The 62343-nt window shown below is 36.4% G+C and overlaps 2 protein-coding genes and 1 long non-coding RNA gene across 3 annotated transcripts; 2 read left to right on the forward strand and 1 right to left on the reverse strand.

The window, feature by feature from the left end:
• The first annotated feature begins 11826 nt into the window (after positions 1-11826).
• LOC129281861 (RNA-binding protein 45-like) lies at positions 11827-23150 on the forward strand. The gene is made up of 10 exons (XM_064113477.1): positions 11827-11832; positions 12517-12643; positions 13170-13295; positions 14963-15289; positions 16403-16546; positions 17068-17206; positions 18989-19087; positions 19965-20104; positions 20600-20750; positions 21333-23150. The coding sequence occupies exons 1-9, from the start codon at positions 11827-11829 to the stop codon at positions 20719-20721; spliced, it is 1230 nt and encodes a 409-aa protein (XP_063969547.1). The 3' UTR covers positions 20722-20750; positions 21333-23150.
• Positions 23151-27788: 4638 nt separating this feature from the next.
• On the forward strand, positions 27789-31820 carry LOC135157545 (uncharacterized). Its single transcript, XR_010296527.1, has 3 exons — positions 27789-27956; positions 29887-29948; positions 31049-31820. It is a non-coding gene; the product is annotated as an uncharacterized LOC135157545 (long non-coding RNA).
• Positions 31821-32115: 295 nt separating this feature from the next.
• Positions 32116-54457, reverse strand: LOC129282187 (coiled-coil domain-containing protein 6-like). The gene is made up of 8 exons (XM_064113478.1): positions 54384-54457; positions 53798-53873; positions 49925-50053; positions 44263-44366; positions 39700-39857; positions 38777-39025; positions 37197-37333; positions 32116-36022 (listed from the first exon to the last, which is right to left on the reverse strand). Exons 1-8 carry the CDS (start codon positions 54455-54457, stop codon positions 35924-35926), a joined length of 1026 nt encoding a protein of 341 aa, XP_063969548.1. The 3' UTR covers positions 32116-35923.
• Between the last annotated feature and the right edge of the window lie 7886 nt (positions 54458-62343).

Consider the following 62343-nt stretch of genomic DNA (forward strand, 5'->3'; position numbering starts at 1 on the left):
GGATAGAAATCGCTCTGGAAGAGGCCAACAGGGCCCGCAAAGCAGTGCAGACAAACCACCTAATAGTCGTCTATTTATAATTTGCTCGAAACATCAAACAGAGTCCGACTTGAAGGAATATTTTGGGCAGTTTGGGGAAGTGGAAGATGTGTTTCTCGTCAAGGATAAGATGACGCGCGAGCCGAAGGGAGTCGCCTACGTGAAGTTCGCCAAGTTCTCGCAGGCAGCAAAGGCGATGGAGGACTCGGACGGCAAGCGAGTGATGAACATGAGCAAGCCAATTAAGGTATGATGGGGTTAGACAGCTGGCAGCCGTCTGTTTCGAGGAGTTTTTTAACATTTTTTTTTTTTTTTCCCCTCGTACACAGACGGCTCGCTAGCGTGCAGCCACCATTAGGGGACTTGCAATGCGAAATCCCCCCGTCGGGGCTCTTCAATTTTTGTCTTTAATGAATAAAAATTTTGAAAATTAACGCGACCAAAATGCAAATTAATATTCCCTCTTGGCATTAATTGCCCAAAAACGGAGAAAAATCAAGTTAAAAGGAACAAAAACAGTGACTTACCACGGCTGTCGCGCAAATTCACTTCCCCGTTATCCGATCTTAAGTACATAAACATATGGCCATTGAGTCCCCTGTATAGATCGCGCTAGAACTTCGGTCTCTGTATTTGGTGAGTGAAGCCAACGGAGTTCAGCTGAACAACCAACATAACAGAGACCGAAGCTTTTGGTCTATGATGGGGTGTCCCACTCACACAACATGCGAGGTTAGTATACTAACCTCGCACAACACATGTGATTTCATAGTGCATTTTGACGTTTTCATTCATCACACGAATGTGAGGGACTAAACTACGCCAAACCTTTCAATATTTGTCCACTATGTTAATCTTGATCGTATGATCAAGTTTATTTGAAAAAGCAATTATAAATTATTTATTAAAGTGTTTTTATCGCTTACCTCCAAATCTCAACCAGGATACTTCGCTCGGTCCGTCCTTAGTCATCCTTCGTACTGCGGTGGAAATTACGCAAACAACAATCGAAATGCGAAATTTTCCTATCGAACATTCTCGATTCAAGTCGTCGGCGCATAATAGGAAATTGTACCAAAAATCAACATAGTTCTCTATTTATTCAAACAATTTTTTCTGGGGTGCACTTGACCTTTAAGAGATTTTCCAATGAAAATATTACATGGAACTTGGAAATACAAATCATAATTTGGTTGAACAAAATGTTTTCTGTTAAAGTATAAAACAGAAGAGGAACATATCCTTCACGTATTTTTATATCCAAAATATATTGCCTTAGTATGGAATAATCACAATGACATAAAATGAAAATGGGTAAAGTACCTTTCTAATGATCATTGAGATTTCGCCTATGGAATCATTGTTTGATAATTTTCAAAGCTTTAAATAGATGAAAATGTTCATTGAGAAAATATACATATATATGTATGACAAGGCTCGACATTAGCGGTGGCCCAGGGCCACCAGAAATTCACTTTGGGCAACCATCATTGATAAAATGTTAAGTTTTGGTGGCCCGAATCGGGCAACCAATAATTTTCAAAGTAGCGCAATTTTTCTCCCGATTTTGCACGCATTTATCAACATTCTACAGTTCAAATTGCAAGGCAGTTCGTCATGCGCCCTTTTTGTTGATCTACACACAAATACACACACACAAAGTTTGCATATTAGGCCTACAGCTATAGCATACAGTAGCTATTATCCAGCCAGCCACGCCGGCCGGCTGGCATGAGCTTTGCATGAAGCCACTGCATACAGCTGTGCTCTAGATCTAGCTCAGCCTATTCAGACTCCGGGAGCTGCGATAAAAAATGTTGCTGCTAAGAAATCTTCCACAGAACTTTGAAAATCTAAGTCAAAGTCACATTTTACACCAATGAAATGACATTCTACAGTCTATATTACGAAAATTTGGTGTACCCTGATTATTTGCAAGCATTAAGAAGAGGAATTATTACCTCTCTTTTGACTACAAAAGACCGATTTCCAAATGAATTAATACACATAAAAACACATAGGCAAGTACATCACAGTCCCACATGTGCATTTGTATGTATGTTGATACTTGGTTTCTTTCGAAGCTGTGTCTTTTCTAGCCAAAAATGAACAGACAGTTTCTTTCTTTCTTGTTTATAAATGACTTCTTAAACCACTCTTGAGAAAGTAAATACTTTGGGAAGGCATTTCATCGATATGAAATGTGAATTTTTCCAACATTTTGGCAAATATAGGGAAGGACTTTTCCCAGTCACACTTTTTTTTCCAGATATAACTTTTGCCGTTTTCTTATTTTTTTTCTTTCATTTTTTTTACAGTGGTTAAACCATTTATACCCCTTCCCATTGAATATGCCTGATTAAAAAATATGTTTCTACTGAAAATTAAATAATGCAAACTAAAGGATATAAAAATAGAAATGTGCCATTCCCAGAAGGTAAGTGAAAATTATTTGTTTGGCTCTTAATTATATTCCAGTCAGAATAGACTGTTGCCACAGCTGTTAAAAAACATTTGTAATGGCTTCTTAATTTTCCCCTTTTCCCCATGTTTATATTAACTTTGTTTTATTCATTTTTCTTTCATTTTCTTTTCTTTTTTTTCTCTCTAATTTTTTTTCCCCCTGTTGTTTGTTTTTTTCTTTCTTCATTTTCTTTCTTTTGTTTTATTTCACTTATTTCTTTTATTATTTTTGTTTTCTTTTTGTAATATACTTTTTGAAAATTATTTTCATTTGTTTCCCCCTTTTATGCATTGTTCTAATTTTGCAGCATATTTTTCTGCGATTTTCTCCTGCTATAATATGCTGCAAAAGAGAAAACAGAAATAAACTGGATTTGGGGCCTACATAATCTAGGTTTCAGGATCTGTTTTCAAAGAGGAAGAAATGAAAAACCATTGTTTTGTACATCTATCTGAGTTTGCTATGCACTATTTATTTACTTTACCATTATGAGTGTGTGTCTATACGGAGATTTAAAAAAAAGTCCACACAACCTGCGAACAATAAATTTCATTTATTCTCTTTCAATCATTTCATTTTTACAACGATAGAAACAATTTATATTTTGCCACAAACCAATTAGCAAAGTAAAATAACAGCAAACAAGGTTTACATACAAGATGATAAAGTGAAAGTAACTTAGTGGTAGTGGCTGCAGAATTAATATTTCAGAAGTTGTTTTATTAATTTTTAATGTTTTTCTTTATATTTTTCGGGCCACCAAACTTTAATATCGGGCCACCAAAAAAAAATATTTGATGGTTTTGGTGGCCCGAACGGGCCACCACCAAAAAAAGTTAATGTGGAGCCTTGTGTATGAACAAAATGATAATGTCCCGATTGTTTCGCATTACGTGTGTTAGATTGCGGGCGTTTGTGTGTGTGTGTAGGAAGCAAGATGTTCGTGGTAATGTTTGCACAAAAAAGGAAAGGGAAAGGAAAAGGGAGGGGGAAAGGTAGAGGAGAGAGAGGGAAAAGGAGACCATAAAATAGAAAGAAAACAAAGGAAAGGAAGAGGGGAAGGGAGAGGGAAAGAAAAATGGAAAGAGCGAGAAAAGAGTATATAGGGGAGGGAGAAAGGAAAGAAAAGAAGGGAAAGGAAAAAGCGAGAAAGGGAATGGAGGGGGCGGGAAAGGAAAGGAGAGACAATAAAAGACAGATCAGGGGAGGGGGAAAGGTAGAGGAGAGAGAGGGAAAAGGAGACCATAAAATAGAAAGAAAACAAAAGAAAGGAAGAGGGGAAGGGAGAGGGAAAGAAAAATGGAAAGAGCGAGAAAAGAGTAGGGGAGGGAGAAAGGAAAGAAAAGAAGGGAAAGGAAAAGCGAAAAAGGGAAGGGAAAGGGAGAGAAGAAAAGAAGGGAGAACGAAAATGGGAAAGGGAGAAGGAGAGGGGATAATGAAGGGGATAGGAAAATGTCAAGTTTGAAGATCTGAATATTAACACTAAAACAAAATTATACTCCCATGTTTTATTTATAAAAATACCATCTTTTTCATGATTATAAAGGTTCAACGTCCCTGTTCTAGGTCTAAACTTCAACATAAATCTACTGGCGCTTCGCGCTTGAATTCTGGAGGTCATTCCTCTTTTAAAAGTATAGGTAATCTGTCGGACTTTTCAAATCCCAAATTTAAATCTTAAGCGCAAATGCCCTCGCATTATTTTTCATTTAGATACAGTCCTGTCATCAATATCAAAAACTCTAAGCGCGAGCTTCGCGCTGGCATCATTTTTGTAAGTGACATTTATGATGTTGTTCATATTTTAAAAATGTCCATTTGTTGAGGTTTAAATGTCCAAAAGTTCAGCGCTCGCATAATTTGTAAGGTAAATAGACCTACCCTTTTAATTGTTATACAAAGGCGCTTATACAACGTCCAGAATGGAGTTCGGAATATTAAAAATAACTATTGGTCCCGCTATTTCTGCCCGTGCGACAAGCATTTATCATTTTGAATCATGAGATTCACCTTAAAAGTATCGTTAAGACTGAATTAAGAAAAAAAGAAGCTCACGTTTCACGCTCGCATTTTAATTGATCCGTTAGCTTGTGATAATAATGGTGACTTCGTTAATATATCTTAGCGGACATGTCCACCTTTTGGTGCTTCAAGAAAAATAAACACAACACACAAATAATAATAGAAAACGAACAAGAATAGAATAGATAGTTACCTATCCCACTCATGAATTCTTATTAAACAGTCCCCAAAACATATTTTTTTCGTGTTAGCTTATTTCATATACATATATATATATATATAAATATATATATATATATATATATATAGGCGTAAATAAATCAAGCATTTTATATATATATATATATATACTGTATATAGGTCTCCTCATCATGGTTATAAAAAGTTTTATTTTCAAGTCCTTGTATCAGAATTTTCAGCTCGGGCAGCTCTATCGCATTTTGATTACTATCCTGTTGATTTATTTACTTGAACAAAATATTTAAAATGTCCAGCTTTTAGAACAGATATCAAAAAAAGGTATTCACCTTTGATCTTAGATGAGGAAGAAGAAAAAAGTGAAAAAAAATAGGAAACAAACTAACGAATTAATGTGACATAATTTTTCTTCATTTCAAGGCGACTCTTTACATTTCATCATCGCTGATGGCGCTACAATAGAAAATACCGCTTGACAGCAAAAAAAAAAACAGAAAGAGGAAAATAATGCTGAGCGTCTAAAATGCAGCTAGCAGTACAAGCTGCAGAACCGTAAACAAACATCTTGTGAATAATATCGCGCGCCCTCTTTAAAGCAAAAGTTTACAACCACAATGACCCTGCGGTATCTACGTGAAGATCACAAGAAAATGCATTTTTTTTCTTAAAAACACACCAAAGAGAAGACAAGAAACGCTCCATATGGTTCGGTAAGTGTCATAGCACAATTAGAAACATTATTTTAAAAGGAATGGCATAGTTATTTTAGTAAAAAGGGTGTGAAAAATTCGCGTGCACCATGTGCATATGAATCCTTCGCACGCGAGATGCATTGATCCCATGAGTGGGGGTGTCCAAACTTCGCGGACCTTTCAAAAATATTCATCAGGCTTAAATTTGTTCACAAAATATTCATAATTTATACAAAACCAATTCAAGAAATAGTTACCACGTTCACGTCAAGATCATAAACTATAATTAATAAAAATTAAAATCATGGACGAAAATGTAAAGTAGGGCCTAGCCTAGGTCAAGAAGAGGTTTCGCCGGTATCGCGATCTCAAAATTCTATTCCGATTGGCGAATGCGCGCTGTGCTGGAAAATTGTTCTGAAAAAGTGCAGGGCGCGACAAACCCGCTTGCCCGGGGCAAGTGAAAATGACATGCGGGCAAGCATTTCTCAAAGTCAATTGCCCGATCGGGCAAGTGGTTGTTTTGAAAATGAAAAAGATAATTTTTTGATAAATTGCAATTATCGGCCAATTATCTCTCATACAATGTCATACCAGTCAAAAAACAGTGGAAACATGTCAAATCAGCGCCAATTTACCGACAAAAGGCGACAATTTATCGCCAGCGGTCCCATTCGATGGAGGCTGCCATCTTACTTTCTAAAGTGCGCATGCGCTACTAATCGACGAAAGAGCTAGCTGGAGAAACCCCTCTCTCGCCCTCTGAGCGCATCGGCGCTACAGTACATGTACGGACGTACACGAGCGATCGCGAGCCAGCCGAGTCTCGAGCTAGATCGCGCTGAATGCATACTAGCTTCGGACTGACTCGGCCAGGACCAGACGTCCCGTATTTTATTCATTTCTAAAACATTTTAGTTTTTTTTTAATTTTAAAAATATATTAAAAAAACACCAAATATCATTAGGATTTTTGTTATATGATTGGATTGTTTTTATTTGCTTGAAGTTTGAACTTTTTCCTCTTTCTTTCTTTTCTATCCTTCTAAGTTCTATCTTTCCTTCTTGCCCTTTTTGTCTCACCTGCATAGCAGAGTGAGACTATAGGCGCCGCTTTTCCGACGGCGGCGGCGGCGGCGGCGGCGGCGGCGACGGCGGCGTCAACACCAAATCTTAACCTGAGGTTAAGTTTTTGAAATGACAGCATAACTTAGAAAGTATATGGACCTAGTTCATGAAACTTGGCCATAAGGTTAATCAAGTATTACTGAACATCCTGCCTGAGTTTCATGTCACATGACCAAGGTCAAAGGTCATTTAGGGTCAATGAACTTAGACCATGTTGGGGGAATCAACATCAAAATCTTAACCTAAAATTAAGTTTTTGAAATGTCATCATAACTTAGAAAATATATGGACCTAGTTCATGAAACTTATACATAAGGTTAATCAAGTATCACTGAACATCCTGCATGAGTTTCACGTCACATGACCAAGGTCAAAGGTCATTTAGGGTCAATGAACTTTGGCCGAATTGGGGGTATCTGTTGAATTACCATCATAACTTTGAAAGTTTATGGATCTGATTCATGAAACTTGGACATAATAGTAATCAAGTATTACTGAACATCCTGTGCAAGTTTCAGGTCACATGATCAAGGTCAAAGGTCATTTAGGGTCAATGAACTTTGGCCAAATTGGGGTATTTGTTGAATTACAGCCATAAATTTGAAAGTGTGTTGGTCTAGTTCATAAAACTTGGACATAATAGTAATCAAGTATCACTGAACATCCTGTGCGAGTTTCAGGTCACATGATCAAGGTCAAAGGTCATGTAAGGTCAAAGAACTTTGGCCACGTTGGGGGTATTTGTTGAATTGCCATCATATCTCTATAAGTGTATTGGTCTAGTTCATAAAACGTGGAAATAAGAGTAACCAAGTACATGTATCACTGAACATCTTGTGCGAGTTACATGTATAGTAGTTTTCAAAATCAGCACTGCTGCTATATTGAATCGCGTGATGCAGGTGAGACGGCCAGAGGCATTCCACTTGTTTGTTACATATATCTATTTTTATTTCCTGATCCTTTCTCTCTCTCTCTCTGTTCATTTTCTTTCTTTCCTTCTTTCTCTTACTTGCCTTCTTTATTACATTTCCTTTTTTTTATTTCCTTCATTCCTTCTCCCTTCCACTCGTTTTTATTTTCGGTCTATTTCTCCTTCCATTATTTTCTTCTTTTTTTTCATTCTGGCCTCCCTTCATTCTTTCCTCCCTCTCTTTCCTCCTTTTTTTCTTTCATTATTTATTTCATTTTATCCTTATTCTTTTCCCTTATACTTTTCCATTCTTCCTTCCTTCCTGTTTTCTTCTTTCTTTGTTTCTTTCTTTCCAAGAATGAAGGAAACATTTTCTTTCCTTCATTCTTTCTTTCCTCCTTTTTTCTTACTTTCTTTTTGTCTTTCTCTTCTTTGTTTTGACTTTCACACATTTATTTATCTTCCCTTTTCTTTTTTTTTCTTTCTATATTCAATTCAAAGAATGACGGAATTAAACCTTTTTATCTATTCTTATTCTCTCATCCTTCTTTTATTAGAACTTTCTTATGTTTTTTATTATTTTCTTCATTTTCCCCTTCATTTTTTCTTTCTTTCTTCTCAATTCATCTCTTTTCTTTCTCTCCTTCATTCTTTCGTTCACCCTCCCTTCCAATTCTTTACTTTTTTCACAAGTCTAACACTGTGTTGCCTTCTTTCTTGATCTTTTTTTGTTGTTCATTGTCCCGTATTTCATTTTGTGAAATCTGGTCACCCTGGCCAGGACTCGGCTTCAACTTCAAACCAAATAAACAATGAGTCGTCAGACTAAAATAGGCGACTTTTGTCGTCATGATCGGCGACCAGAACAACTTGAACAAGAGTCAAGAAAAAGAAATACCAAGGGCAGCGCCAGTAAATCAAGTTCAGCCAGGACAGAAAAGAATAATTAAGAGCAAAATAATTTTTGAAAAAAAATCGGGCAAGCAGTTTTTTCTATCGGGCAAGCAAATTTTTTATCACTTGCCCGACAGGGCAAGTGATTAATTTTTTTTTGTAGAGGCCTGAAGTGTGACCTAACTTCGCGGACCAAAGTTTTTGTGGAGATGTAAACAAAATCTCAATTCTCAAAAAGTGAAATATTTATATCAGATTGATGGCAAAATGCTATAGAATCGGTTGGTACCACATTTAACTCACATTTTTGATGATTTCTGCTTGCAAAATGGTGATATCGTGATGCTTGTTGAGAATATCAGATTTCATCAAAACGGGCGCTAACAGTGACAAATTTGCTGATCTTTTGTCAATATTTTCATGAATACTGAACTCATCCGAAAGAAACTTACACCAAAGGATAATTTTAGGCCGCTTTTCACATTGATGATGTCAGATTTTAAGGATATTGGCTAGTTTTTGTCTCGCCTGCATAGCAGAGCGAGACTATAGGCGCCGCTTTTCCGACGGCGGTGGCGGCGGCGGCGGCGTCAACATCAAATCTTAACCTAAGGTTAAGTTTTTGAAATGACATCATAACTTAGAAAGTATATGGACCTAGTTCATGAAACTTGGACATAAGGTTAATCAAGTATTACTGAACATCCTGCCTGAGTTTCAGGTCACATGACCAAGGTCAAATGTCATTTAGGTTCAATGAACTTAGATCATGTTGGGAAAATTATTTTCAAAATCTTAACCGAAGGTTAAGTTTTTGAAATGACATCATAACTTAGAAAGTATATGGACCTAGTTCATGAAACTTGGGCATAAGGTTAATTAAGTATTAGTGAACATCCTGCTTTAGTTTCAGGTCACGTGACCAAGGTCAAAGGTCATTTAGGGTCAATGAACTTTGGTCAAGTTGGGGGTATTTGTTGAATTACTATCATAACTTTGAAAATTTATGGATCTAGTCCATGAAACTTATACATAAGGTTAATCAAGTATTAGTGAACATCCTGCCTGAGTTTCAGGTCACATGACCAAGGTCAAAGGTCATTTAAGGTCAATGAACTTTGGCCAAGTTGGGGGTATTTGTTTAATTACCATCATAACTTTGAAAATTTATGGATTTAGTTCATGAAACTTGGACATTAGGTTAATCAAGTACCATTGAATATCCTGTGCGAGTTTCAGGTCACATGACCATGGTCAATGGTCATTTAAGGTCAATGAACTTTGGCCGTGTTGGGGGTATATGTTAAATTACCATCCTAGCTCTGAAAGTTTATGGATCTAGTTCATAAAACTTGGACATAAGAGTAATCAAGTATCACTGAACATCCTGTACGAGTTTCAGGTCACATGACCATGGTCAAAGGTCATTAAAGGTCAATGAACTTTAGCCGTGTTGGGGGTATTTGTTGAATTACCATCCTAACTGTGAAAGTTTATGGATCTAGTTCATAAAACTTGGGATATAAGAGTAATCAAGCATCACTGAACATCCCCTGTGAGTTTCAGGTCACAAAACCAAGTCAAAGGTCAGTTAAGGTCAATAAACTTAGGCCATGTTGGGGTAATTGTTGAAGTGCTATCATAACTTTGAAAGTTTATGGATAGAGTGAATGAAATGTGGACATGGGTGTAGTTGACAGTCTTAAGTCTCCGTTCAAATGTCATTTATGGTCAATGAACGTGGTATTATGTCATTATATGAATGATGTTTTTGTGAATGATTATTTTATAGTAGTTTTCAAAGTTAGCACTGCTGCTATATCAAATTGCGTAATGCAGGCGAGACTGCCAGAGGCGTTCCACTTGTTTAGATAATTACCGTCCGCGAAGTATGGACACGCGTGAAGTTTGGACTCACTGCCATACAAGATACAGTAGGCGCTTAAGTTAAGGCAAGCGTAGACACCTGGCAGCCGTCTGTTTCAAGGAGTTTTTAAGTGTTTTTTAAACATTTGTTTCTCCTCGTACACTCATGACACAGACGACTCGCGATTGTGCAGCCCCGGGGGGGGGGGGGGGGTAGCCAGGAGGCTTCTAATCTAGAGTCATAAAAATCATTTACTAACGTATGCTTACTCTCAACGAAGCCAGGGATTCCTTCCCATTCATCTGCACGTACCGCCCAAAAACCTGAAACTTTCGCCCCCGAGATTTCTACTTTCCTTCTAAAAGATCTAGCCCTAAATCATGTACATGGTTGGGCACTCACACGTATTGCGAGGTTAGTATTACTATTAGTATACTAACCTCACACCATGAACTGCGTTTGGCAGTCGATTTCTAACTAGTGGGTCACGCGTGCTGCGATCCCACTTCTGGTGTCCACAACACACGACTTCTATGGCTTGATTTTTCTGTGCGCGGCGGCACGTAATGAACCCTTGAGTACATTTCTACGCTATCGGTTTTATTTTTAACAAGAATTCATCAAAAAAATGAGAAGAATATTATGTAAAGACGGAAGAGACTTGCCCGATGTTTACGCTGCCATCTTGTTTCCTATTGTTCTTCCCCAACGTTACGCGACGCACGTGTCCGGTCAATGAACTTTGGCCAAGTTGGGGGTATTTGTTAAATTACCATCATAACTTTGAAAGTTTATGGATCTGATTTAGAAACTTGGACATAAGAGTAATCAAGTATCACTGAACATCCTGTGCAAGTTTCAGGTCACATAATCAAGTTCAAAGGTCATGTAAGGTCAATGAACTTTGGCCAAGTTGGGGGTATTTGTTGAATTACCACCATAACTTTGAAAGTTTATTGGTGTAGTTCATAAAACGTGGACATAAGAGTAATCAAGTATCACTGAACATCCTATGCTAATTTCAGGTCACATGACGAAGGTCAAAGGTCAATGAACTGGCCATTTGGGGGGTATCTATTGAATTATTACCATAACTTTGAAAGTTTATTGGCCTAGTTCATGAAACTTGGACACAAGAGTAATCAAGTATCACTGAACATCCTGTGCGAGTTTCAGGTCACATGATCAAGTTCAAAGGTCATGTAAGGTCAATGAACTTTGGCCAAGTTGGGGGTATTTGTTGAATTACTACCATAACTTTGAAAGTTTATTGGTCTAGCTCATAAAACGTGGACATAATAGTAATCAAGTATCTTTGAACATTTCGTCCGAGTTTCAGGTCACATGACCAAAGTCAAAGGTCATTAAAGGTAATTGAACTTTGGCCATTTTAGAGGTAATTATAAGATTGCTATCATAACTTGCAAAGTTTATAGATATTGTGTATAAAATGTGGATATAGAGGTAATCAAGTTTCACTGACAAGTTTTAGGTCACATGATCAACATCAATGAACGTAGTATTGTATCATTATATGAATGGTGTTTTTTGTGAATGATTATTTAATAGTAGTTTTCAAAGTCAGCACTGCTGATATATTGAATCGCGTGATGCAGGTGAGACCGCCAGAGGCATTCCACTCTTTTTTTTTTTGTGAAAACCTTTTTTGGGGGTTGTCAAATTTACTTGAGAAAACATCGTTTCACAGAACGCCGATCGTAAACATGGTTCTGGCCTCTGGGTAGCCAGGGCCCAGGACTGGCAGGAGGCTCCTGAGAGTAAAAATAATTTACCAACGTGTGCTTACTCTCCCTTTCATGTGCGTGTACCGCGAAAAAACCTGAAACTTTCGCCCCACGAGATTTCTACTTTCCTTCTTAAAGATCTAGCCCTAAATCATGTAAATGGGATACAACTTCATTTCCGACTGTTCTACAATATTGATTTCGTTTTTAAACAAGAATTTATTTAAAACACAAGAAAAATATAAAAAGACGGGGAAAACTTGCCACCGTGATTACGTCGCCATCTTGATTTCTTTGTCTTTTGCTATATAGCTACAGCACACATATCGCGATATGCGTGCTGTAGCTATAGCAAAAGTAGTGAGCAAAATATGAAATTTACTTATCTGCTAAAATGCCTTGGATACATGTAGGTAATAATATGATATGAATACCTCTTAGTCTCTATCTTGGTTAGCATCACAAGTTAACATGGATTTGCCCACCTGTATTGCGATGAATTAATTATCAGGAAACTAATCACTCTTTTTAACATCATTTCTCTTCTTTCACCAGGTTATCATTGCTAACTCCAGAGGCTCACATAGCTCTAAAGACATTGATGAAAAGACGGAACTAACCCGGCTCTTTGTGGTTGTACCAAGTTCATATGATGATGATGAATTGTATAAGAAATTTGATGGTATGTACATGTATGTTGTATAATATACTTTACATGTACCATTCAGATGGAAAAGTTTTGACAATCATGTAATCAACTTTTAAAGCACTTAGTAAAGTACATGAGAGAGAGAGAAGGGGGGATAGAGAAATGCACATATAAACGTTAAAAGACTTAACCATTCAATAATCCATGCCCCCACCTACCCCCTTTATGTCAAAAATATTCTTTCTTACATATTTTGCCAATTTGTCAGATATTTGCTCTCAAATATGATATTCTGCTGTACATATATATATGTTTAAATTTCCCACAAGTAAATTTTTAATAGAAATATGAAAATTAGATTGGTTCTCATTCACTGTACCCGTCATCAAATATTTCTTCATTTTACAGTAAATAAAAAAGTAGCAAAGATCAAACAGTCCGATTTCAGAAAAGTAAATATCTTTGAGAGTCCACATACAAACTTCTTGAACATGCATTCCCTCTCTTTAGTAGGAATTTCATAATGTCAACATTTATTGTATACAATTTTTATTTACAGAGTATGGTGAGATCGACCATGTGACCATCATCACAGACAAAAAGACCGGAGCAAACAAGGGATTTGGTTATGTCAAGTTCAGGAGAGTTTCAGGGGCTGCCAATGCACTTGAAAACTGTGATCGAAGTAAGTACAGGGGTGTGCTATAAAGAGATATGAATTATGATCAATAGTATACAATGGATGCAATGGATAGAATACTTCATGAGGTGAAAGATGAAAAGATCCATTCAACGAGGCATAGCTGAGTTGAATGGATCATTCATTTCATGAAGTATTCTGTCAATTGCACAAATGAAGGAACATTAATTATTTGGTTTATATGACACTTAAAACTAGATTATTTTTCATAGGAAATCTATCAATTTGGATGCAAAATATGATTGTGCAGTGCGAGCTCAGTCTGCTGATTGTTGCGTATGTCGCGTACAATGCAGGGGTGCAATGGACAAAATCGTATGGATCCAAAATTGCACGATGAATGGATCCTAAATTGCACGGTTGATGACGTCATTGTAAAATGGTCCGAATGATCGATCGAACAACCAATCAAATGCCATGGATCTATCTAGGTGTCATATAATCTGCAATAGTTTGTAATTTTTGTACATGGTGTACTACTTACATTTATTCTAAAATTTAGACCATTGTAGTTATATTGTTACAGTGCCCTCACTGCCCTGAAATAAGTCCTGTGAAAATAACTTTCAAATATTATGTATCCTATGTTCAAGTTTTTCTTCCTCCTATGAATCGATTTGTCACCAAACTCACTGTTGTACAGTATGTAATACAATATATAATGTCATAAGTTGATTAACCCTAATACTCTGGGGGTATTTCAAAGCTTGTTATTACTGAGAGGGGCCATTATGCCCCCCCCCCCCCTGAGATCTCGGCCATGGGTCGTCCGATTGCCTCAACATTTTGCACAAGGGTCAAGAATTATTTAATTTGCAAGTTGTAGAGCTACATTTATGAAAGTCCTTTTATTTTTTTTTAAATTAATTTATGCCAATTTATGCGAGAAATCATAAATTTTGGTATTTCTCACCAAATAAAGCCTCTGGAATAGCAATTTTTGGGTACAAATGTCTTTGATAACTCCCTCATCAATTCCTGAAAGAAAAAGATAGGTTGTGGCAGTTATTTCTAAATGTATTTTATTGTTTTTCAATTTCTTATGTATTTCTTTGTTTTTTGTCAAGCATTTTCAGATGTGTATATGTGGGTGTGTGTGTGTGGTAATTTTTTACACTATTTGAAACAATGATGTTACTTAATACTAGAAAAGTATGTACATAATTTGGAAAAGCTCCTGATTTTTTCCATAGGGTTATACACAGTCATATAGAGAAATAGCAAAATTTCAGTGACATGTGTTTAGTAAACGTAATCTGACACCCGCACGGTAGGTACGATCGAGGTAAATTTGTTATCAAAATGTGCGGGGAATGATCAGAGAAAAAGTCATGAAATTTTGTTTTGAAATATTGAGGTGTTAGAAAATTTGACAGGCTCCCCCCTCCGGGAATATTAGGGTTAAAGGCTAAATAAAGATCATACATGTAGGATTAAGATAAAGAAAAAATGTTGTATTAATTGGCATTTGAATTATCAAATACCACTGTGAGTAGTTACATTGGAATTGTCACAAAATTCTGTTGATATACTAGAAGAATGCGTGGTGCTCTATTTCTTTCGGCATTTGAAAAGAAGTCATAATCCTCTTTATATCTATCCCAGGCAATTTTTTTTCATTTACCACTTTCTTGTCAATTTTCATCAACCAGGCTTCAAGGCAGTCATGGCCGAGCCACGCCGATCGGAGAAGCGAAGCCGAGACGACGTCTTCGAAAGGGACTACTCCCGATCGTCGGATCACGACCGCTTGGACTACGGCCGTCCAGACTACCTGAGATACGACCACCTCCGCAAGGACTATGGCAGGAGCTCCGACGTGGGGAGGAATTCTGACTACGGACGGTTTAGCCACAGCAGAGTGGAGAGTGATTACCCCATGCGAGGGGAGTACACCTCACCCACCGCCCTACCAAGGGCCACCGCTCCTCAGGTTGGCAACTTTGAGGTCGATGGCATGTTTTTCCCGCAAGGTCCAGGTAAAAAAATATATAAATCATACACAGTGTCATATATGCACCGTTCTTGTATCATGAATGTTATTATATTATATCTCTTTTCTCCTCAAAATTATATTTGGTATTTCCCCACAAGGTCCAGAGGTAAGAAATATAAATCATATAATGAGTCATATAAGCACTGTTCTTGTATCATGAATGTGAATATTATTGTATTAATGTGAATATCAAAAGTTGTATTTGGTATCATCTGAAGTACATGTACTTTACACATTATCTGTAATTTCCTTCTGTTTCTCTGTCATGCAAAAGAGTGATTTCCAAACATTTAGGTTTAAATATATGATTAAATAGTGTTGAAAGAGAAATGTGATTTTGAAGATTAACAAGATCCCCTGTGCAAATACAATGAAACATTGATGTGGTTTTATAATGAATTTAATTGCCTTGCCTTGAAAACATTGCCTTAAGAACCATGGATTGCATGGATTTCCTTTTCATGTTTTGGTGAACATTGTTTACATAGCATTTCATTTATACCTTGTAATGCAGTGTTTACATAGCATTTCATTTATACCTTGTAATGCAGTGAATGGTGTATCTGTTTAATTGTATTATTGACTCTCTGTGACAACTAAGCCAAATTGATTTAAATTGAAGGGTATTCTTTTTCATTCATCTCATTTTCATGTCACACTCAATATAATGAACAGTCCTCCTAGTAAGTGTATTATCACATTGAATCTTTTAGGCAGCAAGTGCAAGGTATACTTGGATCCTTGATTCTTTGCCTTCCCCATGTTAGTAGTTTATTGAACAGGGGGTTGTTTCACAAAAAGTGAAGTGTGACTTTAAGAGTCGCACTTAAATTTCAGTTGTGCGGTACGTAATGCATCACCGCATTGGTCAGATCATGCATCACCGCAATGGTCAGATCAAGCATCTTGAACAAGCACTACAGCATACCAGTTAATCAGGTTATGTGTTAAATTACATGTGTGCAGTGGCATTTAAACATGTTTTTAAGTCCTTCTTAATTCGTTGTGAAACAACCCCTAATGTCTTTTACACAGCTGGAAGTGCTATTGAAAGTCATACATTTTCCTTTCAATCTGTTCATCTACATGTATCTAGGAATGCCCACAAATCTCTCTCCAAGGTTGGTTGCTGACATCGTTGGTCCTGTCACAGAGACTCAGGTCAAGGGTTTGTTCAGCATCATTCCTGGCATGGAATACTGTGATTACAGAGAAGAACAAGTCAGTTGGGGATATAAAGGTACAGACTTCAAGCCCTGATATCTTTTTTCGGAATAGAAAGTTTGTATTATTTTGCATCATATCTTTAATAATTCAAATTCACAAATTATGGGAATTCAGGGATTTTTTTTTATTTCTATCAAAATAACAGTTTAGAATGAAAACAAAGACAATCTTACTCCTTGGATGATATTCTGATAGCCATGGTTTATGGTTTAGTTAGACCTGGATTAACTTTGACCATACATTTATGGAGTGCCAATTGTCATCTTATTCAACAATTAAAATTAATCATATCCTGCAATAAGTTGTCAAAAAATCAATTGATTCATGAAATGGGCAGAATAGGAAAATACAAAAAGTACAATGAATTTTAATAAATCAATTGATACATTATAATTTCCATGAATATGGAAAAAATATGAAGTTAAACATATGTTTAGTTATTTGAATACCACCCTTTTATCTATTTTAAAGCATTGTTTTTTCCTTTGATTACCAGCTCTGATATTCCTCTTTATCTCCACAAATATTATGCAGGTACTGCTTATGTACGGTACAGCTCGGCTGCCCAGGCGGCCTATGCAAAGCAGAAACTTGATAACTTTGAGTACCCTCCAGGATGCCCCATGCAAGTCAAGTTTGTAGAAGACAACTCGTCGACCACAATCAATGCAGGGTGAGAGAAAAAAATTCTTTGCTAGTTGTAATTCAACTTTAAACGAAGCAAAAAACATACAGGATGAGAGAGAGACAGATAGAGGAAGCTTCTTTGCTTGTTGGTAAAGTCTGCAGTAGTTGAATCTCTTAGAGAAATTCAACTTTAAACAAAGCAAATAACACACAGGATGAGAGAGAGAGAGAGAGAGAGTTTTTTGCTAGTACAGTAAAATCTGCTTAATTAAAGGGGAATGAAACCTTTGGAACAAGTAGGCTTGTGTCGAAACAGCAAAATCTAAGAATAACAAAGAAAGTTTGAGAAAAATCGGATAATAATGAGAAAGTTATGAGCATTTGAATATTGCAATCACTAATGCTATGGAGATCCTCCCATCGGCAATGCGACAAGGATGTGTGATGTCACATGTGAACAACTTTCCCTTTTATGGACTATAAAATACCCCCAAAATGTCTCTTTTTGTTTTTTCTTATGGTGATACAAACTCTTTATCCATGATGTATTCTGTAAAAGTCGGTATTACATGCCCTGCTATAGAAAGAACACACGATCTACTGATAGATGTGATAAAAGAGGCATTTTAAGTGAAATATATACTACAGAAATGGGGAGAGTTGTTCACACGTGACATCACACATCTTTGTCGCATTGCCCATGTGAGGATCTCCATAGCATTAGTGATCGCAATATTCAGATGCTCATAACTTTCTCATTATTTATCCAATTTTGCTCAAACTTTCGTTGATTTTTCTGTTTTCACACAAGGTATCTTCTTCCGAAGGTTTCATTCTCCTTTAACTTTCTTGGTGAGATTCAATTTTAAACGAAGCAAATAACATACATGATGAGAGAGAAAGAGAATTTTTTTTTTTTTGCCAGTACATTAAAATCAGCTTTAGTTACATGTAAATCTCTTGGTGAAATTCAACTTTAAACGAATAAAAAAACATACAGGATGAGAGAAAGTCAGAGAGAGAAAGCTTCTTTGCTAGTTCAGTAAAATCTGTGGTAGTTTAATCTCTTGTTGAAAATTAACTTTAATTCAAATTAAGCAAATAACATGATGAGAGAAAGAGAGACAGAGAGAGAGTGAGAACAAGTTGAAAAAAGGCTTCTTTGATAGTACAATTAAATCTGCATTAGTGAAATCTCTACGAAGCAAATAACATATGTTTTGCATATTCTTGTCTGAAAACACTTTGATTTTGGCGATTGTTTGACGTATGAAAGGCCGACTTATACAGACTCTGCTGTAAATTTAGGCTGCATGCAGGTACCCTTTTCTGTACCTAGACCTTGTATTTGGATAAAGTATTTAGAAATAAAGCATAGCTATTTATTGAATATATTTATGTATAATAATGAGGGAAGGGCGATTGTATTTGTATCAAGGTTTTAGTTGATGCTCACGTATGGTTTGGTATCTTGAAAGGAATACTGTATTGAGCTCCTATTAGGTGAGGGGGTATTTTGAATAACAAATGACAAGCAGAAACGTGATAACCTTAAGTACACACTGGCTGCCCGATGCAAGTCAAGTTTGTCCAAGACAACTCATCTACAATACTTGATACAGAGCAAGAAAAAAAATATCAATCATGCAAGCATTTTTTCTGCCCAATGAGAACAAGAATATCAATACTTTTAAACAATGTAGTTGAAGCCAACCAAACACTATTGGCCTTCATCATTGCTGTACCCCTATGCTTTCCTTTCAGAATTACATTAATGGAATTACTTGATTATAAGTAGATATCATGACTTATGAAATACATTTTGCAGATCGGTTCTTGGAGCGTATAACCCTCCAACAGCAGCAAGCCAACCACCTTCCTGTACTGTTGCGCTACCCCCACTACAGCCCATGGCAGACCCAGACAGGTAAGGATTAATGATAAAGAGGGGTAAGGAGAGATAGAAGGGTTGAAAATAGGGGGGGGGGGCAGATGGTGGTAGTGGGGTTTATATTGGTAGGTATAACCCTGCAGCAGCAAGCTTACCTTAATCCTGTACTGTTGCGCTACCCCCACTACAGCCCATGGTAGACCCAGACAGGTAAGGAGTAATGATAAAGAGGGGTAAGGAGAGATAGAAGGGTTGATAATAGGGGGGCAGATGATGGTAGTGGGGTTTATATTGGTAGGTATAACCCTGCAGCAGCAAGCTTACCTTAATCATGTACTGTTGCGCTACCCCCACTACAGCCCATGGTAGACCCAGACAGGTAAGGAGTAATGATAAAGAGGGGTAAGGAGAGATAGAAGGGTTGATAATAGGGGGGCAGATGATGGTAGTGGGGTTTATATTGCTAGGTATAACCCTGCAGCAGCAAGCTTACCACCATCCTGTACTGTTGCGCTACCCCCACTACAGCCCATGGTAGACCCAGACAGGTAAGGAGTAATGATAAAGAGGGGTAGGGAGAGATATAGGGTTGGACACCTAATCCCCTCTCCAGGAAGTCGGTTTCAACCTTGATTATTATCATTTTTATTTCGCAAAGAAAACATGTACATACAATGTTACAGAGAAAAACAATAAAACAAAAAATGATGCGATTGATAACATTTGATGAAAAAAACCACACATGAATGCCTGGAGGAAAAAATGTTTAACTTGTTAACTGTGACCCTTTGATCTTCTGTGACACAAGGGATGCAATTTTGAGTTTTCATCAGATTATCTGCTTTTTGATTAAGTCATGATTTTTTTTTCATGTGTATAAAACTCTTGGTCTTGACATGCTTTCTCAATCCAGTCCTGTTGAGGAGAGACTGTTCGTGATCTGTACCCGTCCTCTTCCAGACCCTATCATCTGTGACGTCTTCAGGAGGTTCGGAAACTTCATCAGCTACAAGAATGTCCATGGCCGCAACTATGGCTATGCCAAGTTTGCTAGTGAGTGTCATTACTAAACAAATTTCCAAAGCCTAAAGTCTTGATACTAGTGTTATGCAAAATTTTATTTGATGAAATCAAAATCTTGTTGATGTTGTTCTTGATTAGCATATTCTAGAAAATCCTAGATTGCCTCTTGGGTCAATGGGTTGGTATGATTTCGTCCAAATAATACACTTAAATTTTCCTTATCTTTTCAATTAAGTGGGCTGATTGAAAGTAATACAAAATTCTGTTTTTATTCGTTTTTTGTTTTCCCTTCAGTTTTGGCGGTATTCAATCTTCAATTTGTTTTTAAATTCCTGTTAGTAATAAGGAATTCCTTGATTGCATTTGCTCTTTGTCAGAGGAGCTTCAGGGGGGACGTAATATAAATATACAGCACTTTTGTATTGTGCAGTATATGAATGTTGCATTTCATTATCACTGGTACTATAAATTTCTGAACACTGCCATCTTAAATTTTTTTTTAAATTCCTTTTCAAATCACGATAGGAAAGGAATCGGCTGAAATTTGTCTCACCACTCTGCATGGCCAGACCATAGCTGGTGAGAAACTCAAGGTCATCGTCGCTGACCCAGAGCCAGAAGAGAGAAAGCGCCCTCGTACGACATAGACTGGCCAGTCAAGCTCTCATCATTTCGGGTAAGTATAACAATTATGCATGGTTTGTCTTTTTTATAGAAGCAAATTACAATGCAAACAGGCAAGGGTTTAATGGGTAATCTGGCGAGCACTTCATTAGAATTGAAAATAGAGATAGTTTCTTATGCACACAAGAGGGTTGAATTAAGGTTGGACCGTTGAATCGTTTTCTGAATGGAAGTAGGAATCTCTAAAATTTCTTTCTTCTACCTTTAGAATTCCTGGCAATCTAACTGGTCACTTACAGTTTTGTTATAAAAAAGTAATAGATTGATCTTTTTTCCTTGCAAATGGACTATTTCCGGTGAGAGGGATATTCCGACTTTCTATCATGTTTAGTCATCTCGTGTCAGATCATGATTTTTCACCATTGCATGTTCAAGTATTTCTTGGAAATTTTTATTTGGCTTTTTCAATATTTTCCCTTTTAATCAAGGTATAAGGGTAATTGTATGTTTGTTGACATTACTATAATACTAAACTAAAAGACATTTTGTACTGGATACTTAACAGGTACTTGCAAAGTTTGACATTTTTTATGTGACATTGTTCTAACTGTTATACCTATCTTCATTGACACAGAACTCATTCCAAGACTTAAGACTTCTGTACAGATACCCAGCTATTCCTGCACATTATGCCACTACGAGACACTGAACTGTTCCATACGCCAAGAGACTTTGACACATATCTACATGAACCTGAACCTGACTCGTCTATCGTACTTTACTGATACGCAAGACATCAAATGACCAAGCATATTCGTTCTGGCACCCTGACAAAATCATGAACAATAACCCGTTATCGATCTCATGGTCAATTTGAGACGGTGGGCATTTACGTAAGACATCGACAGACCGTGTGAAGAAGTTCCCAGACAAGCATTATCACAAGTACAGCCACTATGGTACAGTATGTCACTTGCGCCCTCAGACAGACATAAGTACTGATCTCACTTTAAGACAATGAACCTCTACATCATGAGACGACAAATGAAGCAACCAACTGCTAGAAGCAATTATCGTCCTCACTTCGACACTCCGACTCGATTTACACTTACACGATGTGACAGCTTTTTCGCACAAGACTCCTCGACCAGCATTTTATCACCTGCAGAAACCGAAAGAGAATTAACGTCATCTCTGTCATTAGCTACTACGAGACACTGAACCGTTGAGTGCGCATTGACGAAGATTAACTGTGCGGAAGGACATGCCCACCCATAATGAGAGGCAGGGGACTTGACGTATCTTTGAAAGGAGACACATATTTCTTATTGCTTTATATGTAACAATGTCTCAATGCTGCTCACCCAAAAGGACTGACAAAGTGATAGCAAACTCGAAATCCAACAGATACTCATACTTCGTCTTCGTCACTTCAAGACGATCAATCTTTAGCTAATCCTTGTTCTAAGACAAAGTATTTTGGGGGAAAATTGTTTTGACTTAAGTAAGTTTATGTGTAGACAATTAGCGAGGGTAATTGTGACAATGTTTCTCATGAACATTGTTGACATTACCATGAATAGTCATACACCTTTTAAGGAATATATCAGGCACTTAATGGGAGGGAGTATTCTGAAAAAAATTGTATTTCAAACTTGATAAAGAGACTTGCTTTTACTTGACTTGCATACACTTATGTTAGATATTTACTTCCTGTTAATAGCTATATATACTAGCACAAAATCTATTCTATGTCATAATTTTGGGTGTTTGATAAAATCACTGACTGACGTAAATTGACTGTAGTTGATCATTGTGTGCTTGTCGTCCTTGATTGTGCTACTTTTGAAAAAAAAATTGTTTCCTCCTCTTTTATCATCCATTTCAATTCAAGCAAGTATTTTTATAACGTTATTTTAGGGTTTAACCCTTATCACTTTATGACTATTTCTTCAAGTCTTGCAGGTGTACCTCCCCCCCCCCCCCCCGGGCTATATAGGGTTAAGGGGTATGTGAGTTATGATGTTCAGTATTATTTCATAGCTTACATTTATGAATGTTTTGAATGTTTTTAAGTGTTGAATGTATTTTAGCGTTGCATGCTCTTCTCACCTTAATCAGACTTCTTACTGGAAAATGAGATTTAAAAACCTGTATTCAAATCTGATAAAGAACTAATAGTGATGCAAATACATTTCAATATTATTCAAGTACTGTGTTATAATTATGTACATTTTTCATGTAATGCACTTACTAGAACTAGGTTTTTTTTTTACTCTTTACTTTTTGTTTATAGAATATCTTAAAGATATTTTGATGATTTTAGACAAGTTGATAGTGGCAAATTCTATGAATTTCCATGATAAAAAGTAGCAATTTTTTAAAGCTGTCAGCTATGTTACAATGTTATACAAATTGTGGTTTTGTGATAATAAAGTCTGGATGTTCACAATTCTTTCTCTTAAGCTGTATTTTTAATATGTGCATTGTCGGTATGATAGTAAAACTTTTTTTCTGGGTAATAATTTAATATAAAAGTTAATTTATTTCTTAATGATAATCAGCTACATTTAGAGACAGAAAAGATTAAGAATATTGTCTTTGAAATCAGATTTGACACACATAAATAAACCCTCATATCATCCTTCTGAAGATAATAGTGACAAAATGTAGACAAATGAATGTTCATGTAACCCTCAAATTAGCACCTTTGGAGTGACGTAAATTAATGAAATTGCACTAAACTGTATGAAATATAATAAATTACAAGAATAAACTGATGGTTTATTTCAGAAGAGAAAAGTAGTTGATTCAATTTATAAAAAAAAAGAAGGCCCCCTCTCACCTTATAAAAAACACTAAATGAAAGGAAAAAAAATATTAAAACAAAAGGTAAAGTAAAATAAAAAGAAAGGAACAAATTTTTTATTTGATTTTTTCATTGTAACAATCCAGAAAGGGATTCTCATTAGTTGAAAAAAAATGTATGTTTAAAATGTCTGTTTACTTTGTATTGCTAGCTTACATGAGATTTTGATTAATACCATTTGAGCTTTTAAATGTTTGTTGTAATATTTAAATCCCTTTGGTAAGGTATCAAATTCCCTTAAAACATTTAAATATAAGGCCTGTATATATCAACATAGTAAGAAGCATATATTTGGATAAATCTATATGTAAGATGATATAATAAGTAAAGAAAAGGATGCATATTTTGCACTCACAGATAATGATTTTGTTTGGATACTAAAGTCATCTTGAAGTTTTACTAAGCGTTACAGTTCCATTATACTTGTGTGTACTGCATTCTTATATTGATCAGAATTTAGATTCGATCAATAATCACTTTATTGACAGAAAAATTACTTTGAGAAGGATGGCAAGCCAAAGTCGTCTTGACGTTTAAATAAGACATTACAGTACCAGTATAGTTGTGTGTGTGTTATTATGTATTGATCAGAATTAGAATGTGATCAATATTTGTCTTCATGGACGGAACAAAAAAAAAGTGATTTCGAGCAGAAAGAAAATAGAATGACAAGCCAACTACGTGACTCTTCAAAACACCAGTCAGTGTGACCTTTGACCCCCAGGGACTAAAGTGTATACCTAACAATGACCTTTATACATGACCAAGGTAAGTTTTCCTGTGGCATGATGGTAATCACATGGCATTGTTCATAGACTTTCTGAATTCAAAATCTGGGTTTTTTTTTTTTCACAAAGAGTCGGGTGTGAGATGAAGTCATATGCCAACATGCACATGACATTGGGTGATTTTGAGTACGGTGTTGGCCTTGGTGTTGGACTGTTGGTGTTGAAATTTGGATTGCTTCTCTTGCTCTAAAACTTATTCAGAGTTTGTAAAACTGATCCAGATCACATTATTGACATCTCAACAACTAGTGAGTGACTTTTCGAGACCATCTTCATTTTATGTTTGGTGTTATAATCGTGTAAAAATTGACCTTACACCAACACCAAAAGGTCAACACTGAACTTGAAATCACCCATTTTACTTACAATCTCATTGATTAATACGCAGTAGTGCGCATGTCCCCTGGAGATGATCATAATTAATTATCCATTGTAGTCAATGCAATCAATTGTAAAAAACTAAATTAAATAAGTGCGCATTTTTGTCACTCTTAAATCATTGAGAGATACTTGCGACTCTACTATTAAAAAATGAGTATACCTACCTGTTATTTGAAAATCTAGGGGTTGTTTCACAAAGATTTAACTCTGTCACATTCAAATTTCACTTGCATGCGGTATATCAAAGGATAACAATATTAGTCTCATCTTCTTCGTGGGCATACTCATCAATGAGATTATGTGTTTATCATGTGTGCCTCTGCCCTGAATCATTCTTCAAGTCACACTTATTTCCTAATGGGCTCGCTCCTTGTTACATCTATAACTTTTTTTTAAAGGAAATTTATTTTATAAATGACTTGGGTATATGCGTGTAGTTAAAGGCAAACAAAAGCAAAATGAATGCAAGTAGAATAAAAACAAATGGGCATGTAAGCACCATTATTGCATATTTTTATTACATGCTTCCAGTAGTCTCTGGGTTAAAATACATGGAATAAGTGGCAGGCGCATACACAGGGGGGGGGGGGTTACAGGGGTTCAACCCCCCCCACCCATCAGATTTTTTTGAAAACCCTTTTTTTTTCTTCTTTTTTTTTGCCTGTCAGATTTTTGTTACGAAAAGACCTATTTTGGGGGGTGAAACATTTTTTTTTTGGTTGTCAAATTTTCATTCAACTCGAACCCCCCCCCCCCCCTTTAAAAATCCTGCATATTCTACTGTTAAGTGGGATGTCACCACTCTTGTAATAACACATAGAATCATTACAACCAACAGTATGTGTACACTATGAACCGGTCTGTTGCAAATCTTGTCAATGCTTCTGCAAGTGAAGTTTTCATGAAGCAATTTTGAAGTGATTTCATTGAAATCCTTGCATTTGATTGGCTAAAAGCAAATGTCTGAAAATCACTGATGAAAGTCTTTATGAAACCCCTCCTTTGATGTCAGCTGACCTTTCTGACTGGATGTTTACATTTGTGTTATTGTGATGTTGTGTTAGTATTTTTTTTTATAATGTCAAGTGCTGTACAGTACACAGATGATGCAGTATGCCAGTTTAAATGTCCTGTTGCAATGATGAGGAGCTGAAATGAATCGTGAACATTTTGCAATGAGCTCTGACTGTCGATGATGACTCTCTTCTATCGTGGGCCTCGTCTTACAAAGAATTGTGATAAACCAGATCAACCACAACTATGGATGGCCAGCAACGTCAACATTTAAAATGCAAATTTTCTATATATTTTGTATATTCATACATTCATTGTTCTCTTGAAGATTCAGTGTGATTCTCTTTGTTTACTAAGGAGATTGTGCAAATTTCTAGTAGAAAAAATACAGTTGAGATGGATTGGATCAATCGTAACTCTTTGTAAGATGGGGGCCCTGGGGAGCATTTCATGGGAAGTTTAGTCAGTGATTTTCACTTAGATGTTATAAGCTACTGAATTCCTTGCATCTGATTGGTTGAGAGTAAATTAGTCATTGAAAGTCACTCACAAAACATTTCATGAAACACGTCCCTGTATGACCTTTCTGTCTCCTGGCGGCATTTTGGAAAATCGTTTACTAGTGGGCATACACGTACATGCACATACATGTAAATGGGAAAGGGAGCAAATTATCCTGACTTTAACTATGTTCTCATTAACACATGGGGCGGTATTCTGAAAACCGTGTTAGCACAAAAACGGTGTTAGCTAACACGATTGGTATTCTGAAAAACACGTGGACCAAGTGGTAACACCGCGCAGGTCATGAAATACGCAGTGCGCAACGCGCAACCCCCATACGCTGTGTTAGAGAGGAAGATAACACAAAATTTGGTATTCTGAAAATGGTGTTAGCAAAAATTTTGTTCAAAGATAACACAAACATTTAACACTGCCCTAAGGAGAGGTAAAGTTGGGGAAGACGATGGCTGCACTTTTTCTAGCAGACGGAAATGTCGATAACAACATAGACCGGCATATAGCAGCTATCATCTGGCAGAACTACTAGTAATTTTCATTATTCCAACTTTATTTTCTCTCTACCTTTCTTTCCACTAACAATGATTAAACATCAATTTCTTTGTCTAGAACTAACTGTGAGAGTTCCCTTCAAATGCATCTTTAATTTGGATTATTACAAAAAATCATTATATAATTATGCTCATATGTTTACTTTTTGCCATATCGTTAAAAATTAAAGACAAAAAGGAGGGAAATAAAATTGAAAACGTCTAAAAAAAGCAGTACAGCAATTCAAAATCTCTCCCACCAATTTGATAATATCTCATGTCTAGTTAAATGTTTCTTAAAGTGCATGCTTTTTAAATTTTGCATTGCACATCTATTTTTCAAGTTTTCAAAAATATTTTGGGGCAAATAGATATGTTTTCTCCCATATTTTCATGGGGTATAATCTCCCCCTGCTACCATCGATCGAGGTCTCTTTATTCTGTTATAATTTCATACTATCTGAAATATTCCATTCTTAATTGCCACAATCAGCCCTCCCCTACGAGCTCTAACTTTTATTTAGCTGTTATGGCACTTACAAAATGATGTCACAATGCAGCTTGCTTCGTGTCACCGCGCGTACAAAGATTTTTCCCCTAAAAATTTTGCGCGATCTTTTCTTTAACAGCTCATTTGATTGGATTAAATAGATGCAGAGTGGGAGGAGCTGAAGATAACACGAAATGAGATAACACGGTTTTCAGAATACCGATTTGGGGGTATGTTAGGGGCGTGTTAAATCAGAGAGATAACACAATATTTAACACGAAAGTTAACACGATTTTCAGAATACCGCCCATGGTGATTATGGGGCCTGAGATAACGATGCCACAGCTATAAACTATACCTTTAATATACCCTATTTGAAAATATTATTCACATCATTGCAACAGGTGTTTAAATTTACTGTATCATCCATCATATAGGATGATGAATTAGAGGTATATATGTCTAATATCTTCATGACCCACTATTTATTTTCTAGAGGAATATGAGGCAAGTTGGACAATCAACATGATGATCGCTTCAGGCTAGATTATCGGCGTACTAATCCACCTTGAGCCCGGTAGTGGACCTGGTTACAACATGCAGATCAGTGGTTCCTTCAAGATAGCTTGGCACCTCTACACAGGATACTTCAAACTCAATTCAAGTAAGTGTCCCATGTTTGCATTACGGATAGAGAGTTTTTATGTAAAGTGTCCCATATGACATCCAATTTTATCAGAAAAATCACAATGGTCATTTGCTTCAAGAATTATTGAAGAAATATAGTGAAAATTGCATGAAATTGCTAAACAGAAAGATTTCTTATATTTCATATCTTGCTTCTATTGTGTAATTAAAGATCAATTCAGGTCTTCCTGAATTTGGATTTATGGGACTCCTTGCATAACAATTCCTGTTTCATTAAATTTGAAAGTGTATATTAAAATTTTCAGGAGGCAATAATTACTACAGCGTTCAACTTTTCATGCTCCAGTCTGATCAACCAGCCCTTCAGTATTTGTGTCAACACCCCCTCTTTGAGAGTTCAGGGGCCCTGTTTCATTAAGAGTTACAACCAAGTTAACTTTGCCATTATGATAACTACCATGGTAACAGGGCTCAGCAGCCAATCACAATCAGGATTTTCATGGTAGTTACCATAATGGCAAAGTTACCATGGCTGTGAGTCTTCATGATACGGGCCCCTATATTTTAAATTATATATCTATAAAAAAAAAAGTAATGTTTTTAAACTAACCCCCAAAATAATTAGCATAACCTGATATGGAGTCGAAAACGCAGCCCCACTAGCATTACCGGTTTATGCTGGCGAAAAAAGGCCAGCATAAATAGATAATAACAAGACCAGGATACAGTGAAAAGGTTAGGGGTTAGTGTTGTATAGTCTTGTGTTGTTCATGGCTTGATGATGATGTCATGATGTTGGTTACATGTGTCACTGTATCCTGGCCTTGTGCGCTCGGCTGCCTCCAACCTAGGCCTAGGTGAACCTCCCCTATATACCTGTCAAGAGTATGGGTGGTTTTGGGCACAGTTAGGAAAGGTTGACCACGTCTGATGGAAATCATCATCTGGCTATGAATATTGATGAGTTATTTGAAAGGGATGTGACCCTTGACCTGTGAAATCAGATTGGCTTATTCAAATGAATGGTGTGGTGAATGGAATTCCCTGTTACTAAATCCATGAAAAGAAAGTATTCATGAATTGGAATAGTGGCTATGGATTAAGGAGACATTTGAAAGGGATGTGACTCTCCTACCCAATTTGAAAGCTGTTGCTAATTCAATGGAATTCCCCGCTACTAGGCCCACAAGATAGTATTTGAATAGTTCAGTCAATCCTTCCTTGCAAACTTGAAGAATTTTCTAATGTTATTGTACAGGGACTGTTGGTGAGCACACTTTCCTACACTTGGACAATTGAAAGAAAATGGAGCAAATCACAAATTTAAATGCTTTTCAAATGTTGTAGAATTCCATAATTGATGTCCAGTCTTCTCTTTTTCTCTTCAATCCTTTAAATGGGTGACATAACATTTGCTCTGGTCTTAGGGTTCGAGTCAGGATTTAAGAGTTTTTGATTCAGAATATAAGGGTTAGGATTAGGGACAGGGTTTATTTAGTTTTAGAGGTTAGGTCTATGTTTGGCTTAACATGCAGATCATGGAACCCTTTACATACATGACTGGGTAATTTCACCCCGCCCCCTTCCTCTGATGATTATCATGGCCTTAACCCCCTTCTGTTCTCTTCATTTTTTATGTTGGCTCTTGAGTTTCCTTTGTTGTACAGTCAATATGGAATTTCAATGAGACATGCTCGCCTTTTGAGGCAGAGGAATGTACTCCGTGACATAATAAACAGTATATGGGCCCATACCAAAGCATGAAGTACTCCACGAATGCACACACAATAGAAAAAAAGTGTATAACTTCCAAAAGTCTCAAAAGAGCATGTGGAAGCTTTATCCACCTATTGGTTCTGATGGATCTATGATAATCAACCTTGATTTTAAAGATTTTCTTATAAGTCCTTGCTTACTTAGATTGAAATCTTTTTTTCCCTTTGTAGGTGTTGATGAGAGATAGCCAAGGAGCCCCTGAAGGCTGTCAATGAAGGTAAGATCCATGTGTGTGGTAAACTCTGAAAGGACTGGAAATAAAGTCACATGGCTTGGTGTATAGATTGTTCTATGTACATCTTGTCAAGCTTTACTTTTTTCTCAATAATCATATAGTTTGGATGGATGAATCAGTAAAAATAAAATCCTGTCAGCTTGCTGTGAAAGAGGCCTTAGTAAAGAATTTACTGACGTAAGATTTCAAATGATGTTTTTTATATCGGAAACTGTTAATTGACAGGTAATCAAATTAATCCGCATGTGACTTTTATTTGTGCTCACATTGGTGTTGCACTCGAAAATGCGATTCTTCCATCTTATTGGACGGAAAAATTACAGTTTCACTTAATTTTCCATTTAAATTAGAAATATACGTTCTTAATTCATTTCAAAGCAGCATCATATGAATTTTGGGTCAGTTTTCCCAAATCAGTTTGAACCAGGCCTAGAAAATAATTGTGTCCAAAGCAGTAGTGTTCAGGTCATCTGTCTGAACCACAAGGAACCACTTAGCTAGCAGCTCTTCCTATCATGTTTTTATTTTAAAATTTATGGGTTTTTTTTTCAATGTAATTACAGCATTTTGGTGCGAGACCTGTACGTTGGTCTACCAATAGTCAAAACATAGTAAGGGGAAGGCTCTGTGCACATCCAGAATTGTGACACACATTAATAGTATTACGGGGACACTGGGCTTGACAATTCAAGATAGGACAGCTTGGAGATATTCATGATTTTTGAGTTAGTCCTGTGTTATTTGAGCTAGTAGTTGTATGAATTTATCACTTAAATGTACGAGTGAGGATGATCAGAGGCCTGTAACACAAAGCTTAGCAATCATCGATTGATTGCATTGACTATAATCAATCATGAAAATCGAGCGTACGATGAGTCGCTAACCTTTGTGTTACAGACTGGTTAAAATTCATTTGTATAATATAGTATATTTCTGATCTAGTAATGGCCCAGGCATGAATTTCGATTTACCCTGTTAAATTTTGGCTAGAAGATAATTGAATTTTGGCTGCTGCGGTGTGGTGGTCATACCAGCTGGGAGACTTGAGATTTATAGTATGAGATATATATTTGTACATGGGCATAATTTCTCATTAGTTATCAATTTTCCTTATTTTTCAGCTTCAGGCCTTGCCAGTGGTCATCCGGTTGATGGTCAGATTGCCTCGGAAAGGAGCAATTACGACTGCAAGAGAGCTAGTGAAATGCCACATTAAACCTGTTTTACTAGAGCATAATCAATTTTCTATGTTTTCATAGAATTCTATGCTTGCAACCTGTACTTGAAGAGTTTGATTCCAAAAAGAGCTAAATCCACTTTGACCGAAATTGATTTTTTTATACAGATATATGTATCTTAGACAGGGGAATCACATTTGAAAAGGTTGGTAAAAATTGATTGCAAATTTGAGTTATGCATTCAACGTTTTAGATACAAGTTTACACCATCAGGGCAAAATTTGCTGAAAATAACAGAATTTTACAATTCTTATGAATAATTTTTGATTTAGCAAAAAAGTTGCCGTCTTTAGAAAGGATGAAAAATGTTTTTTTCCTTGTCATCGGGAAAAGATGTGAAATGTATTTTGCCAGCCATATTTTATATTTTTCATGTTCAATTCTGTTATCAAATTGACCAACATTGACATTTATAAGGTTTTGAATCCAAGAAAAATCATACGATAGTACTAGCATATATATCAAAATAAAACAGCAGTGGCTTAGGGAAAGTGAATTAAAAAAAATTTACAGAAAAATACAAAAAGTGGCCTTTTGAAACAAAACTCTTCTATGAACACACAGGGGAAAGAAGCGTTATCCTTGTAAGTGGCAGATTTATTAACCACAGCAGTAAAGCAGGGCTGGGACATTCATTAAATAATGTTGGTTACCGCAATATTTTAATTTCTTCAATTAAACTTGCCATATGTATTTGTTATTGTGAGAGACAGGAAAGATGATGATGTTGACGTGTGCAAGATGAAATGTGCAGAAGAAAAGGTTGGAAAGAATGGAGAAAAGAAAGAAGCTACTCAGGGGAGCATTTCAACATTTTCAGATATGACAAATTACCTTGATTCTGACTGGCTTAGAAGCACTGTTGCTATGGTAACTATTAGACACTCCCATGGTCTTTTCTTGGACATAATACACTGTACACCATGTTTACATATTTTCAATTATATATTTGTAGTGATTCAACTCACAGCCGACACAAACAAAAAATTAGTAAAAGCTTATTTTGATACAAACACTCTTTGATTTACATTTCTTCAACATACATTTGCTCAAGCAAAAAAAAAATCATACAAAAAATAAAATGGCAAGTTACATTAGTGAATAAATCAGTACAAGCAATGCTTTAATGTCAATTTTGTGAAGCCTGATGCAGTCAGGATTAACCCCCCCCCATGACCTATTCAGATAGTGAATATATGCTGTGAATACGGATTGAATTTCAATTAAAGTCCATTAATCTAAAAATATTTTGAGACAAAAAGTTTGTGAGAGAAACAGAGAGCTGCAGAATATAACTGATATTAATAAAACAGGACAAAATGACAGAATATCGTATGTGATGCTGCAAATGATATACAAATGTAACAATTCTGTTCTTAACAGTACACAAATGGGAGTGCAAAAACGATCTTTGTAATGTGAATTTTCTGGACAGGCATAACAAGATAGTAATACTGAATTCATTCTCTCTTTTTTTCCAGGACTACAAGGCCGAATACCCACACACTAAAAAATAAAGCTGCCTTGCTCAGATATAACATGACAAAACTCGGCAACAAAGTGTTAAAAAATAAGACAAATCACAGCTGTTGTGCAATTTGACATGTGTGTTGTACACTTCCATGTAAAAAAACAAAACAAAGGAATCGTGGCACAACTTTGGGCCATATTTATGTCGCCATGGTCATTATTCTTGTTGTATTGAATGATGTTATGTGTGCACAAAAAAAATTGTAACTTTTCAAAAGGATTGGTATACTAGTATATATTTGCTTGATGCCTCATATCCTGTTCACTTTGTACACAAATATCATAATGATGTGATTTTCTCATGCCATTCCTGAGCAAGAGCGTTAACAAAACATAATAAAACATCAACTCACGACCATTATTTTGCTGGATATGGCATGGTTTTTAAAGAAGAACACTTACTTTGGATAGCAAAAACTCAAGTATTTACAAAACAGGTACATAAAATCCCCAGTTAATTACTTCAATCTGAAATTTACAATATGTACATCTCAATCTCTCTTCGGCCATTTGCTGTACCATTGAAACTGGTTGGATCTAGTTTTCTAATTGCAAACACACAACTTCAAATATGCATTGAATTTCATGTGGAAAAATAGAAGGAAAAAAGGCAATTTCCACACGAGGAAATAACTAGATTGCAACAAAAACAGCATTTTAAATTCACTTTTGATAAGACAATTAGAAGACAAATTGAATCATGTAATTATTTTTCCTTTTAAAAGGGAAATTACATAAGAAACAATATAAAGACATTCTTATTCCTGTGTCAGATATTGTGATTAATAAAAGCAATGTTCACAGTCATTAATATTTTCATTAAAGAGACATTGATCATTAATATACAGAGCCACAGCATACATGTATCTTGTGCAGTGTACATCAATGTACTTTTTTAACTGGGTTGGATCAAATTTATTTAAGTACAACTTCAAAACTAATGAATACAGTTACAAGGTTCTCGTACAGAGTACATGATGATAGCTAATGGTCTTATATTCTAAAGTTCAGTTTATTAAAGTCTTTGCTCAGATTATGGGAAGCTGAACTTGTAAAAACTTTGCTTACAAGTTACATCATAATTTTTTGTTTATGTTTCTTGTATTTTGCACCCATGTAAAGAATACCTGTTATTATGCTTTCCCAGACAGTTAAGACTGATTTGGATGTCAAATATTCTGATTAAATTGAATCTTTATTACAATTTTTTTTCACATCTGGCTTTCCCATAGTTAAAGGACAATTTTAGAGTTTGAATGAAATATAAGTTAAGAATATGGGCAAGATAACCTTCCCAAAGTTGCATAATGATGGTAAATGACAGATCGATGCTACATTTTTAAAAATTAATGACAACAGATTAATAGGAATATAAGCATTAATATTTGTTTTTTGACACAGTAATTGTCAAATATTCAAAATATATATCAGGATGACAAGAATTTTTTTTTCCATTTTAACTTCTGAAATATGAATAGGAAACTCACATATTATATAGTATACTTATGCAGAAAACCTCAGGAATACCTTACAACTTTGTGTATTTTATTTTTGCCTTTCCTTCAAATAAAGTGATGTATTTCAAATCTGTTCTTCTACTTTCAAGCTAATGATGTGCGTGTAAAATTACTGTATATACCATACAAATAGCATACAATTTTTTGCCTTGTTTTCTACTAGGTGGGACAGTTTGTGCCTGTATAATTTCACAAGATGATAGAATTTTTGTGAGTGTAAATATATACATGTATATGCCAACAGTTGAGGTTAAAACATGAAATTACTAGCATAGTACCAGTACATATCATTCACACAGGAACATTGATGAATTCATGTTACATAAAGGGTGAAGAGTTTTCTTTTCATTTTTAAATTGGTTGAAATCTGGGGCCCCGTTTGTTAAAATAAATCTGTAATGACAGTTTAAAGTTAATGAAATTATTTGCTGATAGTATATAGGCATTTTAAAGACTCGGGATGCTGATGTAGTTCCTTTGATATCTAAACTCTCTTTCGAGTTAACACTACCTTCAAACTCTTTAGTTTGAATCATATGTTGTCTTTAGCTGTGTCATCCCAAAACCACTTCATTATTGAAAGAGGGAGAGGGGGTGGCAGGACAGAAAGATAAGGTGAATTAGAGGATGAGGAAGAGATTTAGAAAGAAAAAGGGGAGCGAAATAATGGCATGATAGAAAAGATCAAGAAAAAGAGACAATGGAGATACACAGTTCCTGATAATACATTAAAGTTCACACAACCAAGTATGTATATTTATTATACATACACATTCTCTGATATATAAAGCAAATTCAACCAATACAAAAATATCTTCTCATTGAACCCCTTTCCTTTCCTGATACATATTCAATGCTTTGTTGACTATGCCATACTTCATACACTCTACTGCATCAATAATATAATCTGCTGCTCTTATAATTCCATCTATACAGCGCAGCTGATATATCCATATTCTCTACTGTGCTTTAATACTTGGTATCATATTATACCTGGCTGTGGCTGAGCAGCCATATAGGCGCTCTCACTTTGCTACACAACTATGAAAAGGGTTTTGTATCTTCCAATCATTTTCAAGTATCTTTCTCTTTTTCCAACCATGTGCAAACATAAAATGATGAATAAAACTGTGTAAAATCATACAATGTAAGAGATAATCAATACTAGACCTTAATACAAAAATGCACTAACCCTAAGTTTGATGAGATAAGGAGAAAGGTGTCTGCAACTGTACACAGATCACAATATACATCACAGAGACATGTTGGAAATCCCCTAAATCATTAGGGGAATTCCCCTTTGAGAAGAGTAATGACATCATTGTCAGAAACACATGCATTAGTGACGTTTATATCTAAAAAGCAGCGCCTCAACGCACTTACAAAAGGTTTTGAATATACATGCCAGATACAGCTGATGATACGGTCATTGCATTGTGCAATTTATCTCAACTGCAAACTTATCCAACGCCTTGTCCGTAATCCTCTTATTGGCAACTCGATGCTGCTATTCCACCGATTCCGTACAGCTACGAATTAATCCCTGGTGATGCCAAGCCAGACGGTGCATCGAATGTTCATACATAGCCAATCAGGATAAATACACATAGGTGCAAAAGGCATACATGGGTTGGATGACATCACCTCCTCATGTTAAGAACTCGAGTGCAGACAATTGAAGCGGCGACTACGAGTTGCTGGTCGGCGTGCTGGTGTAGGTTGGGTTGGTTGGCTTTACGAAGCGGTCATGGTGGCCGGATGGTGAAGGACCTTGCGGTCTCATTCTCTGCTTTGATTTAAAAGGTAGAAATAACGTCAAAATGAAGCGAGTGATTTTAACTTTACGATGACTTATACTTTGATGTTACATAACAGGCTTGTGGATTTGTTCTAAACTGCCAATCAAATTCCTCTCAACGCCTTACACCAAGTACTTTGTATCCCTGATTCTTTTATTTTCTATTCACTTTTATTTCTTCATTTTTCATGTCTTTTGTGAAACAATATTTCCTTCTTTCTTTAACACCTCATTTCATCCCCCATCTCTCTCTCCTCTCTCCCTCCCTCCCCTAGTAGACCAACTACTTGTAGACAAAATGAATATCAAATGTGAATAGCCACCCCAAAACCAAAAATAACTTGACACAGAAGTTTCTCTGTAAATAACCAAGATAGTAAAATACAAGAGTTTCTTTGACACCATTTTTGCGAACTGCTTGGAAATTTCATCGAGACTGCACAGTTTGCACATCTCATGCTTGAGTGAACTTCAAACCTTGTTTTCTCCCCCTATTTCATGAAACTCACTGAATTTCATCTGCATGCAATTGAGTATTTGCGTGGGTTATTGTGGATCAATATCGACAAGTTGTATATCATTTTAAAGCTTAGAACATGCTTTTTGGAGCAGAATAAAATCTGAAAATTCATTTGTGGCTGCGTATTACTGGTTTAGGGTGGCTGGTTACAAATCATCTCCGTATTACAACAACAGGTCATCAGCAGACCTGCCAACCTCTGGGAATGAAAAACTGTATTCTGTGATAAAAAAACTATATTTTCCCCCAAAAAAGTGTATTTCATAATAAAATGCTTGGCGCACTTGCTCATCGCGGCGCTCAAGCTGCATGCAAGCTAAAATGTGCACTGCTCTTGCAGATGAAAAAAACAAACATTAAAACATGTGTATATCGTCACCCTGGTTTTAACAAAATGATTGAAAAAAAAAACAAGTTACCTGAAATTACATTGATCTAATAACCATATTTGTGTACGTTTTATGAAATAGAGATTATTTTTCTCAATAAATTACGATTTAGTAAAAAAAAAAAAATACTGCCGTATTTTGGTCGCAAAAACGTACTAAATACGGCTAAAACGTACTGGTTGGCACGTCTGCATCAGTCATGCATAAATTTACAAGCAGCTTTATAAAACAGCCACCACAGCCCGGAACTCACCATATGAGGGTTGAGTGGTGCTGGTCCCACTGGTGGTGAAGTGCCAAAAGGACTAATAGGTGATGGGTGACTGACCGTCGAGCTGGCGAATGAGGCACCCCGGGTGGCTGGGGACGGGGGAGTCAGGGCCGGGTACGCTGTTGGGGGGAAAAAAGCTTTTTTTTCTAGAAAATGATGCAGTTATGTGAACAATTATCAATAATAATCTGTTTAATATGTAGTACGCTGGCGTGGACATGTGCTGACGAGGGATGACGGGCAAGTTCTGAAGGTGATTTAGCGTTCAAGAAAAGGATGGCCAAAGAAGTACTGGACAAAGCTATCCATATTGCTGGATTCAAGATTAGGCTATGTCACCATTGGTCCGGCTGGATTAGGCAAATATGGGAATGTGGATGATATTGCCCTTGACCTCAGAACCAGAGCAGTCTCATTAAAACATCGCTAACCATTTACACTGTGACCAAAATCATTTTCACCTGGTGGGTGTTTCATAAAGCTGTTCATAAGTTACAACAGACTTTACGAATGACCGGTGATCCCTTCTTCAACGCTAAATGAAATTTTGTGTGTATCATTAACCACATGAAAGGATCACCACTTCGTAAAGTTGCCCGTAATTTATGAACAGCTTTATGAAACACCTGGTGGGATAGGCTTGGTTGGTTTTGTCACCATCAGTCAGGGATTGGTATATAAAATTGTTCTAGGTCTTCAGACTTTTAGCCATCTCTCTAGTATCAATACTTATAATGAAGTAGGGCCAATAAGGCACCTTGTCATAAGTCAGAGCTGCTCTTTTCCTGCATGTATCCTGCAAGTGGCTTTTTACTAGTAATCCTCACAATTCGGTAGATTCACAATACGGTGCAGCGGTTGCAGCGAACAGGCCAAAATTTGCAATGCCTCATGGGGAAAAAGTCAACATCTGCTGAGCGCACTATAGTGCATTATGTTGTGTGACCGACGCGGCTCGGCCGATTTGCATAGAATTATGCCGTTTACCAGGGTCTATTAGGTGGGAGAGAAATATGCTGCAGATGTCTTTGAGAAATTTAGTCCGTTTTCGGTGAATTCTTCCTCCGTTTATCATAATTATGGTTTTCATTTTTGAGGCATATTTACACTGCGCTGGCTGCACCTGGCTTGCGCGTGATGTCGACCCAAAAGTTAGAAATTGGCCTGTCCACTGCCAACCGATAAATGGAGCACCGTATTGTGAATCCACCGAACTCATGGTAGACAAAATAATAGGGAATGCAGGAAAGCCACAATATAAAGAAGAATAGCACCTTCATAGCAGGATTCCTGCCAATAAATGTGGCACAGACTTGTGACAGGTTGCCCAACGGTTTCTGCCATGTTAGACATGCCTTAAGCTTCTCACTACACTACCTTTCATATTCTATATCAGTAATACTGGGGCATGTTTCAAAAAGAGTTGCAATCAAGAACCAAGTCCAAAATTTATATGCAACCTACAATTCAACCAATCTGATGCACCCACTTTGGGTTTGCGTTTGATTTTTTGAGTTGCATTGAAATGCAAATGTTCCTGCAACAGGCCCTTGGTCTCTTACCAGGGGAGATAGGCCTGGCTGGGTTTGGTGTGTAAGGGATCGGTGATGATATCGTCCTTGGTCTGAGACCTTGAGCCATCTCGTTGAACTGCCTCTCGTCATCCATCTCCAGACTTGACTCGCTTTCTGACAGGTGTCTGCTCAGGGCTTCTCTCCTCTCCTGCTCCAGGAGGAGCTTGCGCTGGAGACGGATGTTCTCCTCCCGGACCTCCCTCTCATCCTGCTGAATATGGACAATCCTCTCTTGATCTAGAAAACAAAAAGGAGACCAGAATAATGAGTTCTACAACTAGAAAACTTGGAAATTCTTCACATGAACGAAAGATGTAGTGGATATCTTCTCTACTGCTCCAGAACGAGCTTGCGCTGGAGACGGATATTCTCCTCCTGGACCTCCCTCTCATCCTGCTGAATATGGACAATCTTATCTTGATCTAGTAAACAACAAGGAGACAAACATAATGAGTACTGCATATGTCACAGCCTGAGCGCAAGTCCGTAAAGTGTGTACGTCCGAGCCCCCATGTGAGAGACCTTCCTGAAATAATTTGTCTCCATTTTCTAGTTTAAATGAAGAATTGGAATGCACTCAAAATATCAAGGGTTGGGCAGTTCATAAAGTGAAGGAAAACTAAATAGGTCGAACGGGCAAAAAGGTTGTTACAACAAATTGCCCTGGTAGATATCATTCGTAGTATGAACAAAGACCTTACATAGGACTACTCATATGTGATGGCACAAGATGCTTTTCTTTACATGACCTATACATTGTAAAACACATTCATCTGATTTTGAAGGTGATGATCGAGGGTTTACTGAAGACATTTCCCGATCACCTAGCCCAACCTCTCTTCCTTCATCTTTGTGCAGTGCATCTTCAAAGAAGATTCGGTTATAAAAGATGGAAATAAATCTAAACTCACGTTCCATCTGCGTAGAAAGGAGCTGGTTCTTGAGCTTGCGGACCTCGTTCCTGAGCTGTTCCACGTAGCGGGAGAGCGTTTCCGTTGTCTCGCCATTCTTGATTTCACGAGGGGACGGCGGTGCTGACACAGGCTCGTCCAACTTTTCCTGTAGATTTCTGTAAGGGTAATATCAAGCAATAATAATTGGTCTTTAGTGTCTTTGTATAGTAATTTTTAACATGTGAAACCATGTACCATCCAGGCGTCATATTTTTCAAAACCTTTTATGATGACCCATCATTGAATTTGTACACCCTTCTATAAAGACCAGGGGGCTTTTTCATAAAGCTGTTCATAATTTAAGAGCGACTTTAAGAACGACTGGTGATCCTAATTACGCGCTAAACCATCTCCATTGAATATACCATTTATCACAAGAAAGGATCACCAGTCGTTCTTAAAGTCGCTCTTAACTTACGAACAGCTTTATGAAACGGCCACCAGTATTGAAAGCAAAAACAGTGGTGTGATAGGAAGAATGGTTGGGTGCAGATCGGACCAATATTAGGTCTGCTCCAGACATGCAATCTCGAGAATATTTTTGAACAATATGAACAGGGTCATGTGAAAAATGTCATGGTCCACAGCTTGTCAAGTCCATCACCATATAAGAATATTCTCTCCATATCTATTCTGCATATTACATTTGTAAAGTCAGCAAAGCCATTAAAGTTTGATTGTTTATTCTTCAACTTCAATGGCAGACATGTGCGCCAATGTCAACAGAATAGATATCACATCCAAGTACAGTGGGTGTCCTTTGATTACATGCACTGCTGTATGGTTTCAAGTTCATGTAATGGGTGACTTAAGATATTGTAACAGAATACACAGACATTTCATAACACCAGGGGGGTGTTTCACAAAGCTCTTCGTAAGTTAAGAGCGACTTTAAGAATGACAGGTGAACCTTTTCCTATGCACTATATAATCACCAATGAACATTTAATGGTGAATATCATTTACCACAAGAAAGGATCACCAGTCGTCTTTAAAGTTGCTCTTAACTTACGAACAGCTTCATGAAACACCCTCAGGGCCACATACAGTGTAATACCTGGGTCACATACAGTGTACACAAAGAGATATCTACAATTGATTGTAATCTTTTGCACATAATTTGCCATAGAGTTACATATACAATTAATTGCATTTTATTACGTTACTGGGCTCTTATAAAATGCCTTCCTCACTTGAAGTGACATTGTCAATGTCAGCCTCGGCATGAAAGGTCATAATACACCCACTTGTCTGTGCTCATCAGTGACATTAAAGACGACCTCCAATCATAATACAGAATTGTCCACAAAATATCCTTTTTTTTTCAAAATCATGATTTTATGAGTTTGTTTTTGCAACTTTGACTTTATGTGTGTAAAGCATGCTCATTATACTCAGAGTAAATGGTGCTACTTTGTCCATGTCTGAAAATTATGACAAGCTTTGCGGAGCATTGTCATCATATTTGAGCAAGACTTTATTGCATGGTGTACATACATTATGGAACCATCTGGGCCCTGTAATATAAAGCATAGCAATTGATTATAGGACTGATTTCTATGATTGATTGCACTGATCATGTGTATGATCATTCATAAAAATCAGCCGAGAGATCAATTGCTAAGTTATATGTCACAGGGTCCTGAAATGACTGTCGTTTTCTATTTATGATGGCCTCACAATCAATCTGTCATGATCATAATTCTCACAAATTATGACTTCAACCAAGGTAACTCCTTGCTTCAACTATCAAACCTGCCTTTCAAAGTATTCAGGAACCCCGTACAAACACATACGTATGTAAAGCAGGAGAAATTATAGGGGGCAGATGATGATGCTCAAAAGAGCCCAGGAAAATAAAAAATAGAGCTCGAAAATCCTAACCAACTGCAATGTTAAAGCTTATCCAATGTTGCATATTGAGGCACATAAGTTTTCAAAAGCAGCCCACCCCCCCCTCCCACTTTTTCACAATTTGTTTCGGGCAAACAATGCTGAAAATTCCTTCTACCCATATGCATGTCCCTGACTTCTTTTATGACTGATAATAATCACCATTCAAGCATTTTATTTTTGGGGGGGGTCTAAATGCACCCCCCCCCCCCCCTCTGAAAGTGCCATAAGGAGCAACCACCTACAAAAAGATACTTTGCTCAATAATAATCCAAAGTAGTACAAAACACAAAAAAAGGTCAGGATTATTAAGCTGCCCTAAACATACGTGTAAAAGAAAAGTGAACATTAATAGAAATGAATGATGACAATATATTAGCAATGTATGTGAGCTTGGTGGTGTATTAATGGACAAATAAATCAAATGTGGATTTTAGTAATATTTATTTATTTTATATTTATTTATTTGGTATTATTTATACAGGGTAACCCCATCAGTAGTCAAATACTGTTGTACTTGGGGGCCCTGTATAACATAAAACAAAACAAAATACAAGCATATACAATACAAATGGAAAATACAAATCCTGAACATAAACAGATGGAAAATTCAAGTATAAATCTAATAACAGAAAATTGTGTGTGAAATTGAGAACAAAAATTTAACCCAGAGCTACAAGTAGAAAGTAAGAGGGGAAAAAAAGATAGAGGGTAAGGATGAATTGAGGTAAAAAGAACAATACATCATATTGTGACAGTCCCATATCAACATGTCACCAACTTGCCTGATGAGTGGTTGATGAGCATTAGAATACCCTTATTTCAAAAATATTGTTATTAAAGAAAGTCATGAAATAGTATTTGCATTTAGATTATCATCATCAATCATGGCACTATTACAATGAAACTTGATATAACTAAGTATTTATAAGCATTCTATAATAATGTTATAAACGATCTGCAATAACATCTCATTTCTAATCTGATGAAAAAAAATTCTTGAAAAACGTGATCATTTCAGATTGAGGATATAGAATTTCATATATGCAAAACATAATACAAAAAAAGGACTCTTTTTTAACGTTTATATGGTCTTTTTCTTATCAATCGATCAACATGATGCAGCTTACTAGGGCATCAACGTCCACAATCTTAAAAAATGAATATCAACAATTTCTTCAAATTCTTGCCAATTTATTTAGATTTGTACTTTCTAAGAAAACTTCATGGGAAAAAATTGAAAAGGGACAAGACCGATTCAGTTATTGATATGAAAACTGCGATTTTAATACATTTCATGCGTTTAATCATCCTAGTTTTAATAAATCTTAGCATGATGGTAAACTGAATGTTAAAAATATGTATAGCAGTTCTTTTAATAGTCTATTTCTTCTGTCATCACATTTATTTATTTTCTATTGCAGCAAGGGCATGCTTAACCAAGACGACTTTAACTTTCTACCCTGCGAACGTTTGGATCTACTCTCAAAGAGGGGATCACGCTAGAGGTTGTGACGTGTTGTACTAGACCGTCTAGCATGATTTTTTGCAGACTCGCACTTTGTCCTTTTTGCCGAAACTGTTTGGATCTACCAACTGACAAAGGCTGATCTGCGGTAACCTCCTAGGTGACTCCAGATTTTTGGTAGGTCAAAACGGGCTATTAGTATTAGCATGAACTGAACCCGAGCCCAAAAAATGCTGTGTAAGTTTAATATGCCTCCTAAACAGTGAGCAAATAGTAGTTTTCAATGGTCTACCGAAACCGGGAATTGAACTTTAAAAGAACATGATACCAGGTTGGGGCCTTACTACCTTCTTAACAAACATACACTATCACAAGATTAACCCATGGTTGCAAGACAGCAGCATTGTATTACATTAAATGCCTCCAGCATGTGGTTTAAATGACTCTCAACCTTTTACACATGATAGCCTCTCAAACAACTCCTTCAGTGTATACATATATTTAAAGGGAAAACTAACAATCAAAGCTTGATAATTACTTTATACTCAGGGAGATAGAATAAAATCATGGCTGTATGCAGACTAGGGGGAGGGGGCAAGGGGCAATTGCCCCCTCACCAAGAAAGTTTGAAAACTTAATCCGTAACTGGTAATTTTCACCAAATCACCAAAAGTGTGCACAAAATCCTTCAATTTCACTTAAATAGAAAATGCAAAAGTGCCCCACGATAAGCTTGGTCGCTTCACTTCCTCGCTTTTGAGGTTTTTTTCAAAATTGTTTTTGTTTTGCCTCCCCAGGAAACATTACTGCATACAGCCATGCATGAACTATGCAATGGATGAAAATGAATGGACAGAAATTATTTTCCATAGATGAAATAAAATGGGATTAATCAATAAATCATTGGACAGTAATGATAAAATCAATGGATAATGACACACAAAAGAATAAAGAATGATAAATGAATGAATGAAAACATAATTGAATGAATGAATAAATATGAAGATAAATTGATTAAAAGGGGTGAGTTGAACTGACTACAATATTCAGCATTGTCAATATTTCCAATTCAAAGCTTATGTGCAGGCATTCAAAACCTTCAACTTCAATGAAATCGACAGATAAACGTTTGTTTTAAAACAATAAGTGAAACACCTTACCTCTTTTCAGCTTCTAATTTCTCCATTCTCTTCCACAATCTATTGACAAGGGCTTCTTGTTCTTGTTCTAAAGCATTCTCCAGGTCAATCTTTTCTCTTTTCAGCTATTAAAAGGAGGAGGTGGGTATGAGAGAGAGATAAAGATTCTTATTTTCAGATGTTGCATGAGATGTTATTCAACAAACTGAATGTGATATCCATATTGGGGGGATATTCTGCTTTTACAGCCCCTATCATAATGGAACACAATTTTTATTCACTTTTACATACATAAAATCTGGCCTTATGATTCTGGCTGTCTACATAAAGTGTGTATGCACAATCTCCACTCCCTAGGGATTATTCCAGCAATGAGCATACAACTTAAGGCCACCGCACACCTCACGACTGTTCACGATCTGATTTTGGAACAAATCGCATTTTGCTCATTTTCTGAAAATGTGAATGGAACATATCATTTTATTTGAGGTTAAAATTAATTGAAAGAATACTAATATAAACATTTTGAAAGACTGCACGCCTTTATTTTGGAGTATAGGCCAAATTAGTTTCAAATCGTAGCCGATCGTACGACTGCTATGACGTCATTACGACTAGATATTAAATTCGCTTTTATTCTAAGAAGGATGATAGCATAATCACAGATTTGAACATACACCTGTAGGTATTCGTACAATGATTTAGAACATTACACAGTATTCTACACATATTCTAAGTCTCAATATTAGCATCAAATTCTACTACATTTATATTCTGAAATCGGGTCGCAGACCAATCGTAAGGTGTGCGGTCGCCTTTACAAGTGCTCAGCCTAACAACATTGATGTACTCGCATCCTACATTGTACCAGGTACCATTTAACTCCTGGGTAGAGAGTGGCAAATGCAGACTGATCTAACCGAAGTTGGAGTAAAACACACAACTCTTTCATTACACGCAGAGAATCAGAACCACTATACCACAACAATTTTTTTTCATAACATGGTAATGGAGATTAATTTTTTGTCATAACATGGAGATTCGAAGTAAATATAGCACTATCTTCATTTATTTTGAAATGCCACAACCCAACCAAGATATGTTTATTTTCAGAGGTAATGCAGGCATGAACTTTGTATCCAGCAGTCTTGATTGCTTCCTGACACACAGGTGCTTCCAGACTCACCCTATCACAAAAAATACATGTACATGTATCTGACATTTTGCCATTGGGAAAACAAAGTACTTGTAAGATCCCTTTAAATTGTAGGTACAGGTAGGTATTTTTCAAAATTTACTTCTCAAAATTACGAGAGCTATCACAGGGACTTATCCAAAGACACAGGGATATCAGAAGTGTTAAGAAAATTACAAGACCTTTAGATACGAGGCAAGACTTAGGCCCGTATTCTGAAGTCGGGTTTAACTTAGACCATGGTCTAACTCTGTGCTAAAATTATGGGAAGCCAAATGTTTCAAAATTGTGTTTACAGTGAATGCTTCTCGTGTTAACTGCTCTTCACTAATTATTAAATGGTGAATACAATTGTCATACTTATCCTTCCCAGGCAGTTAATAATGTTTTGGGAGCCAAATAAGCCAATACATTGAACCTCTACTGTTAGAGATTTATGTAACAACTGGCTTTTCATAGTTAAACCACAACTTAAAACCAGAGTTTAAATTAAACCTGACTTCAGAATACGGGCCTTAAAGTCTTATTGCCAGCTTATAAGCATGTAATTTCATAGTAAAAATGCTGTTTAAAAATTTACACACTGCTGTTTAATATATTGAACCTTACAGAAGTTGTTTAACAGTTTAATCAAGCATGCTTGAGAATTCAATATTAAGAATTAAACTTTGTTGTTCAAGATTTTAAACACTTGTTAAAACAACTACAGCATGGTTCAGAGAGTAAACAACATTGTATAAAAAAATCAAAACAGCATTTTTTACTGTGTAGTAATTGATGCAAAATGTAACTTAATCTGTTCTGTTAGATGAGAATGTGAAATATACACTATCAGGTTTTTTGAGGCATGAGCAATTCCCACAAGTTCTGAGTATTTTTACGACAGAGTGGGTGTGAAGGCACCTCAAGTGTCAGACACATGTGTGCAAGAAAAGAAGGAAAATAACAATTAACTCTTACAATACAGGGATGTGAACACAAATAGACCACAACATTGTCGGCTTCCTTTATATGTATCATTTACCATGTCACCAGGCTCCCTGTTTTGAAAAATGATTTTAAAAACAATCATTGGAAGCTGTGGTTTATGGATCAGTGGGCAAAGAATATCAGCAGTTTTTTTTTATCTGTTTTGCTCGCTATCCTAAACTAGTCCAGGATAGAAGAGGCATAACCTTGTTTTTTATATATACAATATTTTTTTATGGTTTCTTGTCAATTCGAGGGTGCTGATTACAAATCTGAATGATGCCACTCGTGTAACCTTGAGCATTTTCCGCAAATTGGCAAAATCCAATATGGCCGCCAAAATATGCAAATTACCCATGAAAATCCTGAAATTGTCCGCACATTGCCTATGAAATGCATGGAATTGTGTGGCAGGAGTGAAATACTCTTTTTTTACAAAATATTTCTTTTCCTGATATTCAAAATGGCCGCCATAGGCCCTTGTATACTCCATTATGTACAATATGAATAAGGAAAACAAATTTTCACAAAAATTAGCACTAAACTGCAAAAAATCGCGATGTATGAACGAAGTAATATATGCAAATCATCATTACTAACGAGATATATCATTTATTATGTCATATATGGGAACATTTCTATATTTTGATATCTAAAATAGCCGTCATTGGCCCCAACAGTATTGCGTACAATGGCAATGGGGGCCAAAGAAATCACAAGAGTGATCACTAATATGCATATTATTAAGATTAAACGAGTGGAATACTGACTAAGAACATAATTGTTAACAAAATATATTATTATTTATGTGCCATGTATGTAATGAATGTTGTATTTTGATATTCAAAATGGCTGCCAAAGGCCCTAAAAGTATTATGCACAATGAGAAAGAGGAGCAAAGAAATCACAAGAGTGAGCACTAAAATGCATATATATGTGATAAATAAATGGGATACTGTATAAAAACATATTTTCTAACAAAATATATCATTCAGGTTTCAAGTTTGTGTTAAATACTATATTTTGACTTTCAAAATGGCCGCCATAGATATTAACAGTATTATGTACAATGCAAAGTGGGACACCAATATTCACAGGAGTGAGCACCATAAATGCACGTAATAGTGATCTATGAGTAAAATATTGTCTGAAAGCATAATTTCTATTAAGATATATCATTTATTCTGCCAGTTAGGTATTAAATACTGTTATTGGAAAGTCAAAATTGCTGCTCTGGTTACACTTCGTAATTCCGAAGGTTCGTAATTCCGAAGGTTCTTTATTCCGACGGTTCGTAATTCCGAAACACGTAAATTGCCTATACCTCGATGTTCGTTAATCCGAAAACGTAAAAGGGTTCGTTAATCCGAACATTTGTGGCGGTATTCCGAAGGTTCGATAATCCGAAAACGAAATAAGGTTCGATGTTCCGAAGGTTCGTCAATCCGAAAACGAAATAAGGTTCGTTGTTCCGAAGGTTCGTTAATCCGAAAACGAAATAAGGTTCGTTGTTCCGAAGGTTCGTTAGTCCGAAAACGAAATAAGGTTCGTTAATCATTAGTTTTCGGACTAACGAACCTTTGGAATTACGAACCTCATTTCGTTTTCGGATTAACGAACCTTTGGAATTACGAACCTCACTTCGTTTTCGGAAAAACGAACCTTCGAAATTACGAACCTCATTTCGTTTTCGGACTAATGAACCTTCGGAATAACGAAGCTTCGGAATTACGAGTGTATGCGACAGGCCCTTAGGCCTACGGTATTATGCACAATGTGAATGGGAACAAATTATTTCGACAGAATTTGGCTTTGCTTGGCCAAATGGTGATGTATGAGTGAAAAATTGTCTGAAAACATGATTTATTACAAAATATATCATCTTATGTCATTTAGGTGATAAATACTGTATTTCAACATTCAAAATGGCTGCCATATGCCCTTTTTGTGAACATTATTTGTTTCCACTCAAATTGTATATTATACGATAAGGGCCTATGGTGGCCATTTTCAATTTAAAAATGCAGCATTTATCACCTTAATTACGCAACATTATGATATATCTCGTTAGAAACCATGGTTTTAGACAATATTTCACCCTTACATCACAATTCACAATTATAGTAGGCAAGCAAAGCCAAATACTGTCAAAATTATATGTCCCATGTTACAACGTACACAATTCTTTTAGGATCTATGGTAGCCATTTTGGATTTCAAAGTACAGCATTTATTACCTCCACGACCAATATGTGATGTATTTAGTTAGAAATCATGTTTAAGACAATATTTTTACTCGCATATCACAGTTATATGCATTTTATGACTCTCACTCTTGTGAAAATTAGTTTCTCCATTCGCATTGTACATGATAAATATAGGGCCTATAGCGGCCATTTTGAATGTAAAAATACAGCATTTATCACATAAATGGCATATTAACAATTATGTTTTTAGTCAGTATTGGAGTATTCCACTTGTTTATCTTAATAATATGCATTTTAGTGCTCACTCTTGTCATTTTTTGGCCACGGCCATTGCCATTGTACATAATACTCTTTGGGCCAATGGCGGCTATTTTAGATATGAAAAATACAGCAATGTCCCCATATGTGACATAATGAATGATATATCTCGTTAGAAATGATGATTTGCATGTATTACTTCGTTCATACATCGCGATTAGTTTTCCCTATTCATATTGTACATAATAGAGTATACAATGGCCTATGGCGGCCATTTTGAATATCAGGAAAATAAATATATTTTTTTTTTGTCAAAAATTATTTTTTCAGAGAGTATTTCACTCCTGCCACACGATTTCATGCATTTCATAGCCAATGTGTGGACAATTTTAGGATTTTCATGGGTAATTTGCATATTTTGGCGGCCATATTGGATTTTGCCAATTTGCGGAAAATGCTCAAGGTTATACTAGTGGCATCATCCAGATTCGTAATCAGCACCCTCGAATTGACAAGAAACCATAAAAAAATATTGTGTATATAAAAAAACAAGGTTTGGTCAAGTTTCTATGGGGCCTATCCTGGACTAAAACCAACCACTTGCTTGTAGAAACTGATTGCCACCCCACCTAAACTATTCAAAGTCTAATGTATTGGATCTTTATTATGTTAAATTTCAGGTCTCATCATGCTTAAATGGGTAACAATAATAAACTGTTGTTAATAATCATTCCAAGTTTTAAATACTTTTGATTACTGACAAATGTTAGCACTATGTAGAAATATGCAAACCTGAGCAAGAACCCATTCAGAATTTTAAAAGCTGAAAATCAGTATTTTGGTGAGGAAATAAGTATTTTCATAGAAATTCCCAAAGGACAGCAATATAACTGAGAATTTAGAAATCAGTATTAGCATGCAACCATCAGTATTCTTCTCATTTTTCAGCATTAAATACTAAAACCATACTTCTTTCCAGCTCAGACCATGGAACACGGTTTAAAAATTGTTACTATACACATTTTCAGAAGATGACTTCTCAATGAATTCAATACCTCTTCTAGTTTTCGTTGCTTTCCTCCCGTATCGTTTTCCAATCTCTCTATCTTCCTCATGAGTTTGTTGACCTGGTACTCTTGTTCCTGTTCCAACGTTCGCTCCAACTGAAGCTTCTCATGTCTCAACTGAATGCAAAAAGACAAAAACAAAGAACATTCTATACTAAAAGATAAAAATAGTCAAAACATACTATAGGCATACTAAGTTGCTAACAGTAATACCCCTTTCATAAACCCATCCTCCAATTAGCCGCCTAAGAGTAAGGCGGATAATTCAATAAAAATTGCGTTCACAAACTCCGAAAATAATCCGCACTATCCGCGATAATCGTCATGGCAACCGCACACACCCCCTTTGTGTTGGAAAAGGGTGACCTTGTGACCGCACCATGGCAATTATCCGCATTACTTTGAAATGCGTTCATAAAGTCAAAATCTGGTCCCGATGCCGCTATTATGCGGATAATTGCAACATCAAAATAATGCGGATAACTCTGGTCCTCCTCCAATTTTACGACCAAATTATGCTGCTATTAGCCGCATAATTGGGTTTATGAAAGGGGTATAAGACATACTCAAATCACATTAATTAGCATACAAAAAATATACCTTAAAATGAATAAAATTATATGGATTCTTTTCCATATTTTTCATAAAAACAAGTTGTCATTTTTCATATCTACAAATTTCAGAAAATTCTTTTGTCAATTTTCAACTGGCTAACATGTCCTTGGGATAGGTCATTTCCAAGAAAGGAAATAATCCAGCTTTATAAAATAATCTCATTTGGTCTAATTTGAGCCACAAATACACAAGGTTGTTTATGCATGCATCCATTATATCAACGACTTTGAATGTTCAAACCAACAAAAAATCATTACTGCATTTTCCGCTCTAATTATCTTACTTCTCATATTTGCTTGTTACAGTCATTTGTTCTGGAGTTGCTCCATACACAAGACACAATGATAAACCCAAGTAAATAATGTACATGTCTACAGACTTTTTGTCAATAACTACATGTACATGTAGATAATTCAAATAAAAAAACAAACGCCATGGCAACCTTTTGACTGTCTTTTGTAAAATCAGGTCACACTGCTCTGATTTAGAGCAAGCGAGTGCCTCGAGATATTTTTCATTAAAAATGTATTTCTTGAAGTATGTCTTTCTTTATCTCAGAGTACATCATGCTTCCGCTTCCTCTGCGCTTTGTCTCGCCTTGATCTAGGTCACAATGTGAGGGAAGAAATAGAAATCCTTTTCATAAGATGAATGTAAACTTGACATGCGTCATCCAAAAGACATCATTTGAATGATGACATTAAAAAAACATCTGAGCATACGTATGGTCTGTTACAGCAGTTGCGTATTCCGAGAATTTGAAGAAAATTTTACATATGCAGTGCACGTACACATATTTTGTGGAAAAAAAATCAAATAATATTATAAAACCTTTTATTGTTAACCTCCAGAGGCAGATCACTGTTTCTAAACAGTGGTCAGGAAACAAAGTTAAATGTTTATTTCTACTTTCTAATAAATATGTTTAATTCACATATGACTTGTCACTAATGGTGACTAGCACACCGTTCTCACTACCTTTCTAAAACTAGTTTACTAGTGGAAACTAGTTTTAACATGTAATGGGAAAGGTCAAAGCGATCTTGGAAGCGATCTTCCAAACTGGTTCAGAAAACCACCTTTCGATCATTAAACTGGTTTTAGCGTATAAAGTGAGGACACAAACGTTCTTCGGGAAGCGATCTTTGCACATTTCGAGCGCGCTACTCCACACGACAGGTGTAGAATGCCTACGCTGCGGTTTCTAATTTCGCACAAAACGTGTCACCCCAGTGAGAGTGTTTCCATAGCAACAAGATCACTTTTCATGAAGTGATTTTGAAAACCACTTTCGTGTGATCAAATGGGAACGCTAGCAAAGTGATCTTCCAAACTGGTTTTTATAATCGGTTTTCAGTAAACTAGTTTTAGAAAGCGTAATGAGAATGGTGTCTTATTTCCTTTTATAGTGTGATTATGTAGCCTCCTTCTTCGCCGGCTACCTCACAATCGTACTCATTCTGATCACGTCGTTAAGTAGAACAGTCTATTCGGACACTCTTACAATGCAAAGGCAATACCTGTATGTATCATTATTTTGCTATGCCCAGAATAATTCATGATGGCAAACCCACATTAACCTCAAAACAGCCAACACCATTCCCAACTCACATTTGGCTTCCGCTCCAATTACACCATATTTTCAATTTATGTTTATACTGATACATGATTATAAACATGTTTTGCTCGATCTATACATGAATTGAACATGAAAGAAAATTGACTACATGAGGCCTAATTAATACCATTTTTTTTGCTTGTCAATTTTGTTTCCTGTGGACCCCCCCTAAAATTTTTGTTGATAACCTTTTTTTTTTGCTTGTCCAATTTTTTACCTTTGTCCATCCCAAAATTTAAGGTGGACCCCTCTAAATTTTTTGAATTCCGCCGCCAATGCCTAATACTATATTTTTTGTACTCCCTCAAGGAGTGAATATTAAGTCACCAATTCCATATTCTTTTTTTAGTCTCATGTGTCTCTGTTCAATGTAATTATATCATTAATTAATGTTGTGTTGATATTTTTTGTTCTCAAGTGCTGTTTTCTGTAAGGGGGCCCCTTGCTCGACAAGCATAAGCTTCTTAAGGTGCTACCCATTTTATAACCTTTGTGCATTTTATATTGTAACATCTCAAATAAATAAATAAATTTAAATCAAATTGAATCACACAGACAAAAATAAGAGATAGGGATTCAACAAACATAATACAATAAATTTCGTCCTGTTCAGCGGCACGCTGAATGCTTTCGGCCTTTGTACGTCAAAGAAGTTGAAGTAATTTGCACAAATTGCTTTTTTTTCCCAGCCAAGCCTTTGTTTTTGCCCCCAGGTGATACAAATCCAATGCAAGACAAGTAACAAAATGAATTAATAATCTCAATCAGATGGTCTGTTTGCACAGTCCAGTACGGAAACCAACGAGTTGCATATATACAGCATGTACTTATACTCAGGACAACATCTTCAAAGTTGGTTCACACTGCTAATATCACATAGGCCTACATGTAACAAGTAAACCTAGGTAATCCCTCATCATCCCCCCCCCCCCTCTCCCTGAATCTAAAGTGCAATACATGGCAATGCATATTGGCCTACCGGTCAGGTAACATAAAAATGAAATAATTTTTAAAGTTTTTATTATCAAGATGCGGTTACCGGTAATCCTGACAATCAGATGGAACACAACCTGAGCAAGGTAAACATCTTCAAACTGAAAGATGAAATGCAAAGAGCACTTTTTCAGAGTTTTAGATGTAAATAATGCAGTCGATATGCTATATAGCCCTAGTCTGCAGGCACAGACCATGACTGAAACTTTAATCAACAAATGTGTCTCCACGCAAAGACTAACACATACTAGCAAGAGGGCCTTCAGTACACAAGGCATACAAGGCATGAGTAGGCTGCAAATTCAGACCCTTAAACTCGAGCGAAGGGCTTGCACAGCAGACTAATTATATACATAGCCCCAAGGTTACAGTTTCAAGTCATATTGTATGGAAACAATTCCAAGAAATATGTTTTGAAAACAATGCTCATGTTTGAAAGCCTAGAGATATTCTGACTAGCAAAATCAAATGGAGCATATTAACCTTGCTTGCAGGTGAACATTTGAAAGTATAAAATGCAGACACTCCATGATATAAATGCAGAGGTAACTTTTGCCAAGAGGAGATAGATTCACAGGAAAACAGTTTTTATTTTAATGTCTTTATTGGTATGAACAGAGGCAAGGTATTCTGACCTTGCAATCAAAATAGAGCCCAAGCCCCGGCAGGTGAACATCTGCCAATTCACACTTGGTCAGTACTGCAGCAACCCTGGGAAAACAGTAGGAAATTAGGGAGGAGAAAAGGGACCCCTGGGCATCGCAGTTTCTTTGAGATTTTCCAGTCTCAAGGAAACGATCAAAATATTGATTAACATCTTGTGCAAGGGTTGCTACTGTTAGCGTAGGCTTAGGCTTAAAGCTTACACGACGACGACGACAAGGGCATTTTGATAGGAATGATAATACGAATTGTCATATTACTGAAAATAATGAAGATGGTTATGATAATGATAGTGACGATTATCTATGCTGGAATATATCAAGGGAGTATTCTTAACACCCATCAACCCCTCGAGCCATGCACATTGTCCCATCTATGTTTCTACATTGAATGTCAGCTTCACAATCTATCCACCATTTTTGTAACTGGAAAATCAACCTTCTGTCTTGTACATCATAGACAATTGGACCCGGTGAGGCAAATGAACCTCGGCACGATCCTCTCATTACAGCCCACAGGTCATCTGTCTTCTGAGAAGACCTTATCAATAGATATTACATCTTGGATTGGTGGGCAAAGGCTTTCCTCTGGTCACAATGTTCATCACTCTTGGACTCCATGAACTGTACCATTCGTCTGGAGACACAACGATGGCAATGTCTTTATGTATTCTTGTTCAGAATTAATGCTGTTTGAGATCAGAAAGGATGACATTCCCTTTGGGTACATTTGAAATAATAGATGTGAATTGTGTTCACTTGTAAGTTCATACACAAAAGGAAAATGAATTATGTGCCTATTGCCACTGACATAATGTAAATTATGTACAAGTTGCTATTTAAAGATAAATGCCAGTTGTGGTAATGATCTCAAAATGAGTTTGAATAGAATCAAATAAAATGACTACCCAAGTGTAAGGACGTATAAAAAAAATGTGCCAAATGACTCAGAAAATAACCACCAGACAAGTATCCAACAATGGCACACACCAAGCAGACGGCTCGCAAATCTACCGGAGGGAAGGCTCCCCGAAAGCAGTTTAAGAAAATGTGTTATTGCTGAGAAATAAGCAAAATAAGTGCGGAATTCCATCAAATGTCAGGTATTTTCCAAGTTGTACTGTCCAACTCCCACATACATGCCTTTTTGCGTTGGTGATCAGAATTAGAGGTTTTCAGTTAAAGGAGAATGAAACCCTTGAAACCAGCTGAATCCATATCAAAGAGAAAAATCAAAGAAACATATTGTTGAAAGTTTGAGGAAGATTGAATGAATAATAAGAAAGTTATGAGCATTCGAATATTGAGATCACTAGTGCCATGTAGATCCTCCCAACGGCAATGCGACCAAGATCTGTGATATCACACACGTACAACTCCCTCATTACTTTAGTACTTATTTCACTTATATTCTCGCTTTTATAGAGTCTATCACAAGGTGAGGTGTTCTCTTTATGAGATGACAAGTACAGAGGTTTCACAACATTATATCATTGATGAATCGTTTGTCATATGATTAGAATGAGCAAAAAGAGATGTTTTGGGGTATATTTTCAGTGTCCAAATGGGAGAGTTGTACGTGTGTGACATCACAGATCTTGGTCGCATTGCCAATGGGAGGATCTCCATAGCATTAGTGATCTCGACATTCAAATGCTCATAACTCTTTTATTGCTAGTCCTATTTTACTCAAAGTTTTGTTGATCTTATTCTTTGATTTTTCTGCTTTTACAAAAGCTAACTTGCTCCAAGAGTTTCATTCTCCTTTAAGATTTCATTATTTCAGAAAGATGATATAGTGACATTCAACCTTGATTTCAAAAGACTTTCTCATGAAATAAATGTTAGCTGCAATTACTTTTTTTACCTTGAAGATCCAAACTTGAATAACGCATTCTTTTATTGAAAATTCAACTAAAATTCTGAAAGAATAAACTCTTGTGCTCATTGGATATGACTTTCGATACATTTTGCTGAAGAAAAACCTTGTATCTTCCCTTATCCCTAACATGCTTTTGTTTCATCCTTTATATTTTATACATGTACATTGCTCTTATTGTCTTTGATAATTGTCAAATTTGTTTTATTCTTGAAAGCAAATTGTCTGCACTTTCGATTTGTAGTAGGGTTTAAGTCCCATGGCATACACACGAGACCAACATGGACATGAACTTTGATGAACTCCCTGGATCAGGTACATGTATACTTAATACTGGCATGGGAGGCATGATTACACGAGGATTAAAGACACTCTGAAAACAATTCCAAGAGAGTTCAAGCCAAGTGCAACCGTTTCACATCTCCATCCGATCTTTACAGTTTGTACTAGGCCTACTGGTCACACTCATTTCACCAGTGACACCAACTCCTGCAAAGAGTTACGACTGATCCGATCAATCAAAACTATGGAAAGCCATCAACGTCAACATCTAAAATTCATGTTTGTTCATAGTATTTTCTAAATACGATGTATATTCATACATCCACTGTTTTCTTTAAAATTCAGTGTGCTTCCCTTTGTTTACAAAGGACTATGTGCAAATTTCCTACAGACAAAATTATGACATTGATGGATTTCCATATAGTTGAGGTTGATCAGATCAGTCATAAATCTTTGTAAGACAGGGTTAAGGGCTCTGTAATATAAAGGTTTGCAATCAATTGCCAAAATCAAACGACCAATCAAGATCATTGCTACATGAGCATTTAGTTCAAATTTCAAAACACTGACCAAGAAAGAATAGCACCAAGCAGGATTTATCAATTTTCTTGCTTGAATTTCATGTCCGCCCATGAATGTTAAGAATAGATCCCAGTGCACGGGTGCAGCCGTTTTGTTCTGTTTGCGACGTACTCTGCACACGTGCAGCTATTCTGCGGTGGACTCGACTATTAAAGACGAGTCGCAAACAAGTGAAACAACATTGCCGAGCCCAGGCACCAGGATCACAACGTCACTGGACGATAAATATCCTTTACTTGATCAGTTCGGTGTGAATGCACCTTATAATGATAATATTGTGAAGTCTCCCTGACTTGCAAAAACAACCATCGTTACATATACATGGAGGTAATTAGCAATTATCCATGTAAAGGATTCACACCTGGAATGTAGTCTGTTCAAGCTATTACAGTCTAGACACAACAGCACCATGGAATCTCATTCTGCTACCAGGGGCCCCTGTTTCATAAAGGAGTTACAACTGTTGCAACTTTGCCATTATGGCAACTACCATGGCAACAGGGCTCAGCAGCCAATCAAAATCAAGGTTTCCATGGTAGTTGCCATAATGACAAAGTTACAACAGTTGCAAGTCCTTTATGAAACGGGCCCCAGGACTAGGATTATGGAGGATCAAAACAAAATTCTTCTTCCAATCTTCTTTGACAACAGAAAGATGAGAACCAGCAAGTAAAAAAGGGCACCAGATACCCAACAAGCTGAGAGCTCTATAATATCTGAAAAAGGTCAATAAAAATATAGGCCTATATACAGTAGGCAGGACTACCATTCATTTCACAGGTGAAACCAGCAAAAAAAAAATACTTGAAGTTGAGGGCTTATTATTGTGATTTGCCTCCGAATTGTGAAAAATAGACACTACTAATTGTCATTGGGTTAAATACTGAAGTGTCTTTTGGAAAGATTAAAGTAGATACATGTACAATCTTTAATTTTATCCTCCCCCCAGCATACAATTATTAAAGTAACCTTTCTGTTGGTCATGCAACATGTACAGTACATTTACATGAAGGTATCAAAATTGAAAGCTTCCTCTGTAAATTGTTGTTTTGGGTTTTAGACATACACCAATCATCAATATTTAGCCCTACATTGGAACTTACTTGTACTTCTCCCCAGACCACTTGTAGGGTCTGTGCTTTATAGACTAGCCATCGTTTGTCTACAAAAAAGTACCAAATTTGGCCAAGAGATTACCGTTTTGAAGCCCTTTGAACTAAAAATCTGAGTCTCAGTGAAAGCAGCAAACTACACAATTAATAATGAAGGCCTATATAATTCAGAAGATAATCCATATCAGTACTTTAGAATCTATCATCTCTGCAATACTACAGTACTTGCTGAGTGGGCTACTTTTGCCCCCTATTGTACCTCAAAGTACTTACAAAAATGATAGCTCTTTAATATCTACATGTAAATGATGGATTATTCTTGGAAGCAGTACTTCTTGATGTGAGGAACACCCGGTTACTGACATCCCCTATGTAGATCCATGGAACAGCCCCCCTATCATGCCCCTTGCAAAGTAAAATGAATATGGGCAAGTACATGGTGGCATTTTCAACATCCTATCTGCTCCATACATTAACTGTAGGCCTAAAAACAGGAAAATGTAAATGGTGGCATTTTCAACATACCATTGGCTCAATATATCAATTGTAGGCCTATCAAGTAACAGGAAAATGTAGGCCCTACATTGTACATGTACAAGTTACATAAATATGGAACATGTACATGTATCTTGGGGCCATCTAGCAAATTTATTTCAATCAATAAATAGAAGAAATCAAAATTAGCAAAAATCATTAAAAATTTCAGCAAAATCAGAAATAAAAGTAATTGATATCATTTTCAATACCAATAATTTGTTCTAAAACAAAGTAATGTCGTCATGGCCAATAAGTCTTCTGTGCAAACCCTAGCTTCACTCGAATTAAGGGTCTGAATGTGCAGCCTAATCATGCCTTGTGTACCGAAGGCCCTCTCGCTCGCAGCAAGTTTTGTATGTGCTAGTCTTTGCGTGGAGACACAATTGTTGATAAAAATTTCAATCAGGGTCTGTGCCTGCAGACTAATGGCCAATAGCCAATGATCTCGCACACTCACTACAAGAAATTTCAAATGCTTCCAATCTTTATTAGGCCGATCAGACCGATATGAAAGCTCTCCAATCTATCACAAATTATAATGATGAAGTCTTTATAAATGAACAAATTCCGATAAAGGAATTAAAACATGATTGATAAAAAGAGTGGCTGGGAAAGAGTGCTGAATCTGACTACTAAAGTGAACTTTGACATTTCACATAAAAACATACATGATAACAGTGAGAAAAAAAAGCAAAATATTAAGTGCTGTTCCTACAAAAGCAATTTGTAGTGAAATGATTGAACCTAAACCAACACCAAGTTTCATAATGTACACATACATGTATGGCAGTGACAATATTGATCTGTATTTGTGGTAAATATTGCATGTGTACATGCAGCCCTGGCAATTACACTGTGCATGCATGGTTTTTACATTAAATATTCCCTTTGGCTTTGACCATAAAAAAAACAATACGCAATCATGTGTTTCAAACTACACATTGATCCGTATAACGAGAGATGACATTTGGCTCCTATTCAGCTATTTTTCTGTTCAATGTCATCGAACAAGCCGTGTGGCAAATCATATAAAAAGTTCCCCTGGGCCAAATTATCATAATTCATAATCATCTAGGAATTACAATAATGCCTGCCCTCTGCCCATGCATGTATATACAACAGTAATATAACAATTTGTATGAAAAAAATCTGGCAATATCCATTCTACTTCTAATGAAGTATAAAATTATATAGAAAATTGTATACAAGTGTACATTTCTATAGTATAGCAGGGTGTTTGTATTGCTTTTGGGTTCTTCTTGTTAATATATTGCAGCATTCTATTTTACATTTTGCTCTGTTGCATAAAATTTGTTTTATGGAAGTCTGCCACTGCATGGCATTCTGATGTCATTTATCATTAATGTGCTTCAGCGATTTCAGTAACAATATTTCTGACAGAATAGGCTGAATGCTTGTCATGTTCGGGGTCGGTGCCCTTGAATTCTCAATCAACGGTGACTGAATGAAAATAAAGTTTTTAAACCATTACATGTATCTCATGATTTCATAATCAGATTGAATTGAAAATTGTGCAACATCTCTCCCAGCTCAAACTATAAAAAAGGTATATGGGTACAACTTTGCTGGGCAGACTGAAACAGGCTCAATGCAGAGATACCGCACTACAGCACCAGATCAGGCATCTTCTCATGTAGTAGGTCCATGATCTTATCAATGAGAATGAGGTCTGCCTGTACCAGAATAGGAGCTTGTTGCAAGAAGAGTTAAAATGTAAATGTAAACTCCCTAAATAAGTCCTAGTGCGCCTTTGATTGGTTGAAAGTCAAATTGCGTTTGATTTTTGGATAATTCACATTTGATCTCAAGTTCTCAACTCTCTCTTTCTCTGCAACGAGGCCCCTAACGATGCAGTCCGAGATTGCATTTCAATGCAGTCCAAGATTGCATTAAAAAAAATTTCTTGAAGCAAGAATTGCAGGCATGATGATAGAGCCTCAAACACAGAGGGTGGATGGTCACTGGTGAATGTTCAAGTAAGGGTGTGTTTATGCTTCCATTGCGAGGACAGAATCAGCGTTTTCAAACGCCGATCGTAAACGTAGTTCTGGGAGTGCTGTTTATGCTTAACTTTTCAGAGGCGAAATCACGATCTCCAGCTGGCTTCGCATCATAATTTTCGTTGAGCAGGAAAGCGAGGTCAAATTGGGCGCGCCCTTTTTCGAAAGTTTTTTTTTTCCGAGTGTTGTTATGGGGAAGGTACGTCGACTGTTATATAAACATCGAACAATTTCCGATATTTTAGTCATTGCATGGAGTTTCTTGATATAGCCATATAATTTCCACCATGGTGAGGATAATAGTAAGAAAAAATAAAGAATATTAAGTACACAAAATAATAAAATATCTATTTGTTTATGCTATACGTGGGCATCTGGCGATGTCTCCTAATTATAAGTCATGTTCCAGGGTTGTTTTTTGGGGGTGTAAATCCCTCAACGTTCATCGTGATGACAAATTGGAAGAGTAATACTAGTAATAGTACTACACATGCAAAACAAGGGAGACGAGAGGTAATTCCGTGGAGGTAACACGCGACCATGGAGCAATGCGACTGTATTTGCCCGCAGATTTTCATCTCACCGGAAGCATGTACCAAATGACGTCATTTAAACACGTTTACGATCGTGGTTCTGTTTATACTTCCCCAGAAAGCCTGATTCTGGTCAAACAACGTTTACAAACGCTCCTTTTTGTGAGTTTACGATCAGCGTTTTGAAACAGCGTTTAAATGGAAGTAAGCATGGACGCAACCGTGTTTTGGACTAATCACGTTTGGAAACGCTGATTCTGGCCAGAAAAGTGGAAGCATAAACACGGCCTAATTGTGTTGGCTCAGTTGGTAGAGCGTCCGTCTCACAACTGGGAGGTCGGGGGTTCAAATCCCGGCCGCCGTCAGACTAAAAGACAATAAAAGAAGGGAGTTGCAGCTACCCTGTTTGGCGTTCAATGATTAAAGGGATAGAGCCTCGTCTATCTGGTGCTGCACAGCGGCTGCCGGGCCCACTATCAATTGGGCAAAGCAAATTTTCGTAGTATTTCATTTCATGTGTATTTCGAACAATAAAATATGGATTTTCATCATTTTCATATATTTCATCAATTTTTCCCCATCAGTCTATTATCATTTTTCAAGCCCACCAACTCCACTGTTTGACCCAGGATGTAAAGGTCAACTTGGAGTGTAGACCCACATAATTCATATCATATGGCCCTTTGTAGAATCCCAATTACAATCTCTACTGCATTCAATTGAATTACAATGCAGTAGTTCTCCAGTATGGGGATTCCAAACTGACCTTTTGTGCTTCATGCTTGCATTTTGAAAGATATTGATCTTTATGATGGACAAAAACTTGATTAGACGCAAACATGATTTGAAAAAAAAATGTCTCTGAAAAAAAAAATGTTATTGTTACAGGGTAAAATATTGTTTGTAGATTGGATTGAACACAGCCTATCTCCGTCTGAGCCTGTTATTCCAATTGATACAAAGTGTATTGTTTCATTCCAGGGTTATAATATCAGCATCACGGTTGCCAATAATACATGGTAACATCTGTTGACACTGTCAACTGACCTCATTATCCAACAATTATATGTAGAGGCATATGAAACCCAGGTAATAGGTTAATGGCCTGTCATACAATCCAAAGTTATTGGTTGTACAGGTAAATGTTGAGCAGATGTATATTACATGAAGTCAACTCAAAGAATATATTTGCAGCATCAAATAGGCTGTCCAAATACACTGTAGTCCATTCCCTATAAATGTAATAACTATTTTCACAATTTGTGAATTATTATTATGGCTACAATACTTCATCCATGAGTTGTTAATTTTTATCATAGGAAATAGGAATACCACTGACTGAGGATTGTGATTACTTTTTTAGACAGAAGTAGTTTTATTCAAATCTTATAGAACATTCCTAGCCAAAGACAATTTTGTATTAAAGGGGAAGTTCACACTGACAATAAAGTCTTTAATAGATAAGAGACTTGTGAAGTTTTCAAGATTAACTGCAAATGTACATGGATATGTAGGCTACTTTTTATAAAAAATATTTAAAAAAAAGTATAGACTAGTATTATGATAATAATCA

This window comes from Lytechinus pictus, chromosome 18 (genome assembly GCF_037042905.1).
Source record: "Lytechinus pictus isolate F3 Inbred chromosome 18, Lp3.0, whole genome shotgun sequence".
Taxonomy (NCBI): domain Eukaryota; kingdom Metazoa; phylum Echinodermata; class Echinoidea; order Temnopleuroida; family Toxopneustidae; genus Lytechinus; species Lytechinus pictus.

What these genes read in the sequence shown, in the direction of transcription:
- LOC129281861 (XM_064113477.1), top strand. An exon ending in ATTGTATAAGAAATTTGATG is followed by an intron (nt 12,644 to 13,169) that starts GTATGTACATGT and finishes TTTTATTTACAG; the next exon opens with AGTATGGTGAGATCGACCAT. An exon ending in AGTCAGTTGGGGATATAAAG is followed by an intron (nt 16,547 to 17,067) that starts GTACAGACTTCA and finishes AATATTATGCAG; the next exon opens with GTACTGCTTATGTACGGTAC.
- LOC129282187 (XM_064113478.1), bottom strand. Translation starts at nt 54,457, where the DNA reads ATGGTACAGTTCATGGAGTCCAAGAGTGATGAACATTGTGACCAGAGG. An exon ending in TTTGCCCACCAATCCAAGAT is followed by an intron (nt 53,874 to 54,383) that starts GTAATATCTATT and finishes CTGTTTTCCCAG; the next exon opens with GGTTGCTGCAGTACTGACCA. An exon ending in CACCACTCAACCCTCATATG is followed by an intron (nt 36,023 to 37,196) that starts GTGAGTTCCGGG and finishes AAATCAAAGCAG; the next exon opens with AGAATGAGACCGCAAGGTCC.